Source organism: Vicia villosa, linkage group LG4 (genome assembly GCF_029867415.1).
Source record: "Vicia villosa cultivar HV-30 ecotype Madison, WI linkage group LG4, Vvil1.0, whole genome shotgun sequence".
In the NCBI taxonomy this organism is placed as follows: Eukaryota; Viridiplantae; Streptophyta; class Magnoliopsida; order Fabales; family Fabaceae; genus Vicia; species Vicia villosa.
In genome coordinates, this window is record NC_081183.1 from 105,782,312 (window position 1) to 105,845,109 (window position 62,798).

Genomic DNA, 62,798 nt, shown 5'->3' on the forward strand with positions numbered 1-62,798 from the left:
ACCAAAATCGCAGCTCCGTTTAGCGGGCCAACTCTGATTAGCGGGTTTGCGCATTTTCAAATTTCCACATAGCATCCGCTTAGTGGGCCAGGGCCGCTTAGCGAACGTGCGATTATGTAAAAAAATAACAGAACCATACAACACTACGTAACCATACTTCTACCACCCAAAACTCATCCCATTCAACAATTAAACACATATAATCACAGCATCTAACATCATTCATCATCAATCATCAATAAAAACATGTTTTCAACCAAAAATTCATGCAATTTCATCCTAAAACCCTAATATTCTATAACATTCAATCCATGGTTCCTACATACAATCTAAATCACCTTAAACATCATCATACATCCCTTTAGCATGAAAGAACCCCACCCTTACCTTAAGTTTTGGATTAGATACAACTCTAGCTTCAATCTTGGATTCTCCTATTCTCTTCACTTTTCTCTTCTTTCTTTATTTTTCCCAAATGAGATTCTAACTTCTATTTCTCTAAAACTCTTGTTTTGTTAAACCCTTACTATCTTTCTCATAATGCTAATGGGCCCTAATTAACAACCTCTCAATTACTAATACCGACTTAGGTCCAATAAATAATAACACTTATTAACTTATGCTATTTACTAACAACACTCAATAAATAACACAAAATCAATTAAACACACAATTAACACATAAATATCAATTAATTCACATAACACACATAAAATAAATAATTAAAAGAAAAACGATCGTTACATAGTCGACGACCAGAAAACCATTGTTCACCTCCACATAAATCAAAAGGCCGACCAAAGAACAGGCTACGACGCCGCGATGACAGCCCACAGCGAGAAAGGTACGACCATTCTCTGTCACAATCGGCGGTTTGTAGTGACGAAGACGACCCCCGCGAGCCATTTTCTCAAGCTATCATGGACGCTCCCCTTCCTGTCAGTCTGGAAAAACCACTGAACTTGGGAACATACGATGGAACAACGAAGACCGACAAGCACATAGAGTTTGCACTAGTGTCGTACGCGGTGTACATGGCAGCCATTATCAAAAGCTTCGAACTCTAAAGGGAAGTTGTAAGAGTTGGAGAGGAGAAGTTTCAAAGAGAAGTGATAAAACGCAGGTGAGGAAGAGTTTGAACAAATGCGTCACGAAGCTTTTATAAAGAGATTTTTGACCTATGGGTTGCGTCACCAAATGAGGGTGTGAAAAGTAATGTCATTTCAACTGATTGGGAAACTGAAATAAGGGGGTGGCGGCAGTTAATATCCCACTACCTAGGAGTTAGGAAATGATTATTGTCTTGGAAATCGTAGCATAATTATGGCGTTGACGTCGGTTATGGAAAGTCGAAATTGGGGAGAATTCAAAATGCCAATTTTATCCTTTAAACTTCAGTCGAGACTGGCCTTTTGAGGGAGCAATTTGTTACCCTGGAATTTTGAATTACTATTTAAAGTATGATTTTGAAAGCATGTCGATTCAAAGAGGGAAGTGTTGAGAAATTTTTGAGTCGAAGAGCCTTCGACCTGAGATAAGGGATATGGTCGAAAGTAAGGTTTCACTAGTATTACACTTAAAGGAACTTAGAAATATTCATGTGTTTGTTAGAATCATTTAAAGGTGAAGGTAATGGATAAAACATGATAGTTGTTTCTCTACAACACGTGGAAGTCTGGTAGGCGGAGACTGCATGATCGAGACACGTGCTGGTAGATGCTTAGTCGACCGTTAAGACAGTTATTATTTAAAAAATCTATATAAGCAGTGTTATTTGTAGGTTTTAGGGGTCCGCATTTTTATGTTACAAAAGAATACTCCAAACCTCTATGCAGAAAATGAGAAACGAGTGTTACTTTCTGGAAATGTACGTATGCGTAGCATTGTAATTATTATGCAATAAATTTCTTGACTTTTACACACGTTCTTATTGATTTTGGTACTTTAATTTCCCGTCGTTTTCTTTTGACCTTTCTTTCTTGTCATTTCCTTAAATTCTGCGTGTTGTTCTTTTCGATATTCCCTTTATAACGCATTAAACACAAGTCAAACAATAGTAGAACCACAATATAACACAATGAAATTCTGGGATTTACTAGTTGATCCTGCAAAGTAAACTTTAATAAGAAACTAGCGGTTGTTTACCAAAATTCTGGGTAAACAATAGGTTCTTCATCTAGAACCTCACTTGTAGAGATTAAGTCATAAGCTACGAGATATGCATACTCAAGTCTCTTAGTTGGCTTAATGACTCTTCTCGGCCTATCTCTTGCCAAAAATTAGTCATTGACAGTTTCCTCAACTTCCTAAGGATTTTTCAGCATCTTGTGCTTCTTATTCGAGTTTATCTGGGATATACAATTCAACATCGATTTGCTCCACCTTAACATGAATCTCTCATTGTTTTAGATTTTCATATATTTCCGCGCTTCGACCAACGTCATCAGTTTTCTTGAAAGCCATTTCAGCTTCATTGAAAAATACATCTCTACTTATGATACACCTCTTGTGACATGGCTCTAGGCACTATAGCCTATAAGCTTTGACTCCTTCAGGGTATCCCATGAACATGCATCTCAGAGCTCTATGTTTGATCTTGTCTTGCCTAATGTGAGCATAGGCTACACAGCTAAATACTCTAAGTTTGTCGAGATCTGGTGGATGTCCTGACCAAACTTCTTCAGGTGTCTTCATATCTGACACAGTCGAAGGACATTTGTTTATCAAATATGTTGACGAAACAACCTCTGCCCAAAACACCTTCTTTAACCCAACATTAGCTAACTTGCACAGAACTACTGCAGGTATTTCCCAACAAAATGGTGGATGTCCTGACCAAACTTGTTCAGGTTTCTTCATATCTAACGCAGTCGAAAAACATCTGTTTATCAAATATGTTGTTGTCGAAACAACCTCTGCCCAAAATACCTTCTTAAACCCATCACTAGCTAACATGTATCTAACTCTTCCTAAGATGGTTCGATTAAAATTTTCTGCCAAACCATTTTGTTGGGGAGTACCTGCAGTAGTTTTATGCCTTGGAATACTAGAGTCTGCATAAAAACTATCAAACACCTTGATAACACAAAATCGTATAGCATATTAAGCTTAATTAACATGAAATAGTTAATCGTTTTTGTCGATTATATTACTTCACGTTGGTATTTTTATTGTGTTTTCAGGTTTTTACTTTTATCCTAGCTTGTTGAAATAAATAAGAGGAAAAATGGCAAAAGGATACACTTCTGCTATCAAGCAGAAGTGTCTGCAGAATTCCATCTAGCAAAAGGTTGTGCCGACCGACACAGCTAGACATGACGAACGACACACAAGTAAGTTGTACCCCATGACACACACACACGTCACGGACGACATAAGTGTTATATCTGCTAAACCAGAAAAGCCCACAAACAGAGATAGAACAAAGCCCAGTTTGATGAAGACCAATTCTCTCGTATAGCAAGTTGTGCTCCCTAGATTTGAGGAGACTTAGGTCATGAAAAGGAGTTTATATAATAGATTAAGTTATTGACCAAAGCTCTCTCTCCTTTCCGTCAATTTTCATTATTTTTCAGTTTCTCTGCAAGTTCATATTTGGCTGCTATTTTCTTGTACTGCACCCTTTTGTTTTCTAGCCTTCTAATTTAACTTTCCAAAGCAATAATTCCTTGTATTGAGGGATAATTGCACCTTAGATTTAGTTTTTGTTTCTTGAACCATAATTTGTACGTCAAGAACATCTTTGTGTCTTGAAGTTTTGGTACTTGAAGGATTATTTTAATTTATTCATATAATTTCAGGTTTCTTATTTACATGCTTAATTTGTCTTATAACTTAATTGTCATGCTGTTATTATTATTCCAATATTGTCTGTTATGCATGATCGTATTCAAAAGTATGTCTAGCTAAGTTTCTAACACTGGTATGTAAGGTCACAGAACCGATAGGTTCGATAACAATTTGGCATAGAAATTAATTAAACATTTTTTTGGTCTTGATTTCTAAAACTAATACTGAATTGTTTTGTTACGAGAGTAAATTACAAACTAAGGTCTAAAATCAACACGGCGAGAGTTTGAGGTTTTTACCCGGTAGTAGTTACCAAACATCAACTCTTAATACAGTGAGAGCGCTTTAGAGTTTATTATATCTTATTTGATTTTCAAAAAGTACTTTCAGTTTTTAAATGATTTAGCGAGAGTAAACTTTAGAGCTGCTAGTATAATCTAAGTCAATAAACACGAGAGTGTGAGATAAGGATTTTTAATTCAAATAACTTATTCTGAAAAGTGTTTTTGCGTTAAATATGTGCCAATAACTTATTGAACCTTGACGTATGACTATTGTATACCAGTATCCTAATATGCTATTATTTAATTAAGATTATATCTAATTTCCATCCCCCCTAAAACTAAGAAATCGATAGCTTTAGCTAACTTAGTAACATAAGATCGTACTATATTGATCCTCAATCTCTGTGGGTTCAATATCTTTTAAAACTAAAATGACTAGACTGTATACTTGCAGTCAGTATCCCGATAGACTTATAAAGTCCCAATCAAGTTTTTGGCACCGTTGTCGGGGACTGATTAGTCATTTAGTGCGATTTCTCTGTTTCATAGTATAGACTAAAGTAACAAAACCTTATTTTCTTTTTCACCGGTTGTATGCCAAATACTCGCTCACAAGGCGGAGCTTTAAACAACCGACAAGCGAGCCTGAACGTCTTCTTAGCGTAAGACGAGCAAACAGGGATTATTGACTGAACCACGCAATTCCTTTTCCTAAACCCGAACTCGAGACTGGTTCTGAATCTGATTCTGAATCCATTTACGACTCGGAATCCGAGCCTAAATTCGAACTAGAATCCAAACCAGAAGTAGACATGGCCGAAGGACCACGAAACCGTCCTTTTAGAGATTACGCTGCTCCATCACAACAGGAGCCTCACAAGAGCATTGTTGCCCCTGCAATCAACCAAAAATTGAAATCGTTATTGACATCAACTATTCAACAACGCCAAATTTATGGAAATCCTACCAAGGATCCTAACGAATTCCTAACGAAATTTGTTCAGTTCGCTGATTCGGTTGCAATCCTTGCCATCAAACTTCTTCACAACGTGGGAAGAGTTAAAAACCGTATTCTTAGCCCGATATTTTCCTCCAAGCAAAATAGTTGCGTTACGAGCCCAAATCAATGGATTCAGACAAAAGGATACTGAATCACTTTACGACGCATGGGAGCGATACAAAGACATGATGCAGATGTGTCCACATCACGGGCTAGAAGACTGGCTAGTTATCCACACGTTTTATAATGAACTCTTGTATAATACAAGATTGTCAATAGATGCCACTGCTGGTGGCACACTTATGGATAAGTCGTATGACGAAGCCTATCAACTCATCGAAAACATGGCTGAGAATCATTATCAATGGGGAATCGAATGGACACTTATGGAGAAGTCTCTAACCAAAGGCGGAATATACAAAATTAGTAGCTTAGATAAAATCAACGCCAAGGTATATGCCATTATCCAGAAAATAGATAGCTTGACCTTACCTCCCGCATCCACCGTGGCTGCCGTAACTCTAAACTGCGAATTATGCGGAGTTTCTGGATGCACTACCCCCGAATGTCAAATTTTGGCAGGAGTCTCAGTTGATCAAGTTAACCATGCTCAAGGTAACTCATATTCCAATACCTATAATCCAACTATAATCCTGGATGGAAGAGCCACCCTAATTTCTCGTACAAGAACAATAATGCTTTATTCACACCTGGCCAAACACTTGTTGTTCTGCTAGGGTATCAAAAACCCGCTGCAAACATTCATAACATTCCTAGGAAGTCTAACCTCGAAATCATGATGGAAAAATTCATTGTTCTCAAGCTCAGCAAAACAAGGATTTGCTTAACCAAAATGTTCACACTAGTGAACAATTGAAGCAATTAGCAAATAAGGTAGACGCCCTAGCAAATCACAACAAAATGTTAGAGACTCAAATCTCCCAAGTGGCACAACAACAAGCGAGTTTTGTTGCACCTGCTGGTACTTTTCCTGGACAACCACAACCAAATCCTAAAGGACACGCTAATGCTATTACACTATGAAGTGGAACTGCATTAGATGGACCAGTCGATCCAAGACTTCAAAACCCAACCATGAACCAAAAACCTGGTAAAGAGACTAAGAAGCCGAAAGAACAACTTAAGAATGAAAAGGAAGACAAGGAAGACAACAACAAAAATGAAAACAAGAGTGAAGAGGCATCAGAAAAAGAGAAGCCCTATGTGCCTCCACCACCATACAAACCACCAATTACATATCCTCAAAGACTAGCTAAGTCTAAAAATGAAGGGAAATTCAAGAAATTTGTAGAAATTCTGAAACAACTTGACCTTACTATAACTTTCACATAAGTTATTACTCAAATGCCCTCATATGCTAAGTTCCTCAAAGAGATCCTATCCAATAAGAAAAAGATCGTAGAAAACGAAACTGTTACGTTAACCACTGAGTGTAGTGCTATAATTCAAAATAACATGCCTCCTAAACTAAAAGACCTGGTAGTTTTTCTATACCATGTGTAATCGGAAAATTTGTCATAGACAAAGCTTTATGTGATTTAGGAGCAAGTGTTAGTCTAATGCCTTTGTCCATTTGCGAAAAAGTTAAATTAGGGGAATTAAGACACACCAAGATGTCTTTACAACTAGTTGACCGATCGGTTAAGTTTCCTGTAGGTAAGCTTAAAAACGTTCCTGTTCGTATAAGACAATTCTATATTCATATCGACTTCATAATAATGGATATTAAGGAAGATTTCAATATTCATATTGTTCTGGACCGGCCCAATCCAGTCAATTTGGCCATTCCCGCCTTCGGCCCAATACGTTTCAGAGCGCACGTGGTGGTTTCCATCCGACCAGACTGGGCAAACATGCCAAGTAACCGACCACGAGGACCCCTCGTGCTCGGTAAACAACCAATCCACGCGTCTCCTAAATATCCGCCCTAAAAGGAGGCGTTCAATCCGTTCCAAAACATCCTATAAATAGCCCTCTACATACAGAGAGCAAGGTAATCTTTTTCTTACCACTAAAACCACATTACTTTGTTGTACCTTATGGAATATATACTTACTTTGGCATCGGAGTGCCTTGCAGGTACAACACCTTTTTCTCCACATCTGTCATCCTGAACTTCAAGCCTTCATTGTTGCCGGTCATCTGATCTGCTCGGTAAGATCACATATCATATTAGGTATACCATTCCTGGCCACCGCTGGAGCCATCATAAACGTGAAGAAATGAAAACTAACTTTTGAGGTTGGTGAAGAAGTCCATCTCCGGCAAAAAGTCCCTATCTCAGCAAGGGCAAATTTCTGGGTATTCCAGTGTTCAATCCTCTTCCACCTTCAGATACCGATTGGCATACAAGCCAATCTACATCCTCAGGTTTAACAAGATTGAATAGGGGAAGCTGTCATACCCTAAAATTTTCCCACTATATTTCAAGCTTTGATTCACAAAACAACTCAAATGGTCAACAGTCGACTGATTTGACCTAAAAGTCAACTGTGGCCAAAGTACAGTCAAAATTCCTGATTTTTGGTCAAACCCCTTATTTTGAAGTATCATTCATCATTTGATCAAGGGTTGATCATGATTCATCAAGGAAAGCTCAGAAATCAACAAAACTCAAAGTTTCTAAATTAGGGTTTTTAACCTAAAAGTCAACTGAACTTTGACTGATCATAACTTCCACATGGTTCATCATAAATTTTCCATCCAAAGCTCATTTTGAAGGAAATTGAATTCTCTACAACTTTGTCTCTCTAAAGCCAAGTCCAAAAATGCTTAATTTGGGAGATATGAGCCAAAACATTACAGGTCCTTCTAGAAGATCACCAAAAGCAGTTTTTTGTCAAACCCATATCATCAAGATAAAATCTCCAAATGAAAAATATGTTCCAAAGTGGCTTGTAGAGGACATCTTGGGCTTTCCAAAAAGTCCTAGATCATATCCATTTGATAAGTATTGAAGGAGTTATGGCTTGCACAAGTTGGTCGATTTTTGAGAATTTTATGAAGCCCTAATTGACTATTTTTACACTTTTGAGTATTGGGCCTTAACATTTGGATTTCCCACGTGATATTAAGATAAAAAAGGGCCCATTAGTCAAATATTACTTATTTTATGAATTTATTTCATTTATATTTGATTTTATTCAAATAAAATCAAATAAAATCATAAGATAATTATGTGATTGATAAATCAATTTTCTTCCTTGATCAAAATGTGATTGAATCTCATCTAATGGCTAGGATTAAAAGGGAAATATGCACAAAATAGGATTGGACAAATATAGTAAGATTTTGTGCAAAAATCAATCAAATATTTTCTCAATTTCTTTTCCAATCAAATATGTGATTTTGTCCAAAGTTCTCAACCCTAAATTCATCCATATATATTGCCCTATTACTCAGTCTCCAGGGGGACGAAAAAGATCTGAGCAAAAACCCTAACAACACTTTCCAAAATACAAAAGAAACTAGGGCAACTTAGAAAATAGTTTCCAGTCGTTCCCAAGCCAAACTAGCCATTTGTTCTTTCTCCTGAGCGTTCAAGGAATCATCTTCAGTCTTCAAGTGAGCAAGGTCGCGCCCAGAAACGTTCCCATGAAGCTGCACCGATTTGTAAGGTTTCTTGAAACTCAAACTTGCGTTTTACGCCATATAAATGATTTCTATGCATGTATTCGTGTTCCTACTAATGCTTATGGATGTTTAGAACCATTGTGCCTGAGTTTTTACGCGAGAACCACGCTCCACCATAGTTAGGGCATGAAGAACTTGCACTTTCGTATTCATGGTTACAAGCTTTATTTGTTGAAACTAACTATTCCACTGAATCTGTAGCACCTTAATTAGGTGACCTGGGCAGTCTTGGTGTGTGTTTGGTCATGATTTTCGCAGGTTCCAAGCGCTGCCATGGAAGATGAATAACTCGAAGCAAAATCGCAAGTAAAAGCGTGGGAAAAATCACAGCAAGATTCGCATGTAATTTAAGGGAGAAGATGAACAGTGCGCGTGGAAAAGCTGACCAGGGACGTGGACGATACATTGGTTGTTATTGGCCAGTCAATAATTCTCCCCCCTCTCTCCAATTCTGATTCGCCCACTCAACCAAATGGGGCCCACGCGCGTTCCTTTCTTTGACTTTTGCCATTAATGATTTTGTCTTGTATATTATTTGTTTTGAGTAGTTAATTAACAACTTAACACTGCAGAAGGAGTGGAAACGTGAAAGGCTGCAACCTCTTGGTCCTGGGTTCGAGCCCTTGTGGTGGCCTCAAATTTTCTTTTTTTCTTAACATCTTTGTTTAGCTGCAGATCCCATGAAGCTCCCATACGCGTGTTCACGGTACTCTCTCGACACTAGCCAATGGATCTGCGCTGGAATCAAATCTAAGGGGCCAGGGGCGCCTGCCCACCGTAAACCATCAAGACCCCACCTCACGTTGGATCAGACGCCCATCTTGGACCTTATTCTACTGGGCCTGGTTTCTACTTTTCACAAGTTCAGGTTCTGGATTGCACCCCCTGGTCCAGGTTCCTATTTTATTTTATTTTAGCTTACTTTCTTTTATTTATCAACTTGTTTGAATTATATTTTTATTAAAATCAACCAATAAAAAATCACCAAACATATTTTAATTTTAGAATTAGGTTTTTTTTATTAAATATTTTTACAACTTAGAGTTTAATTTAATTGAGTATTTTTAATCATTTAGTCATAAGGTGATTTGGTTAAATCTTAAACAAAATTTTAATTAAGAATAGTGTTATAATTAGATTAATTTAGGATTTCATTTAATTTCTTTAAATCAAACTTTTCACTAAAATCCAATTTCTCGCGGTCTTCTTTCTCATCTATACTCTATGATTGTCGCATGCGTGTTTTAATTTTTAATCTCTGTCATTTAATTTCCGCGTTTATTTAAGTATGCCATTTATTTAATTATTTAAAATATTTAATTTCTGTCATTTAAATTCTAGAAGGTGTATAGGTCGCTCATTCAATTTTGATGTAATAGTAATTAGGGCCTTTACTTTCTCGCTTTTTACTTTTCGCACCCATAAACTGTTTTTAATTTTATGTATATATTAACCTGCGTGGTTAGTAAATAGGGAGTGACAAGATAATCAATCAATCGCTAGCTAATCTTAACTCAAAGATAAAATATCTGAATCTAAACACGTTATTGCTGCACACACACACCTTTAAGGTAACCACTCTTATGATGCCTTCTCGATCAAATAGTCAAGTCCCTTCGAGCGTAGGGATACCTTAGCTTGCTGCCTTCGATTCAAAATCACCATGTCCTTCCGATAAAAAATCATAGTCCCTTCGAGTTGCCTACGATAAATACGATCTCGTCCCTCGATTAAATGGTGATCGTCCCTTCAATTGCTAGGGTATCCTTATTGTTGCATTAATGACTATTATATCCTTCCCTAAAAACTACCTGCCCTCTTTATGGTAGGGATAGTCTTATGGCAAACGATAATCCTCGATGACCCGTACATCCAATGAAATGACTACCTACCCTCTTTATGGTATGGATAGCCCTTTCAAAACGAAAACTTAAAGAACAAGAAAGACAATCTTAGCGTAAGTGCTCTTAAATGCTTGCTCCACATTCAAACTTTCAAATTACTTTTCACACCTCCTTTTCAAAATAATTTCCAAAGGGCTACGCTTATTTACAAGCTAAAGTCCTTATTCAAATCTTTTCAATTCACACACGACACTCTTTCAAACAATTCAAACAAACAAGTGAGCTAAGCAATTAAGAGCCCATGGATAACCATGGATGCAAAGGATGCTTACACCTTCCCTTTGTATAACCTACCCCCCGGACTCAAAATCTTTTAAAAGGTCTTTTTCAGTTCTTTTAACCTTTCCAATTGGATAAAATAAAATTCGGTGGCGACTCTTGTTATCCGCAACATTTCTAAAAGTCAGTTCTCCCACCGTATTACACTAAGAAAGGAGCAGTTACCGTTATTACCAATGCAAAAGATATGAATCTGTAGTGTAACACACTCAAATTGGATGGAGAATGTGCATAGACTATAGAAAGTAAAACAAAGTCACTCGTAAAGATCGTTTCCCTTTACCTTTCATAGATCAAATGCTTGAACGCTTAGCTAAAGATTCCCATTTCTGCTATCTTGATGGGTACTCAAATTTTTTTCCAAATCCCTATCCACCCTGACGACCAAGAAAAGACTACTTTTACATGTCCCTATGATACATCCGCCTACCGACGAATGCCATTCAGACTGTGTAATGCACCTCCAACATTCCAAATGTGTATGATGGCGATCTTTGCTGATTTTCTGGATGGCATAATGGAAGTCTTTATGGATGACTTCTCCGTTTGTGGAGGAAGTTTTGAAGGATGCTTATCAAACCTCGAAATGGTACTTAAAATTTGCGTAAGTGTCAATCTAGTACTTAATTGGGAAAAATGCCATTTCATGGTTCGACAAGGAATTGTGCTTGGACACATTGTATCTGATAGATGGATTGAAGTTGACAAAGCAAAAATCGAAGTTATAGAAAACCTTCAACCCCCAAAAACTGTTAGATAAATATAAAGTTTTCTAGGACACGCCGGTTTTTATCGACGTTTCATTAAAGATTTCTCTAAAATAACCAAACCACTAACTGAGTTGTTAATGAAGGATGTTGAATTCATCTTTGATGAGAAATGCTTGAACACTTTCCAAACCCTTAAACAATCATTAATCTCAACGCCAATTATGCAACCTCCAGAATGGAATCAACCATTAGAAATAATGTGTGATGCAAGTGACTATGTTGTAGGCGCAGTCTTAGGAGAATGAAAAGATAAAAAGCTTCATGAAATTTACTACGCCAATAGAATCTTAGACCCTGCACAAATGAACTACGTCACCATAGAAAAAGAACTTTTAGCTGTCGTGTTCGCCTTAGATAAATTTCGTTCCTACTTGGTAGAAGCTAAAATAATCATCTATACCGATCACGCCACAATCTGATACTTGTTAAGTAAGAAAGATGCCAAACCAAGACTGCTTAGATGTATCCTACTCTTGCAAGAGTTCGATTTGGAAATCAAAGACAAGAAAGACACTGAAAATGTGGTAGCTGATCACTTATCAAGAATGGAGGGTATCCAACCTGGAAACGTTCCGATTAACGATGATTTTCCCTACGAACGCCTTTTAGCTCAGTTTGAAAGTAATTCAGCCGAATATTCTTCAAATTATAATAACACTGTAACAAATAAGGTCGTACGAGCATTCTACACCAAAACCACGCTACCCTGGTATGCTGACTTTGTCAACTACCTAGCCGCTGGAGTATTACTGCCAGATCTAACCTATCAACAAAAGAAGAAAATTTTCCACGATCTCAAGCAGTATAATTGGGACGGACCACTTATTTTCAAAACAGGAACCGATGGTATCTACCGTCAATGTGTCCCTGAAGATGAGGTGGAGAACATAATCTCTCATTGTTATTCCGCTCCCTATGGAGGACATGCAAGCACTTCAAAGATTTGTGCTAAGATCTTACAAGCTGGCATTTTTGGGACCACTCTATGGAAAGATGTCCATATCGCTGTTATAAATTGCGATCGGTGCCAACACACTAGTAACGTCTCTAGACGCGATGAAATGCCTCAGAAAGGTATTCTAGAAGTAGAAGTCTTTGATGTGTGAGGAATAGATTTCATGGGACCATTTCCATCTTCTTTTGGCAACAAATATATACTCATAGCTGTCGACTATATATCAAAGTGGATTGAGGCCATAGCCTCCCCTACTAATGACACACGAGTAGTAATCCGACTCTTTAAGAACATATTATTTCCTAGATTCGGCGCACCTAGATTGGTGATTAGCGATGGAGGCTCCCACTTTATCTAAAAAATCTTCGAAAAACTCCTTTTGAAGTATGGAGCCCGACACCGTGTAGCAACACCCTATCATCCTCAAACTAGTAGACAAGTAGAAGTCTCGAATCGAGAAATTAAACAAATCCTAGAAAAAACAGTTGCTACATCTAGAAAAGATTGTTCTTCGAAGTTACACGAAGCCTTTTGGGCGTATAGGACAACCATTTAAAACTCCAATAGGAACCACGCCGTTTAAGTTAGTTTATGGTAAATCGTGTCACCTGCCGGTAGAACTTGAGCATAAAGCTTACTGGGCCACTAAAACCCTTAATTTAGATTATACCGCCGCGGGCGAAAAACGAATTCTAAACATCCACGAACTAGAATAACTTAGATTAGACACTTATGAGAATGCCCGAATCTATAAAGAGAGAACACAAAATTGGTACAACAAACGTATATCTAGAAAAGAGTTTAAGGAGGGCGACGTCGTACTTCTATTCAATTATAGACTTAAGCTTTTCCCAGGAAAGTTATGATCTAGGTGGTCTGGCCCTTTTGAGATTACTAAAGTTGTTCCAAGCGGAGCCGTAGAAATCAAAGGTAGATCTTGTGAACCATTTATAGTGAATGGGCAGCGTTTGAAACTCTACTATTGCGTAGAAAACATTAATTATGCTACATGTTTGAATTACTGAGTCTCCCGCTCATTCGCTTAACTAATTTTGTAACAATTTTGTCGAGCTATCAACGTTAAACAAAGCGCTTTGTGGGAGGCAACCCACATTTTCATTTTATTTTATTTTATCCTTTCTTTCTTATTCTTTTATTTTATTTTTAATTCTATCTTTATCTTATTTTTCCTATTTTTAAATCTTTTCTTCTTTTACTTCGACATTTGACCAAATCTAATTCGATATTTCATGATCTACTTAAAATTATAGGCTAACTTAATTATAGTTAATTCCTGTCTTTCACGATGCAAGGAGTAGACTATATGGATATTCGATTCAACGAAAGAGCTCAGAGGGGGAGGTTTGAAGAATTAGCTGAGAGAGAGATGTCACGCACCATCTATCCTGATGACCGAGCTATAAACACACTAGGCATTAGAGATAGTGTACTTTTCTTGCTGAACCAGATAGGGTGGGACACCTCTCCTATTCGGAGACGATTTGTCACTTACCGTAGGCTTACCCTTGAATTCCTAAGCTTTTTAACCTACCTACCAAACTATGGATTACGATTCAACCGTGGCCTGATTCTATTTAGGATGTTTGACATGGATTTTCGCTATACTCATAGAGACTTTGCTGACCTTCTAGGTTTCCCTAGTGGCCCCAATGTCTTTACCATGACCCAAGAAGAAATCCTACTAGACCATGAGCTGAATTATTTTTGGGGTAGCATCACCGGAAACAACCATCTTGAGCCAAATATTATGTACTCTAAGAATATCCATAACCCTGCAGTCCGATATTTCCATAAGATCCTAGCCCACACCATATTCGGAAAGGAGCAAAACATAACATCTGTGTCTCATGATGAACTTTTCATCATGTATTGTGCCTCATAAAACTGTCCTGTTAATGGAGCTACCTTTATGTTAGCAAATCTTGACCATATAACACAAACCGCGCATGCTCACTATCACCATTTTCCCTCTCCTGAAAGACCTGTTCCATCTTGTGAGTCTCCTACCCCAGTTAATGCTAAACCTCCCCTTCTTGATCATGCTACTACTCTTAATAATTTACAATCTAAAATTGTTGGCATGAGAGGAGAGCTGACTAATTTGCATGCAAAATTTCATGGATTTATGGACGTGGTCACTGAACAACTGGACCTTATTTATCAGCACCTCTACTCTTCTCATAGTGGCTAAAGTGTTTGAAGATTCTTTATTTTTCTAACTCTCACATTTGAACATTGAGGACACTGTTTGTACTAAGCGTGGGGGAAGGACATTTTAGTTAGGATTTCACTGTTTTCTAATCATAGGATTTTATTTTGTTTCTAGAATTATTTCATTGCTTTTTGTTTCCTAGATTATAGTTTACAATTTCCTTATGTTGTTGGTTCATTTTGGTGATTTTGGAATAGCTCTGTTTTGATTTTGGAATACTTACTGCTACTCTAGCAGAAAATTTAAAGTAAGGCATTATTCAGTTTAACTAATTTGCACAAGTATGTTTGCTGCTTTACAATTCCATTTATGCTTAATTTTACATATATGCGCGTGCCTATAATTTTTTTTGGCTTTCGCACTCTGGTTCCAAGGGAAAAGGGGCCCTAGTAATCTAGAGCTTGTGCCGAGAGGTATGTGTGTGCCTATAATTTACTGAATGTAAAATTCCATCTGATACGAAAAGTCTCAAGTCTGCTATCCCAAAACTCTGCTAAACCAAGCCTCTGGAAAATATTCTCTTTAGTACTGTGCCCCTCGTCACACCTACTTTGTCACGCCCAACACATACTTGCTCCATGTCGTATGACATGAGATGTGTTACGACCGGCACAGAGTAAAACTCTGTCACACTTCTGGTTTTAAAACCAGAAACGTTCTTCCCCCCTTATCTTCTCCAACGTTCCATTTTCTTCAATACCTATTAAACCCATTCAACCCCCATTATCACCTTCACTCCCACCATTCAAAATCTAATTTAATCACCATTATTATCCAATTCCTCCACTCAATTTTCTTCTCTATAAATTCTCTCGTGAACCTTATCCAATCCACCACAACCCATTTTCTACTCCCTCACTCAATCTCCAAAACCCTCCTCCTGTTTGTGATAACAAATGGCTAACATGAATCAACAAGGAGCTGAACCTGACCTTACCGGCATTGTTTTCATAAACAGTGACGATGGCTACCAAAGAGAGCAATACATGAAATATTTCAAACGTGGAGTTCTAGCCACGAGGTACCTTGAAGAATATTGTTTGAGAAAGTTGGGTTTGTTGCATGGTGTGCAATGGATGCTCCGACTCTCCGACCTTACATTTTCATGTACTCGAAACCATCCTAGTTATCCAACATTGACGTTGGAATTAATAAGTTTGTACTCATACGACACTCCGGCGGATGAAGATATGTATCTTACCTGCACCGCAAAGTTCCGCATGTTCAACACTGAATATGCTCTGCCACAGGAACAACTCAGTGACATGCTGCAATTCCCTCGTGGAAGATCATCAACCAGGCTCTAACTGTGCACTCTCAGATTCCTCCTGAAGCATATTGAGCAACTTCAGCATTCGACCTTTGAAGACAGATTACCAGTGTGGAGACTACTAGTTAGGACGATCTTCTTGCTTCTCATATTCACAACCCCACTATCCGATATTTCTTCAAAATTCTCTCTAATTCGATTTTTTGGAAGATTCAACAATAACAAAGTTAATTTAAAGGAGTTATTCTTCATGCATTATATTTTTGCTAAAGATACCAAGGTCAATGCTAGCTCTTTCCTCTTGCACCATATTGAAAGCCTTTGTGCGAGAGGACATTAACCTTTCCTAATTGGAGTAATGGTTACTACTATAGCACATGGCTTGAACCTGGGGGGCCGACTTGAGAACCTACAACCATTACCGCCCCTATTCATGGATCTGGACAACTGTCGTTCTACTCGCCTGATTAAGAACAGAAGGGATGGCAGGTACAATCTTATGGTGAAGAATAAAGAAGTTCCGAGTACTATTTTGCCAAACATCGCGCTCACTGATGTAACAAACATAGAAAGTTTCCTTTATGATCTGAATGCTCCCGAACCTAACCTGGCCGCTCAAGGAAACTAACCTCCTGATGTGTTTGATGAGATGGAGCAAGGTGATCCAGAACCTAATCAACAAAAACCATCCACACAAGCTCCTCCTAATGTAGAAAGCACGTCCTCGAGACACCGAAGAAAAGGTGTCAGCAATGAGGATACCTATGACGCCATTACGCAACAAGGCGAGGCCATTACGCAACAAGGTGTCAGAATGCAAGAGATGCAAACACAACAAACTGCAATGATGCAACTTATGCAACAAATTTAGCAGCAACAAGACTACGGTGAGAGGAATGAAAGGCGAATGGCAAGCTTGACTGAAGAGATGAGCAATCTTAATGCTCGCATGGATGACTTCCATGAGATTATTCACCATGTGGGTGTCCCTGGATATGAAGGACGTGGAAGACCACAGGGCAGAGCACGAGGACATGGACGGGAGTAGAGTGCCCGCTATTTTTCCTTTCTTTTCTCACCTTATTTCGAAACATTGAGGACGATGTTAGATTTAAGTGTGGGGGAGGAAACTTTATCACTTTTATTTTATTGCTTTCTAAGTATATTTGAATTTCAGTTATTTCCCTTCAATAAGAATTCATGTACTTTTAAGTACCTGTTGTCATACCCCAATTTTTGACCCTAAGATCACACATCATTTGCATACCAATCATCAATCAAGAAGTTTCAACTTAGAACTCTACTTGTGATGTTATGCTCAATTCATCTGCAAGGGAATCATCAAGCACCCATGTTTTAGTCTTGTATATATTGTTTTACTAACCAAAATACCAAAAATATTGCCTTGTGCTTTTGTATGTTTGTGTTTTGTAGGTACCAAGTCAAAACATCCATCAGAAGGAGCATTTTTCAACATTTTCACTATGCAAATCGATTTGCATAAGGTGTAAATCGATTTACACAACTGATTCTGCACTAGATTTGCTTCTGCCATCAGTGCAAATCGATTTCCATAAGACAACAATCGATTTGCCTAACTGTTTTTGCCCAAGATTTTGCCTTTTTCAGCTATGTAAATAGATTTGCATAAGATGCAAATCGATTGCACCAGTGCGGATTTGGAAAAATGAAGGCAAATTTCAGCTTTTTGAAGTGTTGACATCATTTGCAAGCATGAGAAGCATGACTTAGTTCTTACATTTGATTTCCTACATCATTTTATCATGAACCCTCATGTGATTGCATCAAGACCATTGGATTTCATTTTTGGCTCCAAAACCATTTCCCAAGCCTAATTCTATTTTCCAATCCTAACTCCAAGCCACAAAATTTCCCAAGCCTAAGTGCTATAAATTGAGGCATTCCCCTCCTCATTTTTCAAGCTTTGATAGCCAAGAAAACTCTTGCTCTTTCTCTCCTCACCTCTTCCAAACCCCTCACTCAAAGCTCTCATTTCTTCCACAAAATTAGTGAGTTACATCTTGAACCTCACTAATTTAGAGCTAAACCTCAACATAAACACTACTTTTTCTTCATCAATTGTGAGAGATCAAGGCTTGTGGTTGTGTATTCTTGAAGAAGATTCAAAGTTTGTGAAAGATTTGGTAAAATTCTATATCCATTCCATAATTCAAGATATGATCCATTGTTGTTTATGCTTGATGCACCTTTGGTGCTACATTGATGAGATTTGCTTGCTTACTTGATACATTTTCGTGCACAAATTGATCCAAGATCACAAGGTGTTTGGTTTTATGTTTAAACAAGTTTTCTTCTCTTGATTTGCTGTTTTTTTGAAAACTGTGTTGTGCAAATCGATTTACGTCTGGTGCAAATCGATTTACACAACTGAAAAACTGCGCAGATTTGAAAACAGAGTTATGTAAATCGATTTACACTCTGTGCAAATCGATTTACACCTGGGCAGAATGCTTATTTTTGTGGTTTTTGACTTGTTTTTGGTTCTAACTCATCTTCTACTCCTTTCTTTTGATATTTTCTTTGAATCACAAGTTAGAGGCCTAATTTCTCTTTAATTTCAATGGACTTAGGGCGTCGATAGGATGAGAATCCGAATCCGCAATATTAAGTGATTGAAATTATGGATGAAAGGAGCTTTTAATGTGGTTCCATATTTTGTTTCTCTTTATTTTGATCGATGAAAGTCTTAATACCTTGAGAATTCTTATGGATTCTTGGTAAAGACTAGATCACTCACCATTTTTCTTTTTGTGCGGTATTGCTTTCGGAAAGCGATCTACATATCGTTCTTCTCGCATGCATTAGCACATAAAGTTTTGACCGGCCTCGTTGTAGGGTGATTTCTACATAAATCACTTAGCGATCTGCTTAACATAGCGCAATATTTCGTGTCCCGAATAAAAAAGATCAAATATGGAAGAGAATTGTATGCGGTTGATTTAAGACTTATGGAGGTTTTATTGTGTAGTCGCTATGATTTTATCAAGCTTCTGATAAGTTTCCATTGACTTTAAATCCGAGAACATCCTTCACTCACCATCGATCTTCATTACTAACTTTGATAACATACTTGACAAGTTTCAAGATGGTTATCTTTAACATCTAACAATTGACTTTAATTTCCGCAATTTATTATATTGCTCTTTATATTTTGCTTTATGCTTTACTTTATCATTTCATCATATTTACATTCCGCTATTTTCTCTTTGTCCATTTGGACATTTATATTCCGCTATTTTCTCTTTGTCCATTTGGACACTATGTTTATGTTTCCGCCATTTTCTTTTGTCCACTTGGACCATACTTTACTTTTATGCTAAAACACTAATAAATAACAAAAATCTAAAAAACACCTAAGGTTCTCTTTCGGACTATTGGTTACTATCCTGAGCATTTTGGAGATTCGGACTTATGGACTTAGTGCCTCTGGACCCTTATTCTGTTGTTACTCTGCTGTTATTCTGTCTGTCTGACATTGGATTGTTGTCTGTTTATGTGTGCAGGTATTTCCTTGAAAGCCCTTGATGGTTAATTCCAAGGCATTGATATAAGGATTTTACCCGAAAACAGCCGTTACTCTGCCCGATTTTCGTCAGAATTTTAATGTGCTTAATGCGAAATGGTGCTAAGATAATAAGTTCATCTGGATCCCCAAGTGGTAATGTGATGGTTTAGTATTGATATTCCAAAGGATGGAAACTCTACCTTGACTCATAATGTCAAGTGTTGGCTTCTTATTTCGGTTAGACCGTTTCTTTCCTTAGCTTTTATTTTACGCAATAGGATAGCCTCTTCATCTCCTCCCATTCTTAAATTTTCAAAATCTTCTCCCTTTTTCAAAATCCTTCTTATGTTTGCAAACCTTTTTCTTAAAAAATATCTTTTGCCCTTAGTGGCCTTTTCCTCTTTTTCTTCAAAAGTTTAGACACCATTAATTGTCGAAATGAGTGGTTATACCCCATGATTTTGAAATTGATTGATATAATGAGATCATTTCCGCGTGAGAGAGCTAGTGGCATACTCGTTGATTTTATCCGAGTTGGAGCCCTTCTTTCATTAGCGATGCAAAGAACTCGTTTGTTCTCATGCTCAAGATCAATGGCTGAGTATTTCTCTCCAACGACGATAAAGTGTTTATTCATTTTAAAAATGTTTTCCCTTTAAGCGGAACTACATTAGCTCTGACTTCTCCATTGCACCGAGGAGGTATGTAGGCCCAAAGCTTAACGCTTTGCCGAGCTTATTTTAAAAATAAAACAAACCCCTTTTTTAAGCACACACGACACAGATTTTCAAAAAGGTTCTTGTGGAGTACCACAGATATGAGGGGTGCTTTAAACCTTCCCCTCATATAATCAACACCCGAACGTGAGTTCTCTTTCTTGTTTTAAAAACAAAACTTTGGGTTTTTCGTTCTTTTCCCTTTTCCTTTGAAAAAATAAAGCGCGGTGGCGATTTCAAACGAAATATTGGTTCGAGTCAATCCTATGGCTTCGATATCAGATTTTCCCCGCTACAGAAAAATGGCGACTTCACTGGGGACCCAGTTTTAAGTGTGTTAAGCCTATTTTTGTTTATCTGTGTGTTTTTACCTGTATATATTGTTGTGTGTTTTGTTTGTTTATCTTCTTTTTTTTCTTTTTGGTGCTCGATGGTTCCTCTGTGATGAGATAAAGTTCTAACCCAAACTTTTGTGAGTAACTTGAGATAGGAGGTGGTAAGACCAATAGTCGCATGTCAGGAGCAATCCTTACCATGAGCGTCATATGGTGGAACCCCAATCAGTGGAGGCCTCATGGAAGGTAGTAGAGGTTGTTACGAACCATCGTGATAACGCTATTACTTTCAATAGTGAGTGTCCGTAGAAGCTGAATGGCCTAGAACCCTTTTAACCAATCTAAGCCTTTTTAGGATGTAGTGCAGAAACAAGATCAAGTACCAATTTGAGCTTGTTGTCATGCGATACTATGCTCAGACGAGGTCTTTTTAGGCATATTATTGGCGCCCATGAGCAATTGTGTGTGTCGGTAATATCCGATAGAAGATTGAAAACTCTGGGAACCTTTGTAGAACCCGATTGGCAGGTACAAAACTCCTTAGATCACACCTTGTGGGATGGGTAGGCCCATGGCTCCATGCTCGTGACGTCGAACCTAAGAACCTGGACTGTGTGATTTCGTGTGATTTGATGTGATCTTGTGTGCTCTTGATTGTGATTGATGCATAAACCATGCATTCATGCATTCATAAAAATGACATTCACAAATGGTTTTCAAGGAACTTAGAGACATTTTTTGTAAACATCACAGGTACCATGGATCAAAAGAGAAGCATCAAGAAGTACACTTTCAGGAATTCAAGTGCGAAAGAATTGAAAGAGCTAGCAACTTTGGTTCCTAATCTTGACAACTTCAAAAAACGTTATGGGAAATTGATCTCTATCTTGAAGACCAAAGTGGAAAAGGGGATTCTTGAGACTCTTGTGCAGTTTTATGACCCGGTTTATCATTGTTTCACCTTTCCTGATTATCAGCTTATGCCCACTTTGGAGGAGTATTCATATTGGATTGGTTTGCCAGTTACGAATGATATACCGTTTAGTGGTTTGGAGAAAGAGCCTCAGGTTGATGAGATAGCAGAACTCCTTCAGTTGAAAATATCAGATGTGAAAGCAAACATGACTAAAAAAGGAGGAATTTGGGGGTTGACTTCTAAGTTCTTGATTGGAAAGGCTTCTATGTTGGCTAGTAAAGGAAGTATGATTGCTTTCGAGACATTTTTGGCCTTGCTCATCTATGGTTTGATACTCTTTCCTAACATTGACAATTTTGTCGATGTTAATGCTATTCGGATCTTCATGATTGGGAATCCCGTTCCTACTTTGCTTGGGGATACTTATCATTCCATTCACTATAGGAATGATAAGAAAGGTGGACTTATCAACTGTTGCACTCCTTTGCTCTATAAGTGGTTTATTTCGCACTTACCTCAGACTAAGAATTTCTTGAACAATCCTGATGGTCTCTCATGGTCTCAGAAGATCATGCCTCTTACTAATGGGAATATCCATTGGTACAATCCTGCTTATGACATTGGTGAGATTATTGATAGTTGTGGAGAATTCCCTAATGTACCTCTTCTTGGTATACAAGGAGGAATTACCTACAACCCCATTCTTGCAAGGCGTCAATTTTGTTACCCCATGAAGAAGCGACCCGCTAGTATTCTTGTGTCAGGAATCTTCTATCTTAATCAAGATGGAAATTCGGATATGAGAAATCGGTTTGTGCGTGCTTGGCACCATGTTGATAGGAAGAGACATTTGGGAACAAAACAATGTGTTGCTCTCAAAGACTACACTGATTGGGTTCGAGCTAGAGCTCATACTTTTCAGATGCCTTATTTACTTGAGGAGCCTTCTCTACCCATTACTCCACCATTATCTGTCACTACTCCTATTGAAAGTAGTGAGGGGCATCTAGAGCTCGTGGCTAAGATGAGATTGGAAAGAGATGCTTGGGAGAAGAAGTTTCATGCTTTGGAAGTGGAGAATAAAGAGTTGAAGATACATTTGAAAGAAAAGGATGAAATGCTTGATATCCAAGATGGTTGGTTGATGGAAAAGGATGATCAAATCCGTCATCAAGAAGAGTTGCTTCAACAACATGGAGAAAAGCGAAAGAGACAACAAGAAGATTCAGTTGCATGGAAGGAAGTTGCTAATAAGCTGATGGTCGAGAATGCTCATTTGAAGGCCTTTTATGAAGATGAGTTGGAGAAGCTCCGTAGGAAGCTGCAGAAAGGAGTCGGATCTTCGTCAGAAGTGTTCCCTTCTAGTTTTTAGCTTTTCTTTTGTTTTATAATCTTGGATCTTTGAATCCTTTTGTATGCTTTCCCATTATTAATGAAGAATATTGTTATGTTTTATGTTGTTTTTTCTAATGTTTACAATCAATGTCTTAAAGTTCCTTGAAAACCAATAATAATAAAAATCATTTGCATTGCATTTCATGCATCATTCTGCATTTTGGTCTTGCTTCCGAGAGTATTCCCGAGGTCTTATTCAGTGTTCTTCATACATAATTGAATCAAGCTGTCTCACCGGTATAACACTCGAGCTAACTGCAAGAAGAAGATGGAAGGTCTTGAACAAGAGAATCGTGAGCTACGTGAAGAGGTTGTTACTTTGAGATCTGGTGTGGATCGTCTCACTGCTCTAGTCGAGACATTGATGGCTACTCAGAATCAGAATCAAAATCAGGTTCCTCCTCCCAATGCCCAAGCTCAGGGTCAGACCACTGTGATTTCTGAAATTGCTGCTGCAACAATTCCTGTTGTTCCTGTTGGTGCTACTCAGCAACGTATGCCTAATGGATATCCCTGGGGCATGCCTGAAGGTTATCTATCTGTTCCTGAGATGACTCGTCCGTTGACTCCTGTTATGGTCAACACATCTCCTATTGTTCATACTGGTCCTTTTGTCCCAGAGCCCATTTATGATGCTGCTCCAAGTGAAATTCATGACAGAATGGATGGTTTCCAAGATCAGTTTGAAGAACTGCAGAAAGAGATGAAAGCCTTGCGTGGGAAAGAACTGTTTGGAAAGAACGTGCATGATCTTTGCCTTGTTCCCAATGTGAAAGTACCTGCTAAGTTCAAGCTGCCTGAATTTGAGAAGTATAAAGGAAATTCCTGTCCTTAGGCACATCTGGTGATGTATGTAAGGAAGATGTCCACTCACACTGATGATCAACGTCTGTTGATCCATTATTTCCAAGACAGTTTGACTGGAGCTGCTTCTAAGTGGTATATGGGCCTTGATAGCACCCATATTCGCACTTTTAATGACTTAGCCGAGGCGTTTGTGAAGCAATACAAGTATAATGTGGACATGGCTCCTGATAGAGATCAATTGCGAGCTATGATGCAGAAAGAAAAGGAATCCTTCAAGGAATATGCTCAGAGATGGCGTGAGGTTGCCGCCCAAGTGATTCCTCCGATGGAAGAGAAAGAGATGACTAAGATTTTTCTGAAAACTCTTGGTCCGTTTTATTATGAAAAGATGATTGCAAGTGCTCCTGTAGACTTCACCGAAATGGTGGGTATGGGTGTCAGGCTGGAAGAAGCTGTGCGAGAAGGTCGTCTGGTTCGGAATGACAATTCGTCTGGTGGTGCAAAGAAGTATGGTTCTTCATTTCAGAAGAAGAAAGAATCAGATGCTAATGTTGTTTCTCATGGGAGGAATAATCGATTCAGAAATCAATCTCAACAAGTGCCGTCAGTAACTCCTGTTGTGAATTCAGTGCCTGTGGCTCCTGTTAATCAACAACCAGCAAGGCGGAATCCGTATCCTCGAGTTAATATTGGTCCTATCCCCATGACGTACACTGAACTGTATCCTGCTCTAATTCATAAGAAGTTGGTTCAACCAAGGTCACCACCTCCTGTTCCAGAGAAACTCCCTTGGTGGTACAAAGCTGACGCCACTTGTGCTTTTCATCAGAATGCTCCTGGGCATGATTTGGAGAATTGTTGGTCTCTGAAGAATGAAGTTCAGAGGTTGGTTCGTTATGGAATGCTTTCTTTCTGTGATATTGGCCCAAATGTACAGAATAATCCATTGCCAACTCATGAAGCGTCTGCTGTGAATATGGTGCATGGATGCCCTGGGAAGTATAAGATTTATCGTGTGGAACACATCAGAGGATCATTGGTAGAGATGCATGCCACTCTGTGTGAGTATAGTCATTATGAGCATAATCATGCTGCTTGTAGGATTTGTTCAGTTAATCCTCGAGGGTGTTATATTGTGAGAAGAGATTTACAAGAGATGATAGATCAAAGGCTCATTGAGATTCTGAGGGATAGAGATGAAGATGATGTCAATGTGATTGAACCATGCTTTGAAATTCCGGAATGTGTAGAGATTGGTTACTATGGCAAAGCTGCTGTAGAACCTCTTGTGATATGTTTGCCTGGATCTGTACCTTATAGTTCTGACAAAGCTGTACCCTACAGATACAATGCCACCATGTTGGAAGCTGGAAAAGAAGTCGAGATTAAGCCTCTGTCTTCTGTTGAGAATATAGCAGATGTTAGTAGAGTGACTAGAAGCGGACGAGTTTTTACTCAACCCCAAACAGTTGTGGATGTCCAGAGGAATCCTACTCAAGTGCCCGTGAACAATAATGATGCGACAAAAGTTAATGAAGGGTCGTCTTCAGGAAAGGAAATGGATGAGATTTTGAAGCTTATCAAGATGAGTGATTATAAGATTGTGGATCAGTTGCATCGTACTCCGTACAAGATCTCTATAGTGGAGCTGCTGACAAGTTCTCTTGCTCATAGGGATTCTTTAATGAAGATACTTGATCAAGCCTTTGTGGATCATGATGTGACGCTGGATCAGTTTAATGGGGTTGTGAGTAATATCACTGCATGTAACAATTTGAGCTTTAGTGATGAAGATTTGCCTGAGGAAGGAAGGAATCATAATTTGGCTTTGCATATCTCTGTCAGTTGTAAAGAGGACTCAATGTCTAATGTGTTGATTGATACTGGATCATCTCTGAATGTCATGCCAAAATCCACTCTTGCCAAGCTGTCTTATGGTGGTACACCAATGAGATTCAGCAATGTGATTGTCAAGGCTTTTGATGGATCGAAGAAATCAGTGGTTGGAGAGGTTGATTTGCCTATTGGTATTGGACCATTTGTCTTCAAGATTACTTTTCAAGTGATGGACATTTTCCCTCCATACAGTTGCTTATTGGGACGCCCGTGGATCCATGAGGCTGGGGCAGTTACTTCAACTCTCCACCAGAAGTTGAAATTTGTGAAAGATGGAAAGATGGTTGTTGTGAATGGAGAACAAGCTTTGCTGATTAGTCATCTCTCTTTGTTCCGTACCATAGAGGCTGATGAAGTAGTCATTGGAACTGCATTCCAAGCCCTGTCTGTTAATGATGAATTCAAAAAGGATGAAGCTTCCATTGCCTCCTTCAAAGATGCTCAACTGGTGGTTCAGAATGGACATTCAGGAGTCTGGGGACAAGTGGTGAGTCTACAAGAGAACAAGAATAGAGCTGGTCTGGGATTTTCTGCCTCAGACAAGTCTGTGATGAAGCCTGAATCTGCTTTTCGTCCTTATCAGGAGATGTTCCATAGTGCTGGGTTTCTACACCCGACTCTTCCAGAAGTGAACGCTATTGTTGAAGACGAACCAGAGCCAGAAGTGCCAAACTTTGTGACCCATGGAAAGATGATTAAGAACTGGATCACCATTGACATTCCTGAGTGTACTCATGCTTCAAAGTAATTTGCTTTTGTGTTTTTCAAAATCTTTTCATTCTGCCCAAGATGAAAGTGAAGTTGTTGGGGCTTTTTCCTGTTTGTTTTAAACATCAAAATCATAAATAAAAGTCATTTTGTTTCTGCATATACATGTGATAACACGATTTTATATCGTATATTTAGCCTAAAATCCATAGATATTTATAGCATTTTCCATTTATTATGTCAATTTATTATGATATTACGCGTGTATTTGCTTTGTTTCAGGTTTTACACTTAAATTACGACTATTTGCGAAAAGAAAAGAAAATCGAGCTTAAATGACCAATATTTATGCTTAAAAGACGAAAAGAGGTGCTGAAGTAAAAGAAGGGTGCAATTAGGACCCAAAGGCCCAAAAGAGCAATCCAGCCCACGAAGGAAAGCAGCCCAGGCCACACTAGTAAGCAGAGACGCACGTCTCTGCCACCTCAGCAAAAGGGAGACGCACGTCTCCACTTCCCTGAAGATTCTCCACTTGAGACGCACGTCTCAAGTCACGCACCCAGTCTCCCTGAAGAATCGGAGACGCACGTCTCCAAGTCCTGGTCTGCAAAAAGTTCCGTTTTTCACGCAAAGCAACTGCAAAGCCTCACCTATAAATAGAGGCAGTCACTTCAGTCCAAAGTGTCCGATTTCCTGCCAACGAAGTGCTGCCGAAATTGTACCGCGAACTGCTTTTCATTATTCTGTTTTCATTTAACCGTCTATTTTCTCACAACGATTTCTACACTGGAAATTGTTGTGAACTTTTCATAGATCTAGCCTTACGTTAGATTTATCGCTTTATTTTCCTTGTTTTTATTTTCTGCCATTTAAATTCCGAAGAACGATCCAGCCAACCTGTGGTGGAAGTTCGAGTACTTCAAGATTCAATTCAATCCAGATTTATTTTAATTCAGGTTTTTTTATTTACCGCCTTATTTATATTATTTATCTGCATGATATATTATATGCCATTTAATATGCTTATTATTATGAACCGAACCAATATATGTATGTTTAATCGTATTAATATGTCTGGCTAAAATACTAAAGGTGTCAATATGTAAAGTAAGTTAACCGTAGGGGTCCGAAATAAATTGGCTTAAATTATGTTTTATTAATTATCACTTATTTTTGGTTTATATGTCTAGTTTAATTAGTAAGTCTTAAAACCAATAGAGCGAAAGTTTGAGGGATTAGGACGGTCAAAGGTTAAAATCAATAGAGCGAAAGTTTGAGATCTTTAACTGGATAGTAGACATAGGACATTAGTTTTAAGGATGGCGAAAGCGTATTAAAACTAATTGGAACTTATTTATTTTCAAAAATTGTTTTTACACTCGAGCGGGATGGCGAAAGCGTACGTTAGGGATATTAGCATGTTCCGAGTCAACAGAGCGAAAGTTTGAGATTAGGAGATTTAAATAGATAACAACCTCGTAAAATAGGCATTTTATTAATTACATTGTTTCCAAAAAGCTCTTCTAAAATCTAATGGGATGGCGAAAGCGTACATTAGGATTAGGATAGTAGTCTGACTCAACAGAGCGAAAGTTTGAGACGAGGATTTTTAATCAATTGAATTAGTAAAGATTTTTAATTTAATTATGCAAAAGCCAATGGACCTTCGGATTACCTGTAGTTAAACGAAATACATGCTGACACCTATCTTTTATTATTATTCTTTATTTTCTCACAATCACTTTCCCTTAGGAACAATCGAAATTTTAGTACTCCTAGCTTTACATAGTAACCTTAGATAACGGTAGATCGATTCATAGTCCCTGTGGATTCGATATCTTTTAAAACTACACGACACGACTGTGCACTTGCAGTTATCAGATTTATAGACACGTAAAGTCGCGATCAAGTTTTTGGCGCCGTTGCCGGGGACTATTTAAGTCGATATCGTAACTCACTGTTACACCGTAGAGACTAGGAAAATTCTTCCCTTTCTTTTTGAACGATTGTATGCCAAATACTCGTTCACAAGGAGGAGACTTAATACAACGAATTAACGAGATCGAACGTTTCATTAACGTTAAACGTCGAGCTCGCAACCTTCCCGAAGTAGCAGAAATTCCGATTAATCAGGAATTGAATTTTACTGATCAAATCAATCAAATCACCCCGAAGTTAGAGATGGCTGCTATTCGTCCTCTTAGAGACTATGCCGCTCCTTCGCGCGCTGAACCGCATTCAAGTATCGCACCACCTGCGATTGAAGCGAACAATTTCGAACTGAAACCTTCACTGGTCCAAGCTGTTCAACAGAATCAATTCTCTGGAAGCCCTGTAGACGACCCCAATCTCCATTTATCCGTGTTCGTGCAATACGCCGACACTATCAAAGCCAACAACGTTAGTTCCGAAGCTATTCGATTACGCCTTTTCCCTTTCTCCTTGAGAGATAGAGCGAGAGCGTGGCTTCAATCCCTGCCTTCCAATTCCATAACTACGTGGGACGAATTGAAGAGAGTATTCTTAGCAAGATACTTTCCGCCTAGCAAGACTGCTATGCTTAGAGGTCAAATCAACGGATTTACCCAGAAAGATAACGAATCGCTCTTCGAAGCTTGGGAACGTTACAAGGACATGCTTAGAATATGCCCTCATCATGGACTCGAACCATGGCTGATCATCCATACCTTTTATGGTGGTCTCTTATATAACACTAAAATGACTATAGATGCCGCTGCTGGCGGAGCATTAATGGACAAACCCCATGATGAAGCATACAAACTCATAGAGAACATGGCACAAAACCATTACCAATGGGGAGGAGAACGCGCCGCTCTAGAGAAAGCCCAAACCAAAGGAGGAATGTACGAAATTAGTGGTATAGACCGCGTTAACGCTAAAGTAGACGCTTTAACTCAAAAGATCGAGAATTTAACCATCACTCCTTCAGCCACCGCTGCCGCTGTAGCACCTAACTGCGAGATCTGTGGATTGACTGGGCATGTAGTTGCTGAATGCCAACTCTTGACTGGAGTCCCATCTGATCAAGTAAATTACGCTCAAGGAAACCCTTATTCTAACACGTACAACCCTGGATGGAAAAACCACCCGAACTTTTCTTATAAGAACAACAATGCGTTGTACGCGCCTGGACAAGCACCTGCTGTACCACCTGGCTACCAAAAAGCGCCTGTAGCTGCTCAAAACACCCCTAGGAAGTCAAACCTAGAAATCATGATGGAGAACTTTATAGCTTCCCAACAACAAACCAATAAAGACTTCCTGAATCAAAACATCCACAATAGCGAGCAACTAAAACAACTATCGAACAAAGTAGATGCTTTAGCTACGCATAACAAAATGTTAGAAACTCAAATCTCACAAGTAGCTCAACAACAAGCACCTACTGCTGCCCCTGCTGGCACGTTTCCTGCTCAACCACAACCTAATCCTAAAGGACATGCGAACGCGATAACACTACGAAGTGGAACTAATTACGATGGACCCGTAGATCCTAGAACCCAAAACGTACCCATGTCACAACAAGAGCCAAAGGAAACCCAAAAGAAAACAACCGACGAACAAACTGCTAAGACTAAAGAGAACAATAACGAAGTGGAACCCGAAAAAGAGAAACCTTATGTTCCACCACCACCTTATAAGCCACCAATTCCTTACCCTCAAAGATTAGCCAAATCAAAAACCGAAGCGCAATTTAAAAGATTTGTAGAACTTCTGAAGCAATTAAACATAACCATACCATTCACAGAAGCCATAACTGAGATGCCTTCGTACGCTAAGTTCTTAAAAGAAATCTTATCAAACAAAAAGAAACTCGAGGATAACGAAACTATAACGCTTACCGCTGAATGTAGCGCTATCATCCAAAACAACATGCCTCCAAAACTGAAAGACCCTGGTAGTTTCTCTATACCCTGCGTAATTGGAAAAACCATCATAGAGAAAGCCTTGTGCGATTTAGGAGCTAGTGTTAGTTTGATGCCTCTTTCGACCTGTAAGAAACTCAATCTAGGTGAGCTTAAAGCAACAAGAATGTCTCTTCAACTAGCAGACCGTTCAGTTAAATATCCTGTAGGAATGTTAGAGAATATCCCTGTTCGTGTAGGTCAATTCTACATCCCGACTGACTTCATCATTATGGATATCCAAGAAGATTCTAACATCCCGATCATTTTAGGAAGACCATTTTTAGCAACCGCTGGTGCAATTATAGATGTAAAGCGAGGAAAGCTTACTTTCGAAGTAGGAGAAGAGAAAATAGAATTTATCCTTTCCCAATTCCTAAAAGCACCTTCTATAATTGACACATGCTGTTCTGCTGACATAATCGACGAGTGTGTCAAGGAAATAAAATCCGAACCAAATAAGGAAACCGAAACCCTAAGAATTCCTATGCCGCCAATTTTTGAAGATGACAACTGGCGTGAGGAATATCAAGATAACCACCTGAGTGAATGCTTAGCTTTAACCCCTGATCCTATACCTGGACCAAAGAAACCTGCTATAGAGCTGAAGACACTCCCTACCGATCTTAGATACGAATTTCTAGACGAAGAACTAAACCGACCAGTTATAGTGAACGCCAACTTAGGACGAACCGAGACTGAAAAATTACTTAATGTCCTAAGAAAATACCCTACCGCTTTAGGATACAACATATCAGATCTGAAAGGTATAAGCCCTTCTCTGTGTATGCACCGCATTATGCTCGAAGACGATAGTAAAACCTCTAGGGAACATCAAAGGCGAATAAATCCTATTATGAGCGATGTGGTTAAAAAGGAAATCCAAAAACTGCTAGAAGCTGGAATAATATATCCTATATCCGATAGTAAATGGGTTAGCCCCGTTCACGTCGTACCAAAGAAAGGAGGAGTCACTGTAATCACTAATGCAAAAGGAGAATCTGTAGCACAACGTACCCAAACTGGATGGAGAATGTGCATTGACTATAGGAAGCTAAATAAAGCTACCCGAAAAGACCATTTCCCTTTACCTTTCATAGATCAAATGCTCGAACGCTTAGCTAAACACTCACATTTTTGTTATCTGGATGGATACTCCGGATTTTTCCAAATTCCTATCCACCCTGACGACCAAGAGAAGACCACATTCACCTGTCCTTATGGTACATTCGCTTATAGACGAATGCCTTTTGGACTCTGCAATGCACCCGCGACCTTCCAAAGATGCATGATGGCAATATTTGCCGACTTCCTAGATGGAATAATGGAGGTCTTTATGGACGACTTCTCTGTCTGTGGAGGAAGTTTTGAAACATGTTTAGAAAACCTTGAAATGGTGCTTAGACGATGCGTAAGCGTAAACCTAGTCCTTAATTGGGAAAAATGCCATTTCATGGTTCGACAAGGAATTGTACTTGGACACATCGTATCCGATAGAGGAATCGAAGTTGATAAAGCAAAAATCGAAATTATCGAAAACCTTCAACCTCCCAAAACCGTTAGAGAAATAAGAAGTTTTCTGGGACATGCTGGTTTTTACCGACGCTTCATTAAGGATTTCTCTAAAATAACCAAACCCTTAACTGAACTACTCATGAAAGACGCCGAATTTATTTTCACCGATAAATGCACTGAAGCATTTCAAACGCTTAAACAAGCATTGATCTCTGCGCCAATCATGCAACCTCCCGACTGGAATGAGCCTTTCGAAATAATGTGTGACGCAAGTGATTATGCTGTAGGAGCCGTTCTAGGACAAAGAAAGGATAAGAAACTACATGTCATATATTATGCAAGTAGAACCCTAGACGAAGCTCAGATGAATTATGCCACGACAGAAAAAGAATTATTAGCTGTCGTATTCGCATTAGACAAATTCCGTTCTTACCTGGTAGGAGCCAAAATAATCATATACACTGACCACGCCGCCATTAGGTACCTCCTAACCAAAAAGGACGCTAAACCAAGACTTTTGAGATGGATCTTGTTACTGCAAGAATTCGACCTGGAAATTAAAGATAAGAAAGGCACTGAAAATGTCGTAGCAGATCACCTCTCTCGATTGGAAAATCTGAAACCCGAACAAGTACCAATTGACGATGATTTCCCTTATGAAAGACTCATCGCCCAATTAGAAGCAAATGAATTCGAACCATACCGTCCAAACTCTGAAACCGAGAAATTAGCTGAAATAGCTTTAGCCCGATCTGACGCACCTTGGTATGCAGATTTCGTAAATTACCTAGCTGCTGGTGTGCTTCCTCCTGATCTAAGCTACCAACAGAAGAAGAAATTCTTCCATGACCTAAAACATTACTATTGGGACGACCCACTCCTTTTCAAAAGAGGCCCCGATGGAATCTTTAGACGTTGTGTACCCGAGGAAGAGATAAGAAGCATAATAACACATTGTCATTCTGCACCGTGTGGAGGACACCATAGCACATCTAGAACCTGCGCCAAAATCCTTCAATCTGGACTTTTCTGGCCCAACCTGTGGAAAGACGTCCATTTTGCTATACTAAGCTGTGATAGATGCCAACGAACTGGAAACATTTCAAGACGCGATGAAATGCCTCAAAAAGGCATTCTAGAAGTAGAAATATTTGACGTCTGGGGAATAGACTTCATGGGACCGTTTCCGTCATCGTTTGGAAATCAATATATACTCGTAGCCGTCGATTACGTTTCAAAATGGATAGAAGCTATTGCTTCCCCTACGAACGATACACGAGTAGTTATTAAACTTTTCAAAAACGTCATTTTTCCTAGGTTCGGTGTGCCAAGATTGGTAATTAGCGATGGTGGTTCCCATTTCATTTCAAGAATACTTGAGAAACTCCTTCGAAAATATGGAGTAAATCATCGAATAGCCACACCATACCATCCACAAACAAGCGGTCAAGTAGAAGTATCTAACCGCGAAATAAAACAAATATTGGAGAAAACTGTTGCTATATCTAGGAAAGATTGGTCAACCAAGCTAAATGAAGCTTTATGGGCTTATAGAACAGCTTTCAAAACTCCAATAGGAACTACCCCATTCAAACTCGTTTATGGAAAATCATGCCACCTACCAGTAGAGTTAGAACATAAAGCCTATTGGGCCATTAAGAACTTAAACCTAAACTACACTGCCGCTGGTGAGAAACGACTTCTAGACATAAACGAATTAGAAGAACTTAGACAAGACGCTTACGAAAACGCCAAAATCTATAAAGAGCGAACGAAAAAATGGCACGACAAGCGTATATCTAGGAAAAATTTTAGCATAGGCGATAAAGTGCTCTTATTTAATTCTAGACTAAAATTATTTCCTGGTAAGTTACGATCTAGATGGTCTGGCCCTTTCGAAATAACTAACATATTTCCGAGTGGAGCGATAGAAATCAAAGGAGAAACCGTCAAACCTTTTGTCGTAAATGGGCAACGTCTTAAGTATTACCATCATCTCGAATACGATGAAAACATCGAAGTTTTTAAACTTGACGAACTGCCCGCTCTTTCGAAAAAATAGTTTTCTATTTTTAAATCGTCGAGCTTACGACATTAAACAAAGCGCTTGGTGGGAGACAACCCACATTTATTTATTCTTCTATTTTATTTATTAAAACTTTAATTTTTCTAATTTTTTATTTTTATTTTTCATTTTTAAAACTTTATTCTATTTTTAATTTTAATTTTAATCATTTTTGATTTTTCATACATCTTATAATAATTATTATAATTATAACTACTATCTATGAATTGAGAAAATATTTCCGTTATAATTATATTTATTATTATAACTTGTTACCTAAGCTTAATTTTAACTTTTTATTTTATTTTAAATAAACACTAGCCTAATTCTAACTTATCCTAATATTTTCAACTTCTAGGTTTTTCAATTAACTACTAACTACGATGGAAGGAGTTGATAATATGGAAGTTGTGTTCCGTGGTAGAGGACAAGAAGCAAGATTCAACAAGCTGGCTGAAAGACAAATAGATCTGACTTGCTACCCTGACCAATCGACTATGATACGACTTGGCATCCAAGAAAGCGTTTTGCACCTGCTTAACCAAGTCGGTTGGACTGGTTACCACTTGTTCCGCAAGTTTAATACCTACCGGAAACTCACTTTGGAATTTTTGAGCTCACTGACCTATCTTCCAAACAGTGGACAAGGACTGAAGAAAGGAGTCATCCTTTTTCGACTCTTTGGAATGGAATTTAACTTTTGCATGGGAGACTTTGCTAAAATGTTAGAACTACCTCATGGACCCGATGCATATGCCAAAGTAGCTGAAGAAAACCTTCCATACTGGGAGCTGGAAAAATTCTGGGGGAAAATCACTGGAAATGATAACCCTGAAGAGAATGAATTTCAATCTGAGAATATCCACAATCCTGCTTTCCGCTACTTTCACAAGATCCTTGCTCACTACATTTTTGGAAAGCCTGATAATGTCACTGAAGTTACTAGAGAAGAGTTATTCATCATGTTCTGCTCCTCTCAGAATCGCCCGGTCAATGCCATCGCATTCATGCTAACAAACTTCGAGCGCATCACGCAAGACGAAGTTTCACCCATTAGGATTGGCGGATTTGTCACTATGATTGCTAATGCCATAGGAATGAGAGTACCTTTGCTTAGATTGACACCTTTTGGTACCCATACCTCTATGGACATCAATTTCTGCTTTAATCGAGGTATCATCGGTAATCTTGGACCTCATCGGTTTGAATTGCTCATTGATAACAAAGTTTGGTATCAGTTCACCTTACCGAATCCTAGGACAAGTGTGCACAACCCTGCCAACTGGCTTTACTATGGTCAGATTCCTGAGAGAGAGCCCTCACCTGAAACTCCTCAAGCTTATGAACATGTTGATGAGGAAATGCCTGCATCCGAATCTGAACCTGAAACACCACCTGGTTATTATGAACCTCTTCCTGTTGATGAACCGATTCCTGAATATGAACCTTTATCAGAAGACGAGCCTATACCCGAGTACGAGCCTGAGACACCTTCTGAAGATTCTGCTGATGAATACACTGTTGACATGACTGATGTCGAACTCGAGCCACAACAACCCGCTACGTCCACCGCATCGGTAAATCAAAGGATGCCCAATCTGAACACGCACGAACAAGCAATCAATGCACTACAACAAGATGTACAACATGTGCGCAACGAGCTTCACACTTTGCAAATGCATTTCTTCGATTTCATCGACACCGTCAATGCTCAGTTCGACGAAGTTTTCAAACACATTCAGTCTAATCAAAACAACAATAGACGTGGCTAGATGTTACCGTATTAGATTATTAGATTTTTATTTCTAGTTTTAGCAATTTCTATTTCTAGTTTAGATTTTCATTTTTTCTGCACTTTTCCATTCTGCTATTGTTAACACTCAGTACTGATTTAATTTTAAAATGCAATATTTTATTCACTACTGCTGTTGTGTTATAATACACTGCTATTAACTGCTATATATATTTGCCTGGCTATCACTCTTTGCTGTTAATAGTATTAAAATAAGACATTGTTCTGAACTGATGGACACTTTTTGCTGTTAATGGTATCTGTCAGCACTGTCTGGTCACTTGCATGCGTGACCCACCTGCCTGCAACAGGAGACGCCCGTCTCCATCTGTGTGGGGCCAGCTGACACGAAACAAGGGACAGGAGACGCACGTCTCCATGCTCTGCCCCAGCAGACTGGCTGCCTGAGACGCACGTCTCCCAAGGCTAGCAGTCTGCATTTGACCACGCAGACCACTCTCTTTCCCTCTTGAATTTTGAATTTGAATTTCAAAATTCATTCTCCTCATTCTTCCCCTATTTATTCCATTTAAACTCCATTAACCTCATTCATCCTCCATCATTCACCTCTTAAACTCCATTCATTTCCCATTCTTCTATTCTATTCAAACTTCAACCACCACCATTAATCCATTTTAATTCTCCATTAACCACCCCATTTTCAAACCTCACTATAAAACCACACCACCACCACTCTTATTCTTCACAACCTTCATACCATTTCTTTTCTACTCATTCTACTACCATCTCTATTTTTCATTTCCATACTCACCATGCCTCCACGTTCATTAATCCGTGGTGAGCGTCCCGAGCGACCACCTCCCGACCTTTCAAACATTATCTTCCGAGATGATGCTCAACGAACAAAATATGTTGCTTTCTACGAACGTTCGGTTGTTCCCACAAAATTTGTGAACACCGAGTGTCTAGAAACTTTGGGTCTCATTGATGGTGTCACCCGTTTGCTCACTAAATCTAGCCTCCACCATCTTTGTACCGAACCCGTACCTACTTATGAGCCGCTCGTCTTAGAATTTTTGAGTTCCTTCAACTACGACACTCCCTCTACTCAACCATTCTCAACCGGTAGCATCCAATTCCGGATGTTCAACCGTGAATATGCTCTAGATCAAGATGTCGTAGCTTCATATTTGCATTTTAATCATGCTCCAATTGCTCACCGCTCAATCTTTCAAGAACTCAATGGTCGATCCTGGGAGGATCTCGCTTTTGAATTTTGGTTCCATCTCACTGGAGAAAATCCTACCGGTTGGAGAGCTCTTCATGCTTCTCACATTCAAAACCCCGCTATACGTTATTTTCAACGTGTCTTGGGGCATATTATTTTTGCAAGATCCAACAACCACAAGGTAAACCAAAATGAATTATTTTTCCTTTACTGTGCGCTTAACAATATCCGTTTCAATGCCGCACCGTTTATGTTCCAACACATCCAAGGTTTAGTTAACGCCCCCGCTACAAATCCATTCTTGCTTGGAGGCATTATTACTACCTTGGCCTGTGCTTTAGGTCTTGGTGACGAGCTCCTATCACTCTCTCATCTCATGAAGCCTGCTCAGTCACTCGATCTCACTTACTGCCGCGATTCCCACTTGGTTTCACCCCGCCATGATGGCCGATACACTTTGGTCGTCAACAAAGTTCCTATTCCTTATGTCATCCTTCCTTGTCCTGAAAGAATTAACATCCGTTATGTTCAACGTTGGAGGCTTATTGAAGACAACCCTCAAGATGACCAACAAGAACATCCTAATGAACCTATGGATGCAAATGAAGAAGAACTCAACCAAGGGCAAGCTGATGTCAACCAACCTCCTCCAAACAACCCTCCGCCTATCACTCTTGAAGCCATGTATGCTGCTATTCAACGCCAAGATCAACTCGTTCAAGCTATGCAGACAAACCAAACTGAAACAATTAGGCTCATCCGAGAGATGCAACAGGAGCACCGTGACTATGCTATTAGGAACGAAAGTCAATACGCTGAAATTGCCACATATTTGCATGATCTTGACATTCGTGTTAATGACTCTCCTGATAGACGTCGCCGTGTTCGTACAAGAGGCGCGAGCAGTTCTCGAAACCGCAACAATGAGGAGTAGTTCTTATGCACTGAGGACATTGCATCATCTAAGTCTGGGGGAGTCGTATTATTTCTATTTCCTATTTCCTTTAGTTTTATTTTTCCCTTCAGTTATTTCCCTTCCTTGTAATGTTTTTCTAATTCAATAAAGAATATTTATGGAATTTAAGTCTTATATGTATAATTCCGTAGTTATTTCAATTTCTTCCATTTTCTTGAGCCATAACAAAAAATTTTTACTTTGCTCCTAAACGATAAACGCAAACCCCACACGTTCAAGAAATACGAAGCTACTCAACCACTCAACGCACCGAAACTGAATTAGTCAATATAGTTATTGTCGCAACACTCTAAAACCCCCGAGTATACATAACCGATTTGAATACCCGTTATACCAAAACCATCGACTTTAAGTTTTGAAATAACCCTTAGTAGTTTATTCTAGCAGTCGGCACCGTCTTAGATACAAACTACGCAGAGAGTCGATGAATATAAGTGTATGATCCTCATAATAATTATGTGTTCAACTATAAGAAGAAATGTGCCTACTAAGTAAGGTGATCCTCACAAGATCATTTAACCTAACGGTCGCAAATCTCATATACAAAGAATTTAAAAACTCACTGTCGATTGGTTCAGAAGTCATCTGGTAATGAACTTGGTAGGAAGGACTATTGTCCGATTCCCCACAATCTACAAGTGAATGCTAAGGAGTATACCACATATTGTGCCAGAACTCCATGAGAAGGATCATAGTCACTAACCGACTACTCTGCTATGTGCGTGTCAAGATAATGGGCTTAATGTGATTGCGCGCGAATGAAAAGGGTGAAACATGATGACAAGTCAAATAGGTCGAGCTATAATGGCATGATTCAGATTGGTATGCATACTGGGAGTTGTTTAGTGTTGTTACTATAGGTTTATTGCTAAGATTCGTTACTTCCGAATAAGAACACTATGTAGCTAAGTATGACTGAACGACGTGGCGGAAGTGTGTTTCATTTATCTTTATCTTCTTATTTTGCTTGAGGACAAGCAAAGGTTCAAGTCTGGGGGAATTTGATAACACGATTTTATATCGTATATTTAGCCTAAAATCCATAGATATTTATAGCATTTTCCATTTATTATGTCAATTTATTATGATATTACGCGTGTATTTGCTTTGTTTCAGGTTTTACACTTAAATTACGACTATTTGCGAAAAGAAAAGAAAATCGAGCTTAAATGACCAATATTTATGCTTAAAAGACGAAAAGAGGTGCTGAAGTAAAAGAAGGGTGCAATTAGGACCCAAAGGCCCAAAAGAGCAATCCAGCCCACGAAGGAAAGCAGCCCAGGCCACACTAGTAAGCAGAGACGCACGTCTCTGCCACCTCAGCAAAAGGGAGACGCACGTCTCCACTTCCCTGAAGATTCTCCACTTGAGACGCACGTCTCAAGTCACGCACCCAGTCTCCCTGAAGAATCGGAGACGCACGTCTCCAAGTCCTGGTCTGCAAAAAGTTCCGTTTTTCACGCAAAGCAACTGCAAAGCCTCACCTATAAATAGAGGCAGTCACTTCAGTCCAAAGTGTCCGATTTCCTGCCAACGAAGTGCTGCCGAAATTGTACCGCGAACTGCTTTTCATTATTCTGTTTTCATTTAACCGTCTATTTTCTCACAACGATTTCTACACTGGAAATTGTTGTGAACTTTTCATAGATCTAGCCTTACGTTAGATTTATCGCTTTATTTTCCTTGTTTTTATTTTCTGCCATTTAAATTCCGAAGAACGATCCAGCCAACCTGTGGTGGAAGTTCGAGTACTTCAAGATTCAATTCAATCCAGATTTATTTTAATTCAGGTTTTTTTATTTACCGCCTTATTTATATTATTTATCTGCATGATATATTATATGCCATTTAATATGCTTATTATTATGAACCGAACCAATATATGTATGTTTAATCGTATTAATATGTCTGGCTAAAATACTAAAGGTGTCAATATGTAAAGTAAGTTAACCGTAGGGGTCCGAAATAAATTGGCTTAAATTATGTTTTATTAATTATCACTTATTTTTGGTTTATATGTCTAGTTTAATTAGTAAGTCTTAAAACCAATAGAGCGAAAGTTTGAGGGATTAGGACGGTCAAAGGTTAAAATCAATAGAGCGAAAGTTTGAGATCTTTAACTGGATAGTAGACATAGGACATTAGTTTTAAGGATGGCGAAAGCGTATTAAAACTAATTGGAACTTATTTATTTTCAAAAATTGTTTTTACACTCGAGCGGGATGGCGAAAGCGTACGTTAGGGATATTAGCATGTTCCGAGTCAACAGAGCGAAAGTTTGAGATTAGGAGATTTAAATAGATAACAACCTCGTAAAATAGGCATTTTATTAATTACATTGTTTCCAAAAAGCTCTTCTAAAATCTAATGGGATGGCGAAAGCGTACATTAGGATTAGGATAGTAGTCTGACTCAACAGAGCGAAAGTTTGAGACGAGGATTTTTAATCAATTGAATTAGTAAAGATTTTTAATTTAATTATGCAAAAGCCAATGGACCTTCGGATTACCTGTAGTTAAACGAAATACATGCTGACACCTATCTTTTATTATTATTCTTTATTTTCTCACAATCACTTTCCCTTAGGAACAATCGAAACTTTAGTACTCCTAGCTTTACATAGTAACCTTAGATAACGGTAGATCGATTCATAGTCCCTGTGGATTCGATATCTTTTAAAACTACACGACACGACTGTGCACTTGCAGTTATCAGATTTATAGACACGTAAAGTCGCGATCAACATGCTTTTATCTTTTTGCTTTTTCTGGAAAGTGGTAACACAAAAAACCTTAAAAAATGTTTTCATTCTCCATAATCTGAACGATTACATGTTTGCATATATCTTTCCTTTTTTCTGAAATAATAATCACTTGTGCAGATTAATCAATAAAACCGTTGAAAGTAATGACCCTGCACCCTCTCCTAACTTCGAGTTTCCTGTGTATGAGGCGGAAGAAGAGAGTGATGAATGTATTCCTGATGAGATTTCCCGACTGCTTGAGCACGAGGAAGACACCATTCAGCCATATAAAGAGCCGTTAGAAGTCATCAACTTGGGTTCTGAGGAAGATAAGAAAGAAGTCAAGATTGGGGCACTGCTTGGTCAAGATGTTAAGAAGAGGATGGTAGAGCTTCTTAAAGAGTATGTTGACATTTTTGCGTGGTCCTACCAAGATATGCCTGGGCTGGACACAGATATTGTGGAACATCGTTTGCCGTTGAAACCTGAATGTCCTCCTATCAAGCAAAAGCTGAGAAGAAGTCATCCTGATATAGCGGAAAAGATTAAGAATGAGGTCTTGAAACAGATAGGCGCAGGTTTCCTTGTCACTTCTGTATATCCTCAATGGATTGCCAATATTGTGCCTGTTCCGAAGAAAGACGGAAAAGTTCGCATGTGTGTTGATTATAGAGATTTGAATAAGGCCAGTCCAAAAGATGATTTTCCTCTACCTCACATTGATATGTTGGTAGATAGCACGGCAAAGTTTGAGGTTTTCTCCTTTATGGATGGTTTTTCAGGATACAACCAGATTAAGATGGCACCTGAAGACATGGAAAAGACAACCTTTATTACGCCATGGGGAACATTCTGTTACAAAGTAATGCCTTTTGGGTTGAAAAATGCTGGCGCAACATATCAGAGGGCCATGACCACTCTTTTCCATGATATGATGCACAAAGAAATTGAGGTTTATGTGGATGACATGATTGCCAAGTCCCAGTCAGAGGAGGGGCACATGGAAGATCTTTTAAAGTTGTTTCAGCGTTTGAGAAAGTATCGTCTCCGCTTAAATCCAAACAAATGCACTTTTGGTGTCCGTTCTGGAAAATTATTGGGTTTCATCGTCAGTCAGAGAGGAATTGAAGTAGATCCTGATAAAGTCAAAGCAATTCAGGAAATGCCAGCACCAAAGACTGAGAAACAAGTGAGAGGTTTCCTCGGACGTTTGAATTATATCTCCAGGTTCATTTCCAATATGACTGCTACCTGTGAGCCAATCTTCAAGTTATTAAAGAAAAATCAGGGATGTGTGTGGAATGAAGATTGTCAGAAAGCTTTTGACAACATCAAGGAATATCTGCTTGAACCTCCCATTTTGCTCCCTCCAGCTGAGGGAAGGCCTTTGATTATGTACCTCACAGTACTTGAAAATTCAATGGGATGTGTGTTGGGTCAGCATGACGAGTCTGGTCGAAAAGAGTATGCAATATACTACCTTAGAAAAAAGTTTACCGAGTGCGAAACAAGATACTCGCTGCTTGAGAAAACTTGCTGTGCTTTGGTGTGGGCTGCTCGCCGACTAAGACAGTATATGTTGAACCACACCACCCTATTGATTTCCAAAATGGATCCAATTAAGTATGTATTTGAGAAACCTGCATTAACTGGAAGGATCGCTCGCTGGCAAATGTTGTTATCAGAATATGATATTGAATATCGAGCTCAGAAAGCTGTGAAAGGAAGTGTGTTGGTAGAGTACCTCGCTCACCAACCAATTGATGATCATCAATCTATCAGAATGGACTTCCCAGATGAAGATATAATGTATTTGAGATCTCAAGATTGGGATGAACCATTGCCAGAAGAAGGACCAGATCCTGAATCCAAGTGGGGTTTAATTTTTGATGGAGCTTCTAACGTTCATGGCCATGGAATTGGCGCCATTATTGTCACTCCGCATGGGTCACATGTTCCTTTCACTGCAAGGATATGTTTTGATTGTACAAATAATATTGCTGAGTATGAAGCTTGCATCATGGGACTTGAAGAAGCCATTAATCTGAGAATTAAGATTCTTGATGTTTATGGAGATTCCGCGCTTGTGATTAATCAGATTAAAGGAGAATGGGAAACTTGTCATCCTGGCTTGATCCCTTACAAAGATTACGCCAGAAGGCTGTTGACGTTCTTTAGCAAAGTTGAATTCCACCACATCCCTCGAGATGAGAATCAGATGGCTGATGCATTAGCCACATTGTCCTCCATGTACAAAGTGAATTTCCATAACGAGGAACCTCATATTACAATCAGGCGTCTTGATAGACCTGCTCATGTATTTACAGTTGAGGAATCAGCAGATGAGAAGCCTTGGTATTTTGATATTAAGCATTTCCTTCAAACCCAAGAATACCCACTTTAGGCATCAAATAAGGATAAGAAAACTTTGAGGAGATTGGCTGGCAGTTTCTTCATCAATGCGGATGTTTTGTATAAGAGAAATTATGACATGGTTTTGCTCAGATGCATGGATAGACACGAAGCAGACATGTTGATGCATGAAATTCGTGAAGGTTCTTTTGGTACTCATTCCAATGGACATTCGATGGCTAAAAAGATGCTCAGAGCAGGTTACTATTGGCTGACAATGGAATCTGATTGCTACAAATTTGTAAAGAAGTGTCACAAGTGTCAAGTGTATGCTGACAAGATTCATGTGCCTCCGACACTTCTCAATGTTATTTCCTCTCCATGGCCTTTCTCTATGTGGGGTATTGATATGATTGGCATGATTGAACCCAAGGCTTCGAACGAACATCGATTCATCCTGGTAGCAATCGATTACTTTACCAAGTGGGTAGAAGCTGCTTCATATACTAATGTGACAAAGCAAGTTGTGGTCAGATTTATCAAGAACAACATCATCTGCAGGTATGGTGTACCGAGCAAGATCATTACTGATAATGGCTCGAATGTGAATAATAGCATGATGAGAGAATTGTGTGAAAGTTTCAAAATTGAACATCACAACTCTTCGCCTTATAGGCCCAAGATGAATGGAGCTGTCGAAGCAGCAAATAAGAATATTAAGAAGATTGTGCAAAAGATGGTTGTTACGTACAAGGACTGGCACGAGATGCTCCCATTTGCTTTGCATGGGTACCGTACATCTGTTCGTACTTCAACCGGGGCAACCCCCTTTTCATTGGTTTACGGTATGGAAGCAGTGCTCCCCATTGAGGTTGAGATTCCATCACTGAGAGTTTTAATGGAAACCAAGTTATCTGAGGCTGAGTGGTGTCAGAGCAGGTTTGATCAATTGAATTTGATAGAAGAAAAGAGAATGACGACTTTATGCCATGGTCAGTTGTACCAGAAAAGAATGAAGAAAGCTTTTGATAAGAAGGTTCGACCTCGTGTATTTAGAGAAGGCGACCTCGTGCTCAAAAGGATCTTGTCTTTCACCTCCGATTCAAGGGGCAAGTGGACTCCTAATTTTGAAGGACCATATGTTGTTAAGAAAGCCTTCTCTGGTGGTGCATTAATTCTTGCAACTATGGATGGAGAAGAGCTCCCACGTCCCGTGAATGCTGATGTAGTCAAGAAATACTTCGCCTAAAAACAATAAAAGAACAGCTCGCTAAGTTGAAAACCCGAAAGGGCGGCTTAGGCAAAAAGGAGCGTCTCGGTGGATTGAAAACCCGAAAGGGCGGTCCAGGAAAAAATTAGAGACATAAACAGAATAAAATACCCGGTGGACTGAAAACCCGAAAGGGCGGTCCAGGCAAAAGTTAGGGATTCATGGCAAGTAACTACATCGGACAAGACTTGATCATCAGCAGTCATCTGTTTATCATGAGAAGTTCGACACATTTCAACGGAAGCCTTTGCTCAGGAATTCCAAGTTGAGAGAGAGGATAGGGTCATTACATTTCAATGTACCTTTTCCATAAAATTACCACTTTCCAAACTTTGTAATAATCCATGGGGTCTTGCCTTTTGCAGGCTACCATTCTATTAAAAAAGTTTGAGCCTTTACCTTTTATTGGCAATCTTATTTCTTTCATATCTCTCAAAATGTCATTTATTGTTGATAGTAATTTTTGAAACAAAAAGAAAATTGATTTCAACAAAATCCTTTTTTGAAATATATAAAAGGAAGTTTTACTTTGATTCATGAGTGCATTAACAAGGAATGGATATGTTGATATATTCATATGCAAAAGAAGAAGAATGTGTTCCACTCAATGCACCTTTGGCCTGGTTCGAATATGGTGTAGAACTCAACTGTTTGTTCTCTCAGCTCCAATGTTCCCTAGTGTTGGGTAGCATTTATTCTGAAGCCATCAAAAGATTGTTATAGCAGTTTCTGCTCTGGTGTTCAGCTTGAGACATGCTTGATTATGTTATTTTCGTACTCCATCTCTTGAGTTAATTCTTGTGTTAAGTTTTGGCAGCATATGCATCATTAACATGCATCAAAAACAGTCATACATTCACATTTGCTATCATGAAGTTTACTGTCAAACAGATTGCTCTTTCATTTAGAGTGTCTTAAGCAGAAAAAGCTCACTTTCCTTGAAAATCCCCACTGAATTTGTTTCTAGGTGGATAATATGTTTCAGTTATTCTGTTCAGATGCCTGCGAACAGAAGACTAGTGAGTTCCTCTCTCACTTAGTCCAGTCTTTTTGGCAGTTTCTTTCCATTTGGTCATGGATTGAATTTTGATTGTTGGACGATGAATATTGAAATTATGCATTTGTGTTTGCATCCTCAAATCATTGAAAAAAGAATTATTGATTGCTCTTCACCGTCATTGGTACAAAGGGGCATCTCTTCATACCTTCAGTGGAACGTTGGTATGTGCTATCGTCAGTGGTACGGCGGTACATCTCTTTCATCGTCAGTGGTACGTCGATGAATGATCTCTTTATATATCATCAGTGGTACGGTGGTATATCTCTTTCATACCTTCAGTGGAACGTTGGTATGTGTTATCGTCAATGGTACGGCGGTACATCCCCTTCATCGTCAGTGGTACGTCGATGAATTATCTCTTTATATATCATCAGTGGTACGGTGGTATATCTCTTTCATACCTTCAGTGGAACGTTGGTATGTGTTATCGTCAGTGGTACGGCGGTACATCTCTTTCATCGTCAGTGGTACGTCGATGAATCTCTTTTTATACCTTTAGTGGAACGTTGGTATATGCTATCGTCAGTGGTACGGCGGTACATCCCTTTCATCGTCAGTGGTACGTCGATGAATCTCTTTTTATACCTTCAGTGGAACGTTGGTATATGTTATCGTCAGTGGTACGGCGGTACATCTCTTCATATCATCAGTGGTACGATGGTGTGTTTTTCTGTTAACGGAAGATTGGCATTCTGATTCAGGATGCATATTTTTCTCATCCCCAGTAAAAGAGGATGCCCCCTTTATCATCTCCAGCGAAAGGTGATTGCTTTAACCTCTCTAGTGCGAAATGTTTTCCCCAGAGAAGTTTCTTTTCCCACCAAAGTTTCGTCTCTCCAACAAAGTCTTGCCTTCCCCAGTGAAGTTCTGCCCATAAGACATTTGTTTCCCCAGTGGAGTTCCTTTTCCTCCCCGGTGTTGCCGTGTTTTATCCTCATCATATACATTCATTAAACATTGCATAGCATCTTAGGTTTAAAAATTGTGTTTTATATATTTAAGTCTCTTCGATTTCGTCAAAACGAAGATTTCCAATCATCGTATCTCCGAATCGAAGAAACTTAAATAGGGGCATCTGTGATACCCCAATTTTTGACCCTAAGATCACACATCATTTGCATACCAATCATCAATCAAGAAGTTTCAACTTATAACTCTACTTGTGATGTTATGCTCAATTCATCTGCAAGGGAATCATCAAGCACCCATGTTTTAGTCTTGTATATATTGTTTTACTAACCAAAATACCAAAAATATTGCCTTGTGCTTTTGTATGTTTGTGTTTTGTAGGTACCAAGTCAAAACATCCATCAGAAGGAGCATTTTTCAACATTTTCACTATGCAAATCGATTTGCATAAGGTGTAAATCGATTTACACAACTGATTCTGCACCAGATTTGCTTTTGCCATCAGTGCAAATCGATTTGCATAAGACAGCAAACGATTTGCATAACTGTTTTTGCCCCAGATTTTGCCTTTTTCAGCTATGTAAATAGATTTGCATAAGATGCAAATCGATTGCACCAGTGCGGAATTGGAAAAATGAAGGCAAATTTCAGCTTTTTGAAGTGTTGACATCATTTGCAAGCATGGGAAGCATGACTTAGTTCTTACATTTGATTTCCTACATCATTTTATCATGAACCCTCATGTGATTGCATCAAGACCATTGGATTTCATTTTTGGCTCCAAAACCATTTCCCAAGCCTAATTCTATTTTCCAATCCTAACTCCAAGCCACAAAATTTCCCAAGCCTAAGTGCTATAAATTGAGGCATTCCCCTCCTCATTTTTCAAGCTTTGATAGCCAAGAAAACTCTTGCTCTTTCTCTCCTCACCTCTTCCAAACCCCTCACTCAAAGCTCTCATTTCTTCCACAAAATTAGTGAGTTACATCTTAAACCTCACTAATTTAGAGCTAAACCTCAACATAAACACTACTTTTTCTTCATCAATTGTGAGAGATCAAGGCTTGTGGTTGTGTGTTCTTGAAGAAGATTCAAAGTTTGTGAAAGATTTGGTAAAATTCTACATCCATTCCATAATTCAAGATGTGATCCATTGTTGTTTATGCTTGATGCACCTTTGGTGCTACATTGATGAGATTTGCTTGCTTACTTGATACATTTTCGTGCACAAATTGATCCAAGATCACAAGGTGTTTGGTTTTATGTTTAAACAAGTTTTCTTCTCTTGATTTGCTGTTTTTTTGAAAACTGTGTTGTGCAAATCGATTTACGTCTGGTGCAAATCGATTTACACAACTGAAAAACTGCGCAGATTTGAAAACAGAGTTATGTAAATCGATTTACACTCTGTGCAAATCGATTTACACCTGGGCAGAATGCTTGTTTTTGTGGTTTTTGACTTGTTTTTGGTTCTAACTCATCTTCTACTCCTTTATTTTGATATTTTCTTTGAATCACAAGTTAGAGGCCTAATTTCTCTTTAATTTCAATGGACTTAGGGCGTCGATAGGATGAGAATCCGAATCCGCAATATTAAGTGATTGAAATTATGGATGAAAGGAGCTTTTAATGTGGTTCCATATTTTGTTTCTCTTTATTTTGATCGATGAAAGTCTTAATACCTTGAGAATTCTTATGGATTCTTGGTAAAGACTAGATCACTCACCATTTTTCTTTTTGTGCGGTATTGCTTTCGGAAAGCGATCTACATATCGTTCTTCTCGCATGCATTAGCACATAAAGTTTTGACCGGCCTCGTTGTAGGGTGATTTCTACATAAATCACTTGGCGATCTGCTTAACATAGCGCAATATTTCGTGTCCCGAATAAAAAAGATCAAATATGGAAGAGAATTGTATGCGGTTGATTTAAGACTTATGGAGGTTTTATCGTGTAGTCGCTATGATTTTATCAACCTTCTGATAAGTTTCCATTGACTTTAAATCCGAGAACATCCTTCACTCACCATCGATCTTCATTACTAACTTTGATAACATACTTGACAAGTTTCAAGATGGTTATCTTTAACATCTAACAATTGACTTTAATTTCTGCAATTTATTATATTGCTCTTTATATTTTGCTTTATGATTTACTTTATCATCTCATCATATTTACATTCCGCTATTTTCTCTTTGTCCATTTGGACATTTATATCCGCTATTTTCTCTTTGTCCATTTGGACACTATGTTTATGTTTCCGCCATTTTCTTTTGTCCACTTGGACCATACTTTACTTTTATGCTAAAACACTAATAAATAACAAAAATCTAAAAAACACCTAAGGTTCTCTTTCGGACTATTGGTTACTATCCTGAGCATTTTGGAGATTCGGACTTATGGACTTAGTGCCTCTGGACCCTTATTCTGTTGTTACTCTGCTGTTATTCTGTCTGTCTAGCATTGGATTGTTGTCTGTTTATGTGTGCAGGTATTTCCTTGAAAGCCCTTGATGGTTAATTCCAAGGCATTAATATAAGGATTTTACCTGAAAACAGCCGTTACTCTGCCCGATTTTCGTCAGAATTTTAATGTGCTTAATGCGAAATGGTGCTAAGATAATAAGTTCATCTGGATCCCCAAGTGGTAATGTGATGGTTTAGTATTGATATTCCAAAGGATGGGAACTCTACCTTGACTCATAATGTCAAGTGTTGGCTTCTTATTTCGGTTAGACCGTTTCTTTCCTTAGCTTTTATTTTACGCAATAGGATAGCCTCTTCATCTCCTCCCATTCTTAAATTTTCAAAATCTTCTCCCTTTTTCAAAAACCTTCTTATGTTTGCAAACCTTTTCAAAACCTTTTTCTTAAAAAATATCTTTTGCCCTTAGTGGCCTTTTCCTCTTTTTCTTCAAAAGTTTAGACACCATTAATTGTCGAAACGAGTGGTTATACCCCACGATTTTGAAATTGATTGATATAATGAGATCATTTCCGCGTGAGAGAGCTAGTGGCATACTCGTTGATTTTATCCGAGTTGGAGCCCTTCTTTCATTAGCGATGCAAAGAACTCGTTTGTTCTCATGCTCAAGATCAATGGCTGAGTATTTCTCTCCAACGACGATAAAGTGTTTATTCATTTTAAAAATGTTTTCCCTTTAAGCGGAACTACATTAGCTCTGACTTCTCCATTGCACCGAGGAGGTATGTAGGCCCAAAGCTTAACGCTTTGCCGAGCTTATTTTAAAAATAAAACAAACCCCTTTTTTAAGCACACACAACACAGATTTTCAAAAAGGTTCCTGTGGAGTACCACAGATATGAGGGGTGCTTTAAACCTTCCCCTCATATAATCAACACCCGAACCTGAGTTCTCTTTCTTGTTTTAAAAACAAAACTTTGGGTTTTTCGTTCTTTTCCCTTTTCCTTTGAAAAAATAAAGCGCGGTGGCGATTTCAAACGAAATATTGATTCGAGTCAATCCTATGGCTTCGATATCAGATTTTCCCCGCTACACCTGTATGCAACTTTTCGTTTATTATTGGATTTCCCTAGTTTTCTTTAATTTCTTGAGCCATAACGAAAATTTTATTGATTATCGCATGATTCAACACACCCGAATAGTATGTTGGTTGCCAAACTTTAAGATATGTTAGAAATTTGAGTGAAATCGAACAAAATCGTACGGTCTTGACGCTTTAGAACTCCGGATTACGCAAGACCGATTTGAGTACCTATTACACCGAAACCTTGAACTTTAGTTTTAAAGTATCCTCGAGTAGTTTATTTAGCAGTCGACACCGTCTAAAGCACAAACTACATGGAGACCGATGAATATAAGTGAATTATCCCGAATAATTGAAAACGTTACACACTTTATCATTTATACTACTAAAGAATGCACCGAGTAAGTTAGGCGACCCTCACCCGGTTGTTTAATCCAAAAGATGCGTATCTTGCAAAATATAACGAGAAACTTATTGCTGGTTGGTTCAGAAGTATCTGGTACTTAACCTGGCAGGGCGGACTACGGTTCGATCCCTCACAACTTGCAATTGGTTAAAAAGAGGGTACCACGAATACGTGCCAGAACCCCAAGCTTATGTGGATCCTAGTCGCTAACCGATTACTCTACTATGTGCGTGTAAAGATAAAGGGCTTAATGTGATTGCGCTCGAATGAAAACGGGTGAAATATAGCGAAAAGAATTAGGTTAAACTATAATAGCATGATTCGAAATGGTTTGCATAAGTGGAGTTGTCTAGTGTCTTTACCGTATCTTTTATGTGAAATTGAGCTTTTATCGTTCTAACGAAATTACATTACAACAACATGTGATTCGATGTTGTGTCAATTGCGTTTAATTTGTGCTTTACAAATTGTCATATTGATTTATTTGCTCGAGGACAAGCAAAGGTTCAAGTGTTGGGGAGTTTGATAACACAAAATCGTATCGCATATTAAGCTTAATTAACATGAATTAGTTACTCGTTTTCGTCGATTATATTGCTTCCCGTTGGTATTTTTATTGTGTTTTCAGGTTTTTACTTTGATCCTAGATTGCACAAAGAATTAAGAAGAAAAATGGCAAAAGGATACACTTCTGCTATCTAGCAGAAGTGTATGCAGAATTCCATCTAGCAGAAGGTTGTGCCGACCGGCACAACTAGACATGACGAACGACACACAAGTTAGTTGTGCCCCACGGCATACACATGTCACAGACGACACATGTGTTATATCTACTAAACCAGAAAACCCAACAAATAGACATAGAACAAAGCCCAGTTTGAAGAAGACCAATTCTCTCATATAACAAGTAATGCTCCCTAGATTTGAGGAGACTTAGGTCATGCAAAGGAGGCTATATAATAGAATCAGTTATTGACCAAATCTCTCTCTCTCTCTCTCTCTCTCTCTCTCTCTCTCTCTCTCCCTTCCGTCAATTTTTATTATTTTCAGTTTCTCTACAAATTCACATTTGGCTGCTATTTTCTTATACTGCACCCTTTTGTTTTCTAGCCTTCTAATTTCACTTTCCAAAGCAATAATTCCTTGCATTGAGGGATTATTGCACCTTATATTTAGTTTCTATTAATGGAACCGAAATTTATACGTGAAGAACATCTCTGTGTCTTGAAGTTTTGGTACTTATAGGATTATTTCAATTTATTCATATAATTCCAAGTTTCTTATTTACATGCTTATTTTGTCTTATAACTTAATTGCCATGCTGTTATTATAATTCCTGGTTTCTTATTTACATGCTTAATTTAACAATACAAAACCATTTTCAAAATAAGTGGGTGCAAAGCTTTAACAATACTAAGCACAAAGATAAAGAGATTTGAAGAGAGATTGAGTACCTTGACAATTTTAGTCAATACCATTCTCATTGTTAGACGATAGGAATGGTCTAGAGGGGGTGAATAGACCACCTTTTTTCGACTTAAGAAAATTTTAGCTTTTGAAACGTGACTTCCCTGAATCACTTAATCGTCTAAGAGCGATTATGTTATCGGGGACCGGATACGTGCACTAAACCGAATGGATGAAAATGTCAAGTAATGAATTACGTTTTAACGAATATATCAATTGTTTCAATTGCACACTATATGGTATATTACTCACAATGAACGTTTTCACTAAAATTTGAACAAAAATTTGATTGAGTAATTTTATCGAACACTTGGTGATCGATATTTACCAAACCTTAGTTTTTGTTCAACAATGGAAATAAACGAAAACAAATGGAAACAAGATAAAGTAAAAGCGATAAGGCACACGATATTTGTTTAGGCAGTTCCTCTATCGTCCTCGCAGGAGTACGTCTGCCCCTAATTTCAAATGAAATTAGGAAAGTTTTATTTGATTGCAAAATGTTTAACAAGGATAGAAAGTACCAATCACTAACTACACACATGCAGTAAAATTGAATACGATTCGATCCTCCCCTTGATTCAAGTTGAATCAAGTCAATGTCAATGATCTTCACCGATCAAGACCCTGATCGTTCCTTTCTCAATCCTCCGGTTGTAGCAAATTTGTTGAGCAGATCTTTAATCCCTCAATCCCTTATGCACGGCTGAATTGATTACCAAAGCGAATCGATCGTCAAAAACCTTCGAACAAAATCTTTGATGAAGAAGGAAAAACCCTAAGGTTTTATACAAGAAACACCCTCAACAATCTTCACTCGAACAAGATGAATGTCTACCGTCGAATCTTGAACAAGACAAATATCTACCGTCGAACCTTATCAACACACGTTCCTTACTTCGATCGAAAAAGATGATTATGTGTGATTTTCAATCAATAAGCGAAAGGTTGAAGATGAGAAGAAGCTTGAGTATATTTTTCACGTTTCTTGTTAAATGCTTGAGAATGATCATTTGAGTATTTATACCACACACAATGCATAGGGTGATTTGAACACAGCAAAAAACCAGTTTGAGTAGCGACAGGTCGACCTGCTCCCTGCATAAGTCGACCTATGGAGAGTATTTTACTTGAGGAGAGCTAAACATGACACTTGCGTCGACCTGAAGGGTCGACGTGCGCATTCCCGTGAATTCCTCAAAATCTCATGCGTCGACCTATTCCTTCAATGCGTCGACGCATTTTGCTCTTGTACTTGAGTCACCCAAAATTTGATGCGTCGACCTGAAGAGTCAGCGTTCGCATACCCGAGATAACATCAAAGTTCCATGCGTCGACCTATGTGTTAGGAGTAAATTAATGGTAAATTCATGTGTTAATATAAGTGATTTCTTCTCTAAACTAATGCAAATTGTGATAGATCCATAGGTTTTTAGTGAGAATTGAACTGAAAAGGTTCAGTTCATGTGTAAAGCAAATCGAATCACTTGTGGGTATTATTGATGCAGGTTTAGAGCTGAACTGGAGCTTTAGGAAAACATGAAGAGGAAAGGAAGCTGGAAATCTCAAAGGCAAAGCAAAAAGATGAAGTTTGACAAAGCCGCGCCGCGGGAGTTCTAGCCAGCGCCGCGCCAAAGTCTCTGTTTCTGATCGCGCCGCGCTCATCCGTTACCGCGCCGCGGCCTCGGCGTTAAAAGCCCAAAACTTATAAATAGAAGCCCTAGCTTCCAAGTGAAAGGGAGATCTTTTGTGAGCGAAATTAGGAGAGCATTCTGAGTTTGCAACCAAGAACAACAATCGAAGGCCAAATCTTTACCAATCGAAGACATTCCGTTGATGAAGATGAATTCCTCTATTAATTCTTGTGTGTTCTTCATGTCTATGGAGAGCTAAATTCCTCTTGTTGAGTTTAAGGTAGTAGTTAACCTATGAATATAAAATGCCATTAATTATTTCCTATGAATAATTGTTTGAATTTATTATCAATAAGAAACCTTGTTTTTACTTTACACCATTGTTGAATCTTTGATCGAAAGAAAGGATTTTAACTTTTGCCCTAGGTTACTATATTGATTCAATCTCAATTTGCAGAGATGGAATTGTGATTGAGTTTTCATAATTATCGTTCCTTATTACTATTATCGATATTGATATTTGGAGAGATCGAATCTCATACCGGTAAAAGTTTATCTAATTTGATTTGCAGACATGGAATCATATTTGAGGATAAGTGAAGATAGTAATTCAAATGATTGTTCAATTGTGAATTAATTGATAAGTTGTATAGGAATAGGTTGATGAACCCTAAAGCTCAACATACTTCCTTAATCGTTAACAAACGTTCATTATTTGCATTTAAATTATTGTTTAAAATTTGATAGTATCATAATCATAAAACAAACCCAATTACTTTTTCTAACTCAAAATAATTAACTATAGAACAGCAGTGATATTAACCAATCCCTGTGGATACGATATATTACCGAAAATATTTACCCACAAATACTTTCAACAAATTGGCGCCGTTGCGGGGGATTGGTGTCAATATTGCTCGCATTGCAATAGTTTTTATTTTGAGTTATTTTTATTTTTCTGGTTGTTTCACGTGTTTGTTAGTTTTTGCAGATTTAGTGTATGCGCAGCAAAGTTTCCAGCGATCAACTTCTTTTTGATCCCGAGATCGAGAGGACCGCTAGGAGAGGAACATACACTACTATTTTTAGTTATTTACTCAATTTTAGATTTTTTAGTTATTTACTTAATTTTAGATTTTTTTTGTTTAGTTACTTATAGATTTTTAGTTTAGTTCCTTTATTTTAGATTTTTTTTGTTAGTTACTTTATTTTAGATTTTTTTAGTTTAGTGCCTTTATTTTAGATTTTTAGTTAGTTACTTTATTTTAGATTTTGTTATTGCAATAGTTTTTTATTTTTATTTTTTTTATTATTAATTTTTTTATCTTGTTATTTCACTTGTGTGCTAGTTTTGTAGATTTTTGTTTTTCGGAATGTGGGACCCAAATATAAATGTTGCGATTCATGCTCAAAACGAGATCCTAACTCGACAAATGGAGTATCTCCTTCAAAGTGTGTCACCGTTCACACCTCAAGTTAATGAGTATCATGATATCGGATGGTGCACACCGGAAGATGCGATGGAGTATCATATGGCTAACCATGAATACCAACAACAAGGGTTTTCACACTATAATCAAGGTTATCAAAGAGGACCCTCTGAGTTAGAGGAAACCATGAATCAATTCATGCAATTCTCTTTAGCCATTCAACAAAACCGGGAAACGCAAGATGTTCAACTTACCAAATTCTTCACCGAGCAAAACGTAAGTCAAGTCTCAACTTTTCAAAACCCTATGACTTGTGTAGAAACCTGCAATGCTACTTCTATAAGGAGTGTAAAAGTGATTGATGAGGAAGTTGAAAACAATGATGATGACAAGGAAGATGTTGCTGAAAAGGATAATATAGAGTATGTAAACGTCAAGAAAAATATAGAAGTTGAGTATGAGCCCTCAATGAAGCTACCTTATCCAAGACCTCCTAAAAAGGTAGATGATGTCTTAGTCGAAGGAACAAAAAAAGAGGATATAATCAAAAGAGTCGTGAATGAGTTAGAAACTTCAAAAGTTGAAACTTTTTCAAAAGAGAATATGGTGGACTTAGAGTTAAAGAAGAGTAGTAATGCAAAGGAGCATAAACTATCATTGGAATTACTTCCTCTACAGGTTCCTAATAAAGAAGGGAATGAGAGTCATTACTTTCGGCCAATGGAAATGTTTAGCCGTTTGCAAATCACCATCCCATCTTTAGAAGGTTTAAAGTTAAAGCCAAAATTTGTCAAATTCATCAAGGATAGGTTCTCACCGACGAAGAAATTAACGGATAAGGAGGTTATCTCTCTTGAGGAGAGAAAAAAACAAATGAAGGAAGAGAGATTGCAAGTTGAAGTGATAAGGATTAAGGATGAAGAAACCAAACATGCAAACTTTAAATACTTTTGGGGTTTCACATTGGTAAGAAAAGTACCAAGGAAAAGAGACAATGGTTGATGATTCAACCATGAACCGTCAAGCCATGTGACGTTAAATGAGGCACTTCGTGGGAGGTAACCCACACTTCTAATGTTTTATTTTGTTTTATTTATTTTTATTTCAGGAAATAATAAGGGGACCTTTCTGGTGAAAGCTAGGAAGAATCAATTGATATGGCAATAACCCTTGTGAGTCAACCCTCTCGGGCTTGTTCTGAAACATTGAGGTCAATGTTTAGTTCAAGTTTGGGGGTGGATTTACTCTTTTGCATTTTTCAATTTTAGGCTTTTATGTTTGTTATTTGTCCCCAGTTTAGAATGAGTAGTTCCACAGCATAATGAAAATCTCAAGCAAAGTACCAACAATGGAGCAACATGCGTGAAAGTGGTAGTGAGTGAAATTTTTTGAAAAAAAAAAATTAAGTTTTCACTTTCTTTTTCAATAAGTGACAAGGCAGGTATGAATTTTCGAACTTAAACTCTCAGTATGTACATGAAACGTAGGTTGTTAGTAAATACTGGCAGAAGTTCTTTATGGTACATTATTTTGTTGGATCAGCTTAGCCTTAACCATTGTGAGGAAAGCTTTCCATTGTTTACTATATATGCAGGAGACCATCGATTATTTCAACTTGTTTGTATCATGCTAAACCATTTGTCGCATCGTTTGTGGAAATCTGTGGAAGTGATTTAGGCATTTGTTTGAATCTGAAAGTTTCTTTGAGCTGGTTTCATCCTAAAACTTATTTTCTTCTGTGAGAGTGTGATCCTTTGCTAACCATTCTTTGAGCCTGAGGTCAAGGTAAATTTCATCATATGCACCAAGGAAAATACCTGGTGAGTTTTGATCTCAATAAAAAGTTTTGTTTTGGACCATCAACCATAAAATTTGGTGATGTGTTTTCTCTTTGACCTTTTTAGAAAGTAGGGGAGCATTCATATAATCTAAGTACAGGTTGATCTCCAAGTTGGGGAGAGTCACATTCAAAAGAGGAGTAAGTACATGTGGTAATCTGTGAAGGATAAAAGAAGTCGTAGCTTGAAAAAATAATAATAATAATAATAATAAGAGTTTATGGAAAAAGAACAACGTTTGAATATAACAGTTGTTGAAAAAAAAAAGAGTGAAAAAGAAAAACCGAGCTACGAATGAGAAAAGATGACCGGGTGAAAAAGCGAAAGTTATAGAGAAGGAGGAATGAGTTATGATTTGGATGCTTCCCTAGATTAGGAACAACCCTTGATTATCTTCTTTGCTTTGAATCTAAACCGCATTACAACCCGAGAAAGACCTTCTGATTCTCAGATTCCACAGGACTTGATGCTAACAATTTGGTGAACGTATGATATGGATCTTTGTTGATTTAATTGATTGGATGAGTGTTTAACCCCTCTTTTATTCATCATACTTTTTGATGAGAGTGATTAGTGCTGATTCAATTACAATTGTGTAGTGTTTTGAACTTCTGGAGATAATTTGCTTTCAAAATTTGTTTCATGTGTATGTTCTGAGTTTGCAGGAAGAGGAGGAGTATTTTGACTTGGTTGCTAAATTAAACCACTTGAGAAACCTTTTTGAAAAACTTGTTGCATGACTGTTGGTATGTTTTGTTGGAGGTAAGTAATTTTGTTTAGGGACAAACAAAGCTCTAAGTTGGGGAGAGTTTGTTAGGAGTAAATTAATGGTAAATTCATGTGTTAATATAAGTGATTTCTTCTCTAAACTAATGCAAATTGTGATAGATCCATAGGTTTTTAGTGAGAATTGAACTGAAAAGGTTCAGTTCATGTGTAAAGCAAATCGAATCATTTGTGGGTATTATTGATGCAGGTTTAGAGCTGAACTGGAGCTTTAGGAAAACATGAAGAGGAAAGGAAGCTGGAAATCTCAAAGGCAAAGCAAAAAGATGAAGTTTGACAAAGCCGCGCCGCGCCAAAGTCTCTGTTTCTGATCGCGCCGCGCTCATCCGTTACCGCGCCGCGGCCTCGGCGTTAAAAGCCCAAAACTTATAAATAGAAGCCCTAGCTTCCAAGTGAAAGGGAGATCTTTTGTGAGCGAAATTAGGAGAGCATTCTGAGTTTGCAGCCAAGAACAACAATCGAAGGCCAAATCTTTACCAATCGAAGACATTCCGTTGATGAAGATGAATTCCTCTATTAATTCTTGTGTGTTCTTCATGTCTATGGAGAGCTAAATTCCTCTTGTTGAGTTTAAGGTAGTAGTTAACCTATGAATATACAATGCCATTAATTATTTCCTATGAACAATTATTTGAATTTATTATCAATAAGAAACCTTATTTTTACTTTACACCATTGTTGAATCTTTGATCGAAAGAAAGGATTTTAACTTTTGCCCTAGGTTACTATATTGATTCAATCTCAATTTGCAGAGATGGAATTGTGATTGAGTTTTCATAATTATCGTTCCTTATTACTATTATCGATATTGATATTTGGAGAGATCGAATCTCATACCGGTAAAAGTTTATCTAATTTGATTTGCAGACATGGAATCATATTTGAGGATAAGTGAAGATAGTAATTCAAATGATTGTTCAATTGTGAATTAATTGATAAGTTGTATAGGAATAGGTTGATGAACCCTAAAGCTCAACATACTTCCTTAATCGTTAACAAACGTTCATTATTTGCATTTAAATTATTGTTTAAAATTTGATAGTATCATAATCATAAAACAAACCCAATTACTTTTTCTAACTCAAAATAATTAACTATAGAACAGCAGTGATATTAACCAATCCCTGTGGATACGATATATTACCGAAAATTTCTTACCCACAAATACTTTCAACACTATGCAAGTAGTGCGTCGACGCATTTACCCCTTACATAGAATCCTTTCAGAAACAGCTTGCAGTAGGTCGACCTATGGTGTCTATGAGTCGACCTATTAGTGTCTTGTAGCCAAAAATGCTTGTCTTGGTTGCCTTTGCATGGTTTCTATGATTCCACTTAAGTTGTAGTTGATTCACAATGTTTTCACATCATGAAAACTACACCATTTCCCTCACATACTCCCCCATTTTGATGATGGCAAAAATTGTGAATCTTTGTCGAGGCGTTGCTTAACCGAAGTGCTTGCTCCCCCTTTCTGTATGCTCCCCCTATCTTGGTGCATGTGTTTTCCATGGCTTGCTGATTCACTCAGTTTTCTCCCCCTTTGACAACATCAAAAAGAGACCGGCGATATTATACACACATGGCGGAATAACATAATTCAATTTTGATCATTACTAAGCCCCTTTTTGCAATCATAATCATAAAGCAATCATTCACATAAAAACATCACTTAATGATAAAATGAATAATAGTGCAATATAACATAAATAGCTAAACGCGTAATGAGCACTTAGCTCAATTCAAATCCATACACGAACACAAAGCACGGTAGAATTTAGTTCAGCACAACATAAAATAAGATCACAAAAGCAATAAAATTGTTCATGAAATTTTGGAAATGGTGTATGCATGAAAAAAAAACAAAAGAGAACACTAGGCTTCAGCATCATCATCTCCTTCTTGAGCCGGTGGTGGTGGTTGAGCTGTATGAACTGGAGGGAATGGGTAGTGTTGCATGAAGGCGTTTGTGAAGGAAGAGAGTTGGTTGCTCTGAGCATCCATCATACCATAAAGTGTGTTGTACCGTTGCTCTTGAAGTGTGGAGTAAGCTGTAAATTGAGCACCTTGCTTAGTGACACGAGTGGTCAAAGTAGTGAGACACTCATTCATCAGATTCTGATTCTCAATTTGTTGGAGACGCATAGCCTCCATCAAATTTGCAATATTGGAGCCGGCATTTTCAGTACCCACGTCTTCATCTTCATCCTCACCTTCATTGTCTTCCCCTTCATCAATATTCATTTCATCCTCATCTTCTCGGTTGAGGTCTGGATTGTTGCCTCGTAGAACAGCTCCATAGGCAACCGTGGTTCGATTGTAGAAGAAACCCATCATGTTCAGTGTCTTCTTGGTGAATTCTTGGTCAATTGAGATGGACTTCTTGGGAAGCCGCTGAGATGGAATATTGACTTTATTAAGCACCCATTGGATGAAGGAGGCATATCCAATAGCAGTGCCTCTACCTGACTCCTTCAACTCAAACATACGCTTTGATATAAAATGAGGCCATTTTACCGGAATTTTGCTCTTGATCAACCAAACCAAATACACTTCATGTTGGTCAACACGTGAGTATCCACCCTGCTTAGGTCGGATGATTCGTGCCACAATCCATTGTAGAATTCTATCAAATATGTTTAGGAGACCTGTAGTAGCGGACTGAGGGAACAAATTGCTTTGAACGATATGGTCAGCATGAGGGCGCCTCAACATGTTGTTCAATGCAACATTATTGTCAAATTGAGTCAACACGTTGGTATCAGTTACCGTGGCAGCATTCTCACGGAGTGGAAATATACCTACATGCCTCCAAGTGCTGTCGGTGATGGCGTATGTGGTTGTACCTATCTGAAAATCGAAGGAGCTCCCTTGGAAGTGTCCTTCCATACCATTATAGAAAACCCTTACCAAATCCTCATTGTAATCATGGTTTAATTCAAGAAAGGTACCCAAATTTTGAACTTCAAGTAGTTCTATTACCTGTTGAAGATGCAGTCTTCGCAAAGTTCCTGTGAATAACATGAATTGTTTGATGACCTTTCTGTTTCTGAAATGGGCTGAGTAGGATTCAACAAGGGCATCGGGAATGAGAGATAGAGCATCTTCTAATTCAGGTTGTGGTTGAGAAGAGGAGTCCTCTCTGCTTGCTCTCTTTCTCAATGATTTGTGGGAAGCCATGGATGAATGAGATGGAGGAAGTGAGTGGTCTTAGGGTTTTTGGTGAGAGCAGGTCGGCGCAAGGAAGAGAGAAAAGTGAATTTGCCTTGTGTCCCCTTTTTAAATATAACCTAATTTTGAAATTCTGCGAACGATGCGTCGACCTATGCAGGTGATGCGTCGATGCAATAGCTTCAGATTTTTGAAAAAATCTTTTGAGTAGGTCGACTCACAAAAAGAGTAGATCGACCCAAGCTTTGCAAATTTCAAGATTTGGTTAGATGCAATGAATGTATGTATGTCACAATCAAGTTATGAAAAAAAAATATTTAATGAACAAATTTCAACTTTACCATAGTGAAGTGTTTGCATGAAGTGAATCTAAGGTTGAAACGATATTACCTTTACATATGGGAGATGAGAAACAAGCCCTCACATATCTTTCAATGAACACTTAAAAATTGTGAGAGCATAGATAATAATAATAAATAAAGCATATGCAACTACTCATAGTTGCAACCTATCTGATATATCAAGGACGCCAAGTTCCCTACGGATGTGAAAGAAGGGCTCGGTAGCTAGTGGTTTTGTAAAGACGCCGGCAAGTTGATTTTTGCTATCAACATGCTCAAACACTACATCACCCTTCTCAACATGATCCCTGAGGAAATGGTGTCGAATTTCTATGTGTTTAGTGCGAGAGTGTAAGACCGGATTTTTGGTTAGATTTATAGCACTTGTGTTATCACAAAAGATAGGAATATGATCAAGCTTGACATTGAAGTCAAGTAATTGTTGCTTGAGCCATAGTATTTGAGCACAACAATTACCAGCTGCTACATATTCCGCCTCGGCAGTTGACAAAGCAACGGACACTTGTTTCTTGCTATGCCAACTAACCAAGGAATTTGAAAAGAAGTGACATGTTCCACTAGTGCTTTTCCTATCCAATTTGCACCCGGCAAAGTCGGAATCGAAATATCCAACCAAAGAGCAATCACTACCTTTGGAGAACCATAAGCCATGCTTAGTTGTACCTATAAGATACCTAAGTATGCGCTTAACGGCTTTTAAGTGAGACTCCTTGGGATATGATTGATATCTTGCACACATGCACACACTAAACATAATATCGGGACGGGAAGCGGTAAGATAAAGTAGGGAACCGATCATACCTCTATACCTTTTTACATCAATCGGCTTACCATGTTCATCCCGATCAAGATTTACCGCGGTAGGCATAGGAGTGTCAATGGCCTTGGACTTTGCCATATCAAACCGTTTGATGAGCTCTTGACAATACTTAGTTTGATTCACAAACGTTCCTTCTTTTAGTTGCTTTATTTGGAGTCCAAGGAAGTAGTTTAGTTCACCCATCATGCTCATTTCGAATTCTCCTTATCCTTGACCGTGTTGTCACCCCTTTTGATATGTCTCCTAGAATGTTCTCCATAAGATGGTCCTTAGAAGATTTCCACGCAAGAGGAAGATCACTCTTCTCACTTGGTTGCTCTTCTACTTTCTCTTTAGGTGTTTGATCCACTTCCTCTTCATTATTCTCGGGTAAGAGGGATTCTTTATCTTTCTCAAGCTTGGCATCCGGATCTTTTAATAAACTCTCAGTTGAGACACCTGCACCATTAAGAACACTACCTTTTCCGACAACTTTCGGACAAGACTCATCAAAGAAGACATGTACGGACTCTTCAACAATATGTAACCTTTTGTTGTATACTCTATAAGCTTTACTAGATTGAGCGTATCCAAGAAAGATACCCTCATCCGCTTTTGCATCAAACTTGCCAAGATTTTCCTTTCCATTATTTAGAACAAAACACTTACATCCAAATACATGAAGGTGAGAAATGTTTGGTTTTCTTCCTTTCAAGAGTTCATACGGTGTTTTGTTTAGAATAGGTCGTATCAAGATCCTATTTAAAACATAACAAGCCGTATTAATGGCATCGGCCCAAAAATATTTTGGAAGCCCATGTTCATTAATCATAGTTCTCCCAAGTTCTTCCAACACACGATTTTTACGTTCCACTACTCCATTTTGTTGGGGAGTTCGTGGTGCGGAGAAATTATGATTAATGCCATGATTGCCACAAAACTCTTCAAAGAGATGGTTTTCAAACTCACCCCCATGATCACTTCGGATGGATACTATGTTAGTGTTCAATTTATTTTGGAATAACTTGGCAAATTTCTCAAACGCAGGGAAGGTGTCACTTTTGCTTTCTAAGAAAATCGTCCAACAATACCTAGAGAAATCATCAACTATGACAAACCCATAATAGTTTCCACCTAGACTTT

General features: G+C 38.3%; 1 protein-coding gene, 1 non-coding gene and 1 pseudogene across 2 annotated transcripts; 1 reads left to right on the plus strand and 2 right to left on the minus strand.

The window, feature by feature from the left end:
- Positions 1-5,188: 5,188 nt before the first annotated feature.
- LOC131600884 (small nucleolar RNA R71) lies at positions 5,189-5,287 on the minus strand (annotated as a pseudogene).
- A 23,727-nt stretch (positions 5,288-29,014) lies between these two features.
- LOC131600787 (small nucleolar RNA R71) lies at positions 29,015-29,121 on the minus strand. Its single transcript, XR_009283396.1, has one exon. It is a non-coding gene; the product is annotated as a small nucleolar RNA R71 (small nucleolar RNA).
- Positions 29,122-30,241: 1,120 nt separating this feature from the next.
- On the plus strand, positions 30,242-30,820 carry LOC131599751 (uncharacterized; the record flags this gene model as incomplete). The annotated part of the gene is made up of 1 exon (XM_058872019.1): positions 30,242-30,820. A coding segment is annotated over exon 1 (579 nt), but the record flags the coding sequence as incomplete, so codon positions are not given.
- Positions 30,821-62,798: the final 31,978 nt, after the last annotated feature.